The 72,089-nt window shown below is 43.8% G+C and overlaps 2 protein-coding genes across 3 annotated transcripts in view; one reads left to right on the top strand and one right to left on the bottom strand.

The window, feature by feature from the left end:
- Window positions 1-29,929: 29,929 nt before the first annotated feature.
- Cbr4 (carbonyl reductase 4) lies at window positions 29,930-49,310 on the top strand. The gene is made up of 5 exons (XM_038327041.1): window positions 29,930-30,156; window positions 32,065-32,185; window positions 32,776-32,909; window positions 36,643-36,777; window positions 46,197-49,310. The coding sequence occupies exons 1-5, from the start codon at window positions 30,015-30,017 to the stop codon at window positions 46,373-46,375; spliced, it is 711 nt and encodes a 236-aa protein (XP_038182969.1). The 5' UTR covers window positions 29,930-30,014; the 3' UTR covers window positions 46,376-49,310.
- A 7,632-nt stretch (window positions 49,311-56,942) lies between these two features.
- The window catches only part of Palld (palladin, cytoskeletal associated protein), a 380,611-nt gene continuing 365,464 nt past the window's right edge, over window positions 56,943-72,089 (bottom strand). For both annotated transcript variants that reach the window (XM_038326176.2, XM_038326177.2), the window contains 6 exons: window positions 70,745-70,839; window positions 68,708-68,840; window positions 63,819-64,026; window positions 61,367-61,532; window positions 60,712-60,845; window positions 56,943-59,045 (listed from right to left, as the gene is read on the bottom strand). In XM_038326176.2, coding sequence (XP_038182104.1) covers window positions 58,873-59,045; window positions 60,712-60,845; window positions 61,367-61,532; window positions 63,819-64,026; window positions 68,708-68,840; window positions 70,745-70,839 — 909 coding nt within the window. In that variant the 3' untranslated portion in view covers window positions 56,943-58,872. The remainder of the gene's footprint in view (window positions 59,046-60,711; window positions 60,846-61,366; window positions 61,533-63,818; window positions 64,027-68,707; window positions 68,841-70,744; window positions 70,840-72,089) is intronic.

Genomic DNA, 72,089 nt, shown 5'->3' with positions numbered 1-72,089 from the left:
CTCCCTCCCCCAACTCCGCCTAGCTCCTCCCCTCCTCCCCTTCCGTCTGAACCCACACCCCTTCTTTCTCTCTTTAGTAAATAAATAGGCATATACAGAATAATAGTAAAATTGAATTAAATTAAACTAAAAGAAACAAATGAATAGGGTAAAACAGACAGAAGAAAAAGAGCCAAAGAAAAACACAAGAAACACATCTAGATGCAGAAACACACACGTTCACAAACACAAGAATCCCATAAAAAACACAAAACCAGAAGCCATAATATATTTACATTCAAAGGATCTGAAAGGTTTTTTTTTTTTTTTAAAAAAAAAAAAAAAAAAAAAAAAAAGCCCTGACAAAATATTATGAGACAAAGAACCTCCAGAGAAGCCCTTGAGTTTGTTTTGGATTGGCCATCTACTGCTGAGCACAGGGCAGTCCCTTAAGAGCAGTTTTTATCCCAGTAAAACTGTTGGAGAAAACTAATTTTTCATTAGCAAGTGGTTAAGAGTTGGAGATAGCATCTGCTTAGGGACAGGGCTTGTGTCTACTTCCATTCTCAGCCCTCGGGAGGCAGAGGCAGGAGCAACTCTGTGAGCGTCCCCGTCTGGTGCAGACACCGTGCACACTGCCACAGTCTCTGAGTTCAGATGTGCATCGGTCCTGCTGTGTTGCCGTGGTGGCCTCCATCCCTCTGGCTCTTACACTCTTCCCACTTCTTCTTCCTCAGGGGGATAAATTTGATGGAGGCATCCCTCTTAGGACTAAATGTTCCAGGGTCTCTCACTCTCCGCATATTGTCTGTCTGTGGGGTATTTGTTCCCATTTGCTGTAGGAAGGAGTTTTTCTTTCTTTTTTCCTTCCTTCTTTCCTTCTTTTCTTCCTCCCTCCCTTCCTCCCTCCCTCCCTCCCTCCCTCCCTCCCTCCCTCCCTCCCTCTCTCCCTTCCTTCCTTTTTTTTGTTGTTTGTTTTTTGAGACCAGGTTTCTCTGTGTAGTTTTGGTGTCTGTCCTGGAACTCACTCTGTATACCAGGCTGGCCTTGAACTCACAGAGGTCTACCTGCCTCTGCCTCCCAAGTGCTGGGATGAAAGTGTGCACCACCACTGCCTGACCTGAAGGAAGCTTCTCTAATGATGTCTGAGCAATGCACGGATCTATGAGGTTAGGAGAACATCATTAGGAGTCATTTTATTGCTGTGTTCCTTTAGTAGAACAGTATTTGATTTTCCCCTCAGTCCCTGGCATATTTGGCCTTAGATTCTAGGCCACCCAAGTGGACTTAGAGATGGGTTCTCTCTCATAAAGTGGACCTTAAGTCCAATCAGATATTGGTCAGTTATTCCCACAAGTTTTGCATTATTGTATCTTGCAAGCACGACACTGTTGTAAATCACAGGGTTTGTAACTGAGTTAGTTCCTTTTTTTTTCTTTCATAGCATGCAGAGTACTGTAACATGAATAATAAAAACCCAGAGATAGATATTGGGGTTCAAGCTGGAGATCAGAGAAGCAAAGCAGCCAACCCCTAGAGAGCTCTTACCTCTACATCTTCAGACTGAAAAGAGAGCGAGTTCCTGTCTCATACCGCCTTATATTCTTCCATGGTGCTGAGATTAAAGGTGTGCACCACCACCACCTGGCCTCTATGACTAACTAGTGTGGCTGCTGGGATTAAAGATTTGTGTCACCACTGCCTGCTCTGTATGGCTGACTAGTGTGGTTAGTTTTGCACTCTGATATTCAGACAAGCCTTATTTATTAAAACGCAAATGAAGTATCACTGTAGTGTACCTTCTGGTATCAAGCACACCTGTAGGTGTGAAGACTCTAGGTAGGCACCAGCTCAGCTTCTCTGTGTCCAATAAATTGTGTAGGTGTCTTCAGCAATAAGGCCTCATCATCAGTTTGTGGAGAGCAACCAATAGCCTTGGCAATAACCTTGGTTATTTGGGGGTTCCTGTGGGGCTCCTTTAGCCAACAACTCAATTAGATATAACTTATTCCTGGCACTGAGAGCTTTATTCATTGGAGACAGGTGTCCAGTTGGGGTTCTGTTTTTCCATTATTTGGCAATTCCATTTAGATCTCTTTCACACACACACACACACACACACACACACACACACACACACACACACACACACGAAAGTTTCTATTGTATTAGATTGTCATACAACTCCTCAAATGACCCTTAGTTTTAATTGTCCCTCCCTGTGTTCCCTCCTTTACTCCTCCTCCCCATTTGATCCTCCTGTTCTAGCCACCCTCTCTTCACTCCATAACTACCTATTCTATTTCTCCTTCCTCGGCAGATCCATTCATTCCCAATAGTCCCTTACTCTATACATCTATACCTAACTTCTGTGGTTGGATAGACTATAGTGTGCTTATCAAAGACTTAACAGTTAATATCCACATATAAGCAAATGTGTATTTTTCTTTCTGGGTCTGGATCACCTCAATCAGGATGTTTTTTTTCCTAATTCCATCTGTTTACCTGTGAATCTCATTTTTAATGACTGAGTAATATTTCATTTTGTATGTATCACATTTCTCTATCCACTCATCCATTGGTGGATATCTAGGCTATTTTCAATTTCTGGCTATTATGTATGGGGCAGCAATGAATATGGTTGAGCAAGTGTTTGTAGTAGGATGAAGCATCCTTTGGGATTATTCCCAGTAGTGGTATAGCTGGATCTTGATTCCCATCTTCCTGAGGAACTGCCACAGTGATTTCCATGGTGACTGTACAAGTTTGCACTCCCACTAGCAATATTTGACTACTACTCTTACTCCACATCCTCATCAGCATGTGCTGTCCCATGCTGTGCTGATCTGACAGGCACAAGATGAAATCTCAAAGTAGCTTTGGTTTGCATTTCCCTGATGACTATGGATATTGAGCATTTCCTTAAGTTCTTCTCAGCCATTTGTTCATTTCATTTCCTCTTTTGAGAATTCTCTGTTTGGGTTGCTATCCCATTTTTTAAATTGGGTCATTTGTTCTCTTGACATCCAATTTCTGTTTTTTTTTAGTTCTTTATATATTTAGGCATTAGTCCTGTTTCAGATGTGTAGTTGGTAGAAATCTTTTCTCACCCTGTATCCTGCTCCTTTGAGTAATGCTATCCTTTGTAATAATTAAGGTTTTCAGTTTCATGAGATCTTATTTATTATTGATCTTAGTGCCTGTGCTATTGGTGTTCTGTTCAGAAAGTCTTTTCTTGTACTAATGAGTTCAAAACTATTCTCCATTTTCTCTCCTATTAAATTCAGTGTGTCTGGTTTATTAGTCTTTGATCCACTTGGAGTTGAGTTTTGTGCGGGGTGATAAGTATGGATCTATTTGCATTCTTCTAGATACAGACATCCAAATTAAAGATTCAATATTATTTCCAGAGTGTATTTCTTGATTCTTTATACTATATCAGGTGTCCATAGGCATGTGGATTTATATCTGGGCCATTAATTTGATTCTTTGAAGCGATGTGTCTGTTTTTGTGCCAATACCATGCTGTTCAAATTACTATAGCTCTGTAGTACAATTTGAGATGGGGGTGGTGTTACCTCTACAAGTTCTTTCAACATTTAGTGTGGATTTTACTCTCCTGAGTTTGTTGAGTTCCCACATGTAGGTGGAAATTGTCTTTTTAAGGTCTGTGAAGAATCGTGTTGGAATTTTGATGGGGATTGCACTGAACCTGTAGATTGCTTTTGGTAGGATGGCCATTTTGGCTATATTAATACTACCGATCCATGAGTATGGGAGATCTTTTCATCTTCTGATGTCTTCTTCAATTTCTTTCTTCAGTGTCTCAAAGTTTTTGTCATACAAATGTTTCACTAAGTTGGTTGGTGTCACTCTGATTTTGATGTTGTTGCTGCTGTTTTCTTTTATTTCTCTCCCAGTCCCTTTGTTATTTGTATGGAGAAAAACTACAGATACAGATTTGGGTACTAATTTTGTACCTTGCTCCTTTGCTGAAAGTGTTTATCAGCTGTAGAAGGCTTCGTACTGAACTTTTTAAGGGTCGTTTGTGTACACAGCCATATCATCTACAAATAAAGATAACTTTGACTTTCTCCCTTCCTATTTGTATCCCTTTGATCTCCTTCAGCTGTCTAAGACTTAAAGTACTATATTGAATAGGTATGGGCTGGAGAGATGGCTCAGCTGTTAAGAGCATTGCCTGTTCTTCCAAAGGTCCTGAGTTCAAGTCCCAGCAACCACATGGTGGCTCACAACCATCTGTAATGGGGTCTGGTGCCCTCTTCTGGCCTGCGGGCATACATACAGACAGAATATTGTATACATAATAAATAAATAAGTATATTGAATAGGTATGGAGAGAAAAGACAATCTTTTTTGCTCCTAATTTTAGTGAAATTTCTTTGAGTTTCTGTCCCTTTAAGGTTGATGTTGGCCACGGGCTTACTGTAAATCACCCCTATTATTTTGAGATATGACCCTTGTATTCTAGTCTCTCCAGTGTAGTTGGACTTTCCTTTGAGCCACCAGCTCACAAATAATGACATAGAGACTTATTATTAATTACGAAAGTTTGGCCTTCGCTTAGGCTCGTCCCACTAACTCTTATAGCTTAAATCAACCTGCTTTTATTAATCTACCATGTAGCTTTCTTTCATTCTGTATGTCTGACCCTCTCCATCTCCCTGTGCTTTGATTATCTTCTCCTACTTTCTGTCTCTGTGCCCAGAAGTCCTGCCTCTGCCTTCTTCCCAGCCATTGGCCATTCTGCCTTTGATCACAGCAATCACAGCACTACATTTTCACACAGTGGACAATGAAGAGCTATTGGATTTGTGTCAGAGGCTTTTTCTGAATTTAATGAAATGGTCATGTGGTTTTTGTCTTTCAGTTTGTTTATATGGCGGATTACATTCATTGATTTACATATATGGAACCATCCCTGCATCTCTGGGATGAAACCTATTTGATCATGGTGGATGCTCTTTGTGATGGGTTAGGCACATGGTTCTCAACCTTCCAAATGTTGCAACAGTTTAATATAGCTCATGTTGTGGTGACCCCGAAACATAGAAGTTATTTTCATTTCTTCTTTATAGCTTAATTTTGCCACTGTTACAGATAGAATGTTATGGATATTCATGGGCAGGTATATTTTGTGTGTGTATGAACATAGGTTTTAATTTCTCTGGGATTAACTTCCCACAGTAAATGATTGCCAGGTTGCACAGAAAGGACTGGTTTATTCTTATAAGAAATTGTCAATATCCCAAAATACACTTTATATTTTTACTATACATGGAGAGGGACCTAATTTTATTTTTGCTGTTTTTTAAAACAGGATCTCATGTAGCTCAAACTGGTTTCTAGCTCTCTGTGTAGCCAAAGATGGCCTTGGGGTTTCAGTCCTCTCATCTCTACTTCCCGAGTGCTGGATTTCAGGTGTGCATCACCACAATTTGGCGTCCTTGCCAGTGTCAACCTTTTAAGATAGGTAAACGAGCATCAAAATACTGTAAGATGTCACACTGAGGTCACACACAGTCTGAGCTGAGTGTATGAATGGAGACATTTGGCCTCTTCATAGTCTCCAGAGCATTTTAGAAGGGCTGCTGATATTTGTTATAAAATTCCCCGTGTCTTATAGCTAGTGGCCATGCGACAGCTAGTAACAGACAGAATGTGACAGACACCCAACTATAGTCATTGGAACCCATGGGCTGGTTTCGTCAGAGTACAAGAAGTCCAGATGACAGTGTATGTGTATGTGCAGGGTTCAAGGATGATGGAATCATCATGGCTCAGGAATCATGCCCACATTCCTACAGCAGGAATAGAGACATGGCATTGGTTATGTAAGGACGGAAAATGACTTCTCAGGAACTCATAGTTGTCTGGCTTTACCACGTTTCCTAGAACACTGACTATGGTCTTACAATGGTTTGGATTGTGATATAAAGGTATCCTTCAAAGACTCACATGTTAGAGGTTTGGTCTTCAGAGTGACGTGTTCACAAACTGGGACCCAGTGGATGGTGATTAGGTCTCTGGGGAATGCTGCTCTTGGGAGGAACTGCTGTAGTTATTATGGGACCCTGGTTAGTTCCTACAAGAGCAGTTGTTGCTATACAGAAAGAATAAGCCTTACCCCTGAATTGTTCTGCCTTTTACTCTTACCATGTGGTCTTTCCCTTTTATTCTGTCCCACCATGAAATCACTCACTGGATTAGTTACCAGTATATGGGTTTTTCTTTCCTGCCCATCAGTTCCCAAATAACCGACATGGAGACTTAATATTAATTATGAACACTTAGCCAGTAGCTTAGGCTTATTACTAGCTAACTCTTCTAACTTAAATTAACCCATTTATATTAATCTACACTCTGCCATGTGATGTTACCTCCCTTTTATCTTATACCTCCTGTTTCCTCTCCCTGACAACTCCTCTGACTTCATCTTTCTTCTTCCCAGTGTCCTTAGTCTGTTTCTCCCACCTAAACTTTACCTGTCCAGCTATTGGACAGTCGGCTTCTTTATTAAACCAATCACAGAGACATATATTCACACCGGGTAAAGAAACATTCCACAGTTACTATTTCCCACTGCTGTGAAAAATACCTGACAACTCAAGGAAGGAAGGGTTTAGTTTGGGTCACGGTTTGAGTGGCTACAGTTCATCACGGCAGAGAAGGCATAGTCATCGGGGCACGAGGCAGCTAGTTGTATTGCATGTGTGGTCAGGAAGCAGAGAGAATAAATGCCGGTGCTTCTGGTTCTTTCTTTTTCTCTTCTCTCATTCAGCTCAGGACCAGAGCTGGTGGGACCCTGTGACCCGCATTCAGAGTGCTCTGCCCTCCCTGTTAACTCTCTCTGGCAATACACTCACAGGTATGCGCAGAGGTGTCTCCTGGTGATTCCAGGTCCACTAAAGATGGCAATGAAGGCTAAACATCATTTTCACTGTGTTGTGATGCAGCCAGGCAAGGCGTACTAGAGCAAAGCAGCTGCTGGTGTCACACTCTTGACCCTCCAGTAGCGAATTAAGTAAACATCTTTTAAATAGAGTGCCTCACCTTAAGTGTTTGTCATAGACACAGAAAACGGAGCAATTCAGAACTTCATGGTTGGACGACTGTAGAGAGGAGAGCTTAGAATTCTGGTTGGGTCAGAAACAAGTTTGTTACTATAATAAAATCACCAATATAAAATACCATATGAAAGAGGCAAGTTATTTTTCTTTCAGGGCTCAGAATGAATATGTTACCTCTATATATCAAACACCTGGCAATCCTTTATGCAATAGCTCTACCACACTCACCATGTGTCTCCCATCCCTGGGTCTCATATGGTAGGTGGAGCTGTTCTGTGATTTGGGCATAGTTTCAGTTTGTCCCCAAAGGCTCATGTGATAGAAGCAGGATCCCCAGCGTGCCAACATAAATGATGAAGGAAGCAGCTGAGTGTGGTACTAGAGCCTGAACCCAGGGCCTCAGACGTGCTGGGCATGTACTGTAACACTGACAACATCCTCATCTCTTGATAGTCTCTGTTAGAGTCAGATTCCAGGGAGGACTCAATTCTCATTGGCTTAAAGGGAATTAATGCACTGTTGTAGGATACTGGTAATAAGGTGGTCCTGCCCATGCTGTCTGTTTTCTTATCCTTCCCCCTTATACAGGATCCTGCCCTGTGGTACCATCTGCCACCAGAGGGTCACCAGAGCCGATCAGAAGCCAGTATCAGAAGCTACTCAGCCTCAGGTGTTTTATTATGGTGACAGAAAACAGACTAACAGTATCTCTCATGATCATATTCACCACTAGCTAGCAGCCTTGGGCCCTTTTCTAGTGTCACAGAAAAAAAGGTCCACACAATCTCTCACTATCATATTTACCCCTAGACAGCAGAACGTGAGGAAGCAGAATGAGACTCCTTGACTTTTATGGATATGATCAGTAGATTATGGCCATAATTTTCTTTTTTAAAGTTTTTTGAGACAGGGTCTCTCTAACTTTGGAGCCTGTCCTGGAACTCACTCTGTAAACCAGGATGGCCTCAAACTCAGAAATCACCTGTCTCTGCCTCCTGAGTGCTGGGATTAAAGGCGTGTGCCACCACCTCCCAGCTAATGTTATGTCATAATTGTCACTTAAATTTTATTAACCTAACCTTTGCAGCATTGCTCCAGTTAGCTGCAAGGGAGGCTGGGAATGATGGTGAGTCTTCTAGAAAACCATCTTGCTAATTAGAGCTTCTGTTATCAGACAGGGTTACAGATTTGGGAAGTAACCAGCAGAATTTAGTACAATGTCTTCTAGATTGAACCAGAAGAGAATGCTATAATCCAGGGCAGTGGTTCTTAGCCAGAAGCAGCTTGGTTCACTGGGGGACGTTTGACAATGTCAGGCTCTCGCACCAGGATCATGTACACAGATAGCATTCAGCAGGAAGATGCTGGTTCATTCTACCCTGCACAGTTGAAGCCACCTACAAAGACCTGGTGTCGCTAAGACTGTCTAAAGTACAGAAATGGAGATACCCTGATTCAGGGTTTGTCCCTACAAAGCCTCAGCCCACCATGTGTGAATAGCAAACATATCTTAGCTTTCATTACATGCTTTCCTAGAAATGTATGCTTATAGGTAAGATGTAGACAAAAGGCCTGAACTCCCAACAACACAGAATCAGAACTGTGTGGCACTGTGGCCCAGTGGCCATTTTCTGTGGGTCCTTCTACCACAGAAACCCATTGCAAAGCGCTAGTATATAGTTCTACAGTCTCTATCACCAGCTCCGTTCAGTTCTAGAAAGAGATTTTCCTCCCTGGATTCTCAAGCTAGTTAATAATATATAATCTCTCTCCAATGCTCAGGAAAGGAGGAGATTTATTCAATTAAAGGCAAGTGCAATTTTGTATAATTAATCATAGTCTTCTTCATAAGAAATAAAAATAATTTGTTTTTAGTAAGAAGGAACCCATAATTATTCAGCGAGAAGGAAAACCCATTCATTCATATATCACGCTTACTCTAAACGGCGTAGTGCATTGCAGCTCTCGCTGTGAGACTCAGGCATGGAGAATGGGGACCTGAGCGCTAAATCTTGTCATTTCTGGTTCTGATAATCTGCTCTGATGATAGATTAAAAATGCAGTTTGGCATTTCAGAATATAAATCTCTAATAACCAACCTTAGAGAAGGCACCAAACCCTCCAGAGAGATTTCTAGCACGAGGCCATGACACTGCTTTAAAACAGCAACAACTTAGGATTAGTGATGTCAGTTGTCACCCATTCGGCCAGCGGAAGCGGAAAATGGCATGGTTGCTACAGTGACCACTCGGAAATCGTGTTCTATAAATCTATGTAATCTACTTTCAGATGTCCTCCCCTGAGATGAAGATATACAGCGTGTCAGCCATGCATCACAGAGACCTTTTCTTATTTAAGGTTGTTATTTAGACACTAGACATTTTTCTTAGAGACAGAGACAAGCATATTGTCCTTCACTGCCTATTTTCCTGGGTCAGAGCACTTTCCTTCTCATGGAGTTTTATTTGTGGTGTGTGTGTCATGTGTGACATGTGTACATGTGTGTGATGTGTATACATGTGTGTTATGTATGATGTGTGTCTGCATGCGATGTGCATGTGTGTGATATGTGTGCTTGTGTGTGTTATGTGTGGTGTGTGTGTACATGTGTGTTGTGTGTGATATGTGTGTGATGTGTGTACATGTGTGTTATATGTGATGATGTCCGTGTGTATGGTATGTATACGTGTGTATGATGTGTGTGATGTGTGTATGTGTGTATGATGTGTGTGATGTGTGTACGTGTGTATGATGTGTGTACATGTGTGTTATGTGTGATGTGTGTACGTGTGTGTTGTGTGTGGTGTGTGTGATGTGTGTACACACATGTGTGATATTTGTACATGTGTGTTATATGTGATGTGTGTACTGCGAGGTGTGTGGTATGTGTACACTCGTGTATGATATGTGTACATGTGTGTGCTATGTGTGATGTGTGTACTGCATGGTATGTGTGTGATGTGTGTACACGCGTGCGTGTGTGTACATGTAGGTGGGTGTGCAGGTACCACCGTGTAGCATGTGGACGTCAGAAGGTAACTTGCAGGAGTTGGGTCTCTCCTACCATGTGGGCCCAGTGACCAGGTACTCTAGCTTGACAACAGGCAATACCGTGGGCCATATTGCCAACCTGATGGTCTCTGTTCTTAACACTTGATTTCATCAGACTGGAGAACTGGCTCAGAGGTTAAGAGTACAGGCTGCTCTTGCAGAGGTCCCGAGTTCAATCCCCAGCACCCACATGGTGGCTCACAACCATCTCTAAATGTAGGCTCATGAGGTCCACTGCCCTCTTTCTGGTGTGTAGATGTACATACAGACAAAGCATCTATATGCATAAAATACGCAAGTAACTAAATCTTGAGAAAAAACCCATTTTACAGTAAAACACATATTCTGTTCACATCTCAATGTTTAAATCTACCTTTGTATTCTTCATTACAGGTCTTTCCAAACTGCAAAGTGTCTCCAAGAAATTCTTCATTTTTAAACAAGTTCAGACTGGCCTCAAGTTGCTGTGTAGCCTAGGATTACATAGGGAGGTAGTCTCCCAGCTGAGCTACATCCCCAGCCCATCGCATCTTATACTTTATTTTTTATACGATACTTGGTTCAGCTCACTACATAAATAATACATATTCATTGATTTGTGTGTTTTTAGATTTATTTAATAATGTGGCTGTGGATCACGCTCTTGGAGTCAGATTTACAAGCATTGTGAGACAACATACAGTTATATTGTTCTATGGTGGCATAAAACAAATTTTAATACACACAAATAGAGAACAGACTACCTGGATTTTATGAAATGGTGACATGCTGATTCATTAAGGTAATATAGATCATATCTGTCAGTAAGTACATAACAGCATTTAACGGAGTCCAAGTGGAGGGTTAGGGTTATTGGCATTGCAGAGGCTGCCCTCATCCCTGTTCACGGATGGAAGAAGCAGAGCCTTGGTACCAGGACACAGCCTGGGAGCCTTGGCCAATCTTCTCGCCCACCAGCATGAATGAGAAGGTATTTTACCCCAGTGAGCTTCGCTTGCCTTGTGTGTCAACGGGGACTTCAATGTCTCTTTTCAAGGCCATTGTCTCCTTTCAATGAGCTCTCCTATGAAACACACAGCACGCAGCTAGATCAGAGCCCTTGGGTGAGAAGCAGTAGAAACGCCCTACCAGACTGGTGGGAGAAAAGCACATTTGTTAGAATGATCACGGGCTCTTTACGGAATCCAGGCAGAGGTCAAACAGCTGTATTTCAGACCCGGGACCCTGACTTCACCATGGCAGGAAGTCATAATCGTGTTCCAGGCACAATCCCCTCTGGATAACTAATGTGTTTTCACCCACTTTTGATTTCTAGAAGGTTTACATTCCCACGAGAAAGAGATTTGTTGTTCTGGGTTAGGTGTCCTGGTTTTTATGGGGTGGGAGATTGTGTTAAGTCTTTGGCAGCCTTACCAGACCTCCAGAAAAGTGGGAAAAAAATGTCAGGGAAAACAGAAATCTCCTACAATGGCACTTGGTACTTAGTAACTGTCATTCCTTGTGGTTCTCCCATTTGAACCCTGCTTTATATCCTGCAGAGTGTGTAACACTATGCTTTCTAGTCAATTTAATATATATGTAATATTTTTAAGAAAAGATTTGTTATATATACAAGATTCTGCCTGCATGCATGCCTGCAGGCCAGAAGAGGGCACTAGATCTCAGTATGGATGGTTGTGAGCCACCATGTGGTTGCTGGGAATTGAACTCAGGACCTATGGAAGAACAGCCAGTGCTCCTAATTGCTGAGCCCCTTTGTATAATACTTTAAAACTTAAAAAAAATCTTTTCTCTCTCTCTCTCTTCCTGAGTGTCCTGTGCCTCATCTTAGATATTTAGTGTGTGTATGTATATAGTATGTGTGTGTATTCCTACATGTACGTGTGCTTGTTGTGTATGTGCGCGTGTGCGTGCACATGTGCAGACGGCAGAAGATAAATTCAGGGGCCATCTTCAGTTGCTGTCCACTACGGTTTTTGTTTCCAAGATATTGACTCTCATTGTCCTGGGTCCCAAGAAACAGACTAGGCCAGCTAACCAGCAAGCATGGAACCTCTGCCTCTGGCACCCCGTGCTCATATTATAAAAGCTCGCCACCACCACCACACCTTTTGTAAACCTGGCTTCTGGGGATCAAACGGAGGTCCTCAGTTATATTGTTCAGGCAAGCACTCTGTCCACTGTACTCTCTCAGCAGCCCTCATCCGAGACACTTTCCACGATTCGACAACAGCATCGTTATCAGGCCCGCAATCCTTGTACTCTCTCATCAGGACCAGCTTGCTTGACGGCTAACTGCATGTGATTGATCTTCTTTCTGGGCGCCAGCCTCTCTTTCACCTTAGCTCTTCCTTGTCAATGACTTCACCTCTGTGTCTACCTCCTAAAACTATCTAGGAAAAAAACCAATCAAGACAGCATTTCTCTGCACACAACCAACCTTCTAGCCTTCCAGCTTGCTTTCTCAACTATTTCCACGGAGCCTTTTGCCTCTTCTGGTCTGAATTTGGAATGCCGCACGTAAGGTCACATGTTTGAAATAATAGGTGGCACCTGGTAGCACTGTTTGGGAAGAGATGAACACTTGCTGGAGGAAGTATGTCACTGGGGAGTGGACCGTAAGGTTTTCAACCCTGTCCTCCTTCTTGTTCGCTCTCTCTGCCTCCAGGCCGTCAGTAAGTGTGACTACTGGCCTCATGGTCCTGCTGCCATGCCTTCCCCTCTAAGATGGACTACATTCCCTGGAATATTCTGTAAGTCAGAATGAGTCCTTCCCTCCTTGAATTGGTCTGGTCTGGTATTTCGTTTCACCAATGTGAATGTAAAGTAACTAAGACATTGTCTCTCCCTGCTTTACTGTCTTCTAAACTCAGACTGAGTTCCACGCTCGCATCATTCAAGGTGCTTCTCCAGCATCTACCTTCTACACTAGACTCTAGGCAGCATGAGGAAAGTGTCTGATCTTCATCCCGATTCTCCCAGGCCTGAACAAAGTGATGGCATAGATGTCTTGGAAATCTCCTAATCCTGCATCTGTGTGCTCTCCGTGAGCGATCCCAAACTGTCCCATTGCTGTCCCTGAGAAATGAAGGAGATGGAGATCTTTCCTTGTGCTCATGAAATAGGTGATGCAATCCAATTTTTCTCAGCTTTGTTTTCTCTCCAGTCAAGCACGTTGGCCTGGGTCCTCACAAACCAGTTGACCTTCCGTTTTAGCAAAGAAGTACTAATCCAATATTAACAATAAAGAAACTTGAAAACAGCTGGTCATATATAGTTTTAGGCGTCGGTTTCCTCTCATGCATGTGGACCCGTGACTGTGATATAATTTTACTGTAGGCATTCTTTGAGATGGGGTTTTCTATGTTGTACAGGCTTGTCCTGAACTTATGGCTTGAAGCAACAGTGCCATCTCCATCTCCCAAGAAGCTGTCATGCCCAGATTGCAATGTATTAAGAATGTATTAAGAATGTTAAGTATAGGGGGCTGGAGTGATGGTGGCTCAGCAGTTAAGAGCACTGATTGCACTTCCAGAAGACCTAGGCTCATCCTAATAACAGTTCAGAAATATCTGTAACATAACTCCAGCTCCAAGGGATCCAGTGCCCTCTTATGGTCTCTGTGGGCACTCCATGCAAGTGGTACACAGGCATAGGCAAAACACCTGTACACATGAAATAAAATAAGAATAAATTTAAAAGGCTAAAAAAATTAGCATCACTTTTCTAAATTAAGTGAGTGATTTTGTTGTAACATGAGGGGGCCTGCTTGTTGGGGTTTATGTCCCACCCGGTACCCCACAGCAGGCAAGCCCCAAAGAAAATCACACAGAGATCTCCATAAGTTATAAAACAGATTGGCCCATTAGCTCAGTCTTCTTATTAGCTCTTGTAACTTCTATTAACCCATTATTCTGATCTATGTTAGCCATGTGGCTCAGTACCTTTCACAGTGGGGTAGATCACATGTTGCTTCTTTGATGTCTGGGCAGGAGTGGGAGGAATGGGTTTCCTCCTTTCCAGCATTCTCCTGTTCTCATTGCCCCTTCTCTGCTTCCTGTCTGATTGACCCACCTATACTTCCTGCCTGGCCAATCAGTGTTTATTTAAAACATGATTGACAGAATACAGACAATTATCCCACACCATTTTGTTACTGAGGGTGTTCTTGGATTGTGTAGTGTAACTAAAGATACCTGTATTTCTTGGTGCCTGACAAAATTCCGGCATCTTTCAGATGCTGTCTTGCTATTTCTGTTAGTTGTAGAATGTTCTCATTTCTCTGTGGTAAATGAGATCTGTGAGGCACCTCGTGGAGGTTCGGCATCCCACATATCCATTCTGTACGATTCAATCCTTTATCTATGGCTTCCCTACATCTCTCAGGACTGCATGCACATGGAGGCTGGGGTTAGGAAGGGAAATAGGACGTGATTCATGGTAGTAGGGCAGCATGCATGTGCGTGAGCACACACGCACATGCACGCACACATACACACTCACACACACACGCTCACACACATACATACACTCTCACACACACACACTCACGCACACATACATACACGCTCACACACACACTCACCCATGAGCACACACACACATACATGCTCACACACTCTCATACACACGCACACACACACTCACACACACTCACACGCATACATACATACTCACACATGCGCGCGCGCACACACATACATACACGCTCACACACACCCATGCACACACACGCACACACACACATGCACACACACGCACACACACACACACTCACACACAAGTGGAACAAGTATTGATTTTATAAACACTAATTCCCTCTGAGAAACTTACCCATCATGTGCTTAGTTACTGAGTTGAGGACAGACTATATATGAGAAGGTCTAATCAATAAGTAGAAAGCGGGAAGCTGAAATTCAGACTCCTATTTTTGTTTGTTTGTTTGTTTTTGTTTTTGTTTTTTGAAACAGAGTTTCTCTGTGTAACTTTGAAACCTATCCTGGAACTAGCTCTTGCAGACCAGGTTGGCCTGGAAGTCACAGAGATCCTCCTGCCTCTGCCTCCCGAGTGCTGCGATTAAAAGCGTGCACTACCACTGCCCGGCTTCATACTCTATTTTAAGAAACATATTGAAAGCATGTGTTTGTGTGTATGCATGTTCATATGTATGTATATATGTACATACATCTGTGTGAAGGCCAGAGATAGCTGTTGGTTGTCTTTTGTTTTGTTTTTCAAGACAGGATTTCTCTGCGTAGTCCTGACTGCCCTGGAACTCACTTTGTAGACCAGGCTGGCCTTGATCTCACAGAGATCCACCTTTCTCTGCCTCCCAAGAGCTGGGGTATCTTATTCAGTCTCCATCATATTTTTTGAGGCAAGTCCTCTTACTGAGCCTGTTGCTAATTAATTCATCTAGACTGACCGGCCAGTGAGTTCCAGGCATCCTCCAGCCATCTGTCTCAGCTTCCCTATCCGTGAGGTTTCAGACGAGGGTCCAAACCCAGGTCCCTATGTTTGTACATCGAGCACTTTACTGATGAATCATGTCCCTGACACCTACTTCACTTTGGCAACCCTCGTCTACTGTACTCCCTGTTTCTGCAGACATGTATGCTGTGTGCTGGTAATGGAACCACCACTGAGTCCTTAGAATGGAACATTCACAGATACCATGGAGCTTAGGTACTTTAAAATGAGAGACATTTTACGGACATTAAAACAGGCTTGTTCTGGACACAGTATCCCTGGGAGGCGGAACTGATATGGGCACTCACTGTGAACTGCTGTGACAGATCCACCCAGCGTCTCTCCAATCATCAACCTTTCCTCTGAACCTCGGCGGCCATCACAGCGGGACCAGCACGTTTAGTTACATTCTCGGAGCAGCTGGCTCAGTGGCTCTCAGCACCTGCACTCAGCGAGGAGCTCACCTGCCAACAGGCAGAGGCAGGGTCTAATCCTCTGTCTTGAGCAAATCCGGTGGGGGTTTGGTCACAGGAAGTGAACTAGTGAGGCCAAAGGGTGGTCATTTTCACCGTGGACTCATGCCTGCATAATGGGCATGAGAAAATGGGGTGGCCGGGCGGGGGAAAGTTTGGGGTAGAGGAGAGTGGAAAGGGAGGATCGTGTGACCTCAGTGAATATTAAGGGGGCATAGAGATGTGTGACTTTGTTCCCCGAGAGCAGCTAACCACGAGTCGCAGTTCCCACAGGGTCTCCCTTTACTTCCTTTCAGTGGCTTCTATGTGACAAAGCCCCCAGTATCCAAATGGCTTTAGTGTGTTTCTCTTCTGCAACCAGAGTATCCTGGCTACAGTGGTACCTGCCTCACGGCTCTTTGCAGATTGGGGCTTGTGGGTGTGTGGTAGGCTTTCAGAGCTCCTGGGACGACCAGAGAGAGTCTGATGTGATCTTCTCTGGAACGGAACCCAGGGCATTTCTTTTCCCAGATAAAAGGGTGGGCTCGCTGGCTAGAGCAGGAAGAAATCCTAGTTTTGCCTGTGATCTTGGGCTGTCTACCATCTCTGCTTTGATTTCCTTGTTGTCAGACACAAGAGTAGCAACAACCTTCTGTGGAGTTTTTTTGTTTGTGTGAGGATTAAATACGAACTAAGGCTGTGATTGAGGCATAGTTATTTGAGTAGCTAATAACCCAGCAAGGCCTTGCTTTTGCCCACATACAATCACACCCTACACAATAAACACCCCACCACACACAAATATGTGTGTGTAAATACCAGAGCTATGAAAGCACACGTATGTCTGTAATATGATAATGCATGGTTATGGTAAGATTTTTTTGAGGACACACCTGTATACCTGTGGATGCTCAATAAACATTCACTGAGAGCTTACCATCTCTTCTGTTTAACCCTTGACCTTTTGGTGACTTAGGGCTCCATTATTTACTCTGAACAAGCTTCAGGGTCTTCTCAAACACACAAGTCTTTGTAAAATGGCAGGGTAGAGACAGGAGAGTCAAGGTGTTTGAGAGAGTCAGCAAGGGAAGGGCGTGGTCCCTGGTCTCCACACTCCCAGCTGAAGAATCAGCAAGGTCAGAGTGACAAAGTCAAGCCTTGAATGCACAACCCTCCTGCCCTTGTCTCCAGGGTTTGGAGATTACAGGCCTGCACCCCTGTGGCTGACTTAACAAGTTTTGCCTTTTTCTTTTTCTTTTTTTTATTCAGTTTGCTTGTGGTGAAGAAAAACTGGGCAGTAATATTGCATTATGTGCTCCAAATGCCATAAGAAAATAATCAGGTGGGGTGTCTTAAGTGACAGAGACTTGTCATTTAATTTGTCATTTGTCACAGCGCCAGAGGCTGGAAATTTGTATCAAGGTGTCATGAGTGTCAGTTTCTAGAGAGGCCTCTCCTCCCGGCTTCCAGACAGCTGCCTTCCCTGCGTCCTCACAAGGCCTTTCCTCTGTGCACTGAGGGGAGAGAGGCAGGGGGAGAGGGAGGGTGCAGGGAAGGGCTGGAGCAGCACAGAGCATGTTCCTGTGAACATTGCCCTTTGTGTCCCTTAACCCTCCTGACAAGACACAGTCTGATTGAATCAGGGACTCATCATGTGACTTGTCTGGGGAGGCATAAATGGATTTATTTACCCCAAATAGGAAAGCGGTGGTGGACAGACTATAGAAAGATCCGATTAGATCCACCCTGGTGAATACATGACTTTGTATGGGTTGCTTCTGATTCTGAGGAAGGTGTACCCCCCCAAAAGCCTTATCCCCAGTCACTTTTTACTTGAAATGTTATGAAACATTTTGGACAGGAGGGAAAGGGAATTTAAAACCCGGAAGAGGGTCTCCTAAAAAGCTGTGACCCCCACTTCCCCAAGAGGAGATGTGAGCAGCCCCATAGCTAAGACCACAGACCTAGCTGTTGATTTCAGTGCCGTGACTTCCTGTATGTTGTCGAAGCTACTCTGCTTCAAGATGGCAATGGTCATGTCAAGAAATCTGGAGGAAACAGTTATATTCCAGGCCCCACGCCTAGGGCTAATGACTTCTCTAAAAGCTCCAACTCCAAATAAAATCACAGTGGAGGTCAGGACTTCAACATGTCAATCTTGGGGGGGGTCAATGGTGGGGGTCAGGGTATCAGGTGAGGTTTGGTTTGTTTTTTTTTTTCTAGCCCCAGTGTCGACATACAGAGACCCCTTTGATTGTAATCTGCACAGGGTCTGGATCAGTCACTTTCCCGTGGCTGTGATAAACACTTGACCTAAAGCAACTTGAGGAAGAAAGGGACTTTTTGGCTCCCGTTCTGTAGTCCATCATGGGGTATGGGGGAGAGGAACCAAGGCTGGAATTCAAGGCAAGAACTTGAAGGAGAAACCAAGAGGGACTCAGCTTGCTGGCTTGTTCCTGGGCTATGTTCAGCGACCTTTCTTATGCAGCCCAGGACTCCCTGCCCAGGTGTGGCAGAGCCCACAGTAGGCTGGGTCCTCCAGCATCAATCAGCAGTCAAGAAAATGCCCCACAGACATGCCTGCAGGCCCGTCTCATGGAGGCAATACCCCAGGTTGGTTTTGCTCAGTGTTTACCATTCCATCAGAAAAACAAACTCGAACACGATCCAGGTTTTCTAGGCTGCAAAACCAAACTGAGGGCTGGGTCTCTGAAAGACAGATGAGAAACAAAACAGTCACTGTCAAATACCCCCATGGTCACATAGGTGCCGCCTAGAAATGCAGACGCCATTACACTGCCGTCCAGTCTCACGGGTTAAACCTTGTGGTATTGACTCTGGCTCTCTCAGGTAAGCTTTCGAGAATATACAGAGCCTGGGCACGGCCAAGGCTGTCATTCAGAGGCCACTACAGCGGTGCTGTGTCCTGAGCTGTGTCCTGAGCTACACTGGAGTCTTGGGCACAGCCTGTCAGTAAGAGCGCCTGCAAAACTGGGGAGGCTCTCTTTGCTTTGAGATGCACAGTGGGTGAGTTGAGAACTATATATAATTGAAACAGGAAGGGCAGATCCGGGGAGGAGACAGGGAAGCAGAGAAATGGAGGTGAATGGGCAGGCGGGTGAGGTTAGAGGGCTAGCCAGCTACAGAGCAAGTTTGGGGAATATTGAGTTTTCTTATGCATGATAGGCCACACTGTGGTAAGCTGAAGCACCCAGAGCCAGCTTCAAACCACTGGAAAAATTTGGGCAGGTGACAAAAAGTTCACAACATGTCAGACATTATGCTTTTGCATAGATTTTCCTGGCATCTAGGAGCAAAACACACCAAACCCCAGCGGCAGTTAACAATCATTCAAAGCAAACGTTGAGTGGCTGAGGAGATCGCCCAGTCAAGTAAGCATTTGCTGTGCAAGCATGAGGATTTGATTTGATCCCCAGCCACACAAAAGCCGGTGTGGGGGTCTATACTTGTAATCCCAGCCCTGGGGAAGCAGAGGCCGGTGTCTCTTCAGGGCTGGCTGCCAGCCAGCCTGCCTAGCTGAATCGGTTAGTTTCTGCTTAAGAGATCCTGTTTCAAAAACCAAGATGGACAGTGCCTGTGTACCCAGCATCTGTGGTTCAGAAGTCTGGCAGAACACACACACTCACACATGCACATGCGTGCACACACGCACACACACACATGCACACATGCACACATGCACACATGCTCACACACACACTCATACATACCTCAAAGTGAAGTTGTTTTGTCTTTATGATTTTTTTAAAAAAATTTATTTCATGTGTAGTGCCTGATGAGTGTATGTGCTAGTTTTACACGTATGTAGGTGTCCATAGACATGTATGTGTCCATAAACGCAAGAAAAAGGTTTCAGGTCACCCTGGAACTGGAGTTATGGTGTGGGTTCTTGGGACCAAACCCAGGGTCCTCTACAAGAGGAACAAGAGCTCTTGACTGGTGAACTCAAAGGGAAATTTTTTATTTGGATTCTAGTCACTATGTCTGTCGGTGAAGCTAATATTATGGTTTGAATCTGATGTGTCTCACAGGTTTGGGTTTTAATGCATTTTACCCAGTAAACATTTTGAGGGGCGATGGGGCTTGGCCGGTTGAAGTGAGTGACAGGTGTGACCTTTAAAGAGCAGCGCCTGGTCTCTGGCTCTCACTTCTCTGCTACCTGATTAATCTTGCGTGATGATTGCCCTGTGATCTGGGTACCATGCTTTGCCCACCATGAAACCCCCTGAAACCATGAGCCAAGACAAAGGATTCCATCCTCAGGTTGTTTCTAGCAGGTATTTTGTCAGAGCAATGGGGCATTAGCGTAAGGTAGGAATCGGAGTTGCCGTTCTTTGGTAATGTGTTTCTATTAGTAATTTAGTTTATGAACATTATGTTCTCCAAGAAAATTTTCTGACCTAAGTCCCAAGTTATGCCATAACAGTCTGTACTCTCTATAGCCCCCCTCCGCCTTTGTAATTAAATAGTAATTTCATGATTGTTTAGGGTCTGACTTCCTTGCCAAATTGTTTTCCCAATGAAAATAACAGCCAGGTTCGTTTAAATCATAACAGTATCCATCAGGGGTTCTTGCCTATAGCAATGCATTCTTTCTGAATGACTTATTCCAGTCACTCACTTATTCATCCATTAATAACTTCAGGAACCCTAGGAAGGGCACTCCACTACGAAAACAAACAGGAATAGAGTTTCTGCACTCAAAGAATTCACAGCTAAGTGAAGAGAGTTCTTTATCGTCTTAGGTAAAAGCTCCCGCTGGGAACCCAGGAGATCTCTCTAGGATCTAAAGTCAAGGTCTTTCCACAAAATAGACTTGCAGATGCTTCTAGCGTCATGTCATGAGAAAGATTAAAAATAAAAAAATGCATTGCTAGCTAGTGGGAGCTCATGGATTTGGGACTGGCTTGGGACTGGCAGCTGGGGAGCCTGCTTGGGACCTAACCGGGCCCTCTGAATGTGAGTGACAGTTGTGTGGCTTGGTCTGTTTGTGGAACCTCTGGCAGTAGGACCAGGATCTATCCCTGGTGCATGAACTGGCTTTTTGGACTCCATCCCCTATGGTGGGATACCATACTCAGCCTTGATGTAGACGGGAGGAGGGGCTTGGTCTTGCCTCAACTCGACATACTGGGCTCAGTTGACACCCCACGGGTGGGCTTACCATCTCTGAGGAGTGGTTGGGAGTGTGGAGGGGGGAAGGGAGGGGGAACTGTGGTTGGTATGTAAAATGAATTTTTAAAAGGCATATTGCTATCATCTCCCGTGGACTGGGAATATTATGCGCATTTATTACTTTCCATGTCGCTGCGATTAAATGCACCTGACAGAAAAGCCTGAGATATGCATTGTTTTATGGTTATACAGAGGGAAGGATCTTCATCACAGGTGACGAAGCAGAGGATCCTGGTCCATCGTGGGGGTGTGAAGTGCTGGGTCAACTCTTCGTGGGGATCGTGATGCAAAGAAAGCTGATCCCAAACCAGAAGTGGGTGTGACTTTCACATCTTAGTCCTGGTGACTCACTTCCTCCAACAGAGCCCCCACATCTCTGAAGTTCTACAGTCTCCCCCAAAACCTTGCCGCCAGCTGGGACATGAGATGTTGAAAACATAGGCCGGTAAGGGGACGTTTCAGTTTCGAACATAAGAGTGTCCGTGGCCAAAAAGATGTGTTGAGCCGTGTCTTGGATGATAAACTGGGTGTTACTAGGGGAAGAGGCAGCATTAGAGATTGAGACGACAGTGCTTGCCAAAGCTTGGATGGTGTGACTTAGCTTGTTACTACAGAGAATGCCGAGTATCTGTGAAGCTGCGGGTAGGAGAGAGAAGCTGTGTGGTTGTGGAGGTGGTGGTGCAGGCAGACTGGAGGACAGGGTGCTGGTCACTCCCAGGGAGGACTTCGTTTCTTACCCTAGGAGCTATTTCAGGGTTTTATTCAGGAACAGTAAGACTGGCTTTGCAGTTTAGACAGAGCCCTCTGGTGGTGCTGTGTGTGGTGTGTGTGTGGCGGGGGTAGCTATTGGCAAGGCTGGCTCATTGAGGAGGCTCTATCTTATCTTTCAGGGCCTGTACAAAGGTGGGCCAGGGGGTAAGGAGAGGATGGAGCTGGACTGATGGGCAGGCAGGGGGTCAGCAGGATCTTCTGACTCCATGTGGAGTGAGGAAGAGATGGTAGGAATAAGCTCCAGAGTTGCCATAGGTAACCGGTAACCATCCCACCAGCCTCTTGGATATGAATATTAGTTCAATTGACAAAATAAAGTTCTCAGGGGTCGTCCCCACACACCAAAATGATGGAAACTTTGTAAATGGAGGAAGAGCAGTTGCTGTAGGGCCTCACAGTCTGGAAGGATGAAGGATGGCAACAAGAAAATCTAGCTTGCTTTGTAATCATCAGTACTGTGAGCTCTGTGCAGCCACACAGAGGCAGCTTTCAGATTTTCCTTCTGGAAATAAGAACGTGGGCTGCATTGGGTTCTTAGATTGTTCACACAGTGTGGGCCAAACAGATTGCTCACCATCTCCCAAAGACTTCTGGGAAACTGAAGACCTGGCAGCAAAGGGGGAAATTCAATTATGGACTTCCCACTTGTATGCCCTTGGGATTGAGAGGATTATCAATGAACACCGAAGTCAGAGGTAGGGTAGACAGGGTTTCTCTGTGTATCCCTGGTTGTCCTGGAACTCACTCTGTAGGCAAGGCTGGCCTTGAACCCAGAGATCTGCCTGCTTCTGCCTCCTGAGTGCTGGGATTAAAGGCGTGTAATCAACCACTGCTCAGTTGACTTTTTAAATTTTTTGCAACAGTCATAACATCGTGGTGTGAATTCTTATAAATAGAATTTCTGGCTTGGTACAATGGTGCATGTCTATAATCTCAGCACTCAGGAGGCTGGAACATTTTGAGTTCGCGAGCAGCCTGGGTGCCTATTAAGTCTGAGGTCAGCTTGGGCTAAATAGTAAAAAGTTGTTTCAAAAATGGAATGAAGAGCTTTGATACAGTGGCATGTACCTGTAAGTCCTGCACTTGAGAGGCAGGGAGAAGAAGGTTAGGATTCCTGTGATGTGGGATTCCCCCTGTATGTGTGAATACCATCGGTATTCACAAAAAAACTGCTTTGGACCTATAGCAGGGCAGAACTTAGGTAGGCAGGGAAAACTAAACTGAATGCTGGGAGAAGGAAGTGGAGTCAGAGAGAGGCCATGTAGCCCTGCTAGATCCTGTCGGAACATTACCAGGTAAGCCACAGCCACATGCCTATACAAAGATTACTAGAAATGGGTTAAATTCAGATGTAAGAGTTAGCCAATAAGAAAGTAGAGCTAATGGGCCAAACAGTGATTCAATTAATACAGTATTTGTGTGGTTATTTCGGGGCTAAGTGGCCAGGAACCAACAAGCGCCCTCCTCCTTACTACATTCCTGGCCTTCCTTAGTTACAGAGTACATTTGAGACTAGCCTGGGCTACATGAGACCCTACCTCACCACTACGCCAGACACATAGAAACAAAACAAAACTTTCCATAGGGATCTCAGGCTTTATATACCTTCCTTTGTTGTAAGAAATACCCATGAAAGCACAACACACTCACAATTAACTGTAGCCTCAAACTTCATATACCAAGCTGAGAGGCTTTCAATCGGAAACAAATTTGTAACAACTACTGGAACACATTCACACACCATACAACTTTCATGTTTAAAATGTATGCTTTCTATGCATTCTTACTTTGAAAATTAATTTTTTGCAATGAAATTATATTTACTTTGTAACCGGAAAAATAATATAAAGAATGTTCTTAAAAATTATAAAACAGACCTTCTCTATAGGGATTTCCCCTTTTGATTATTAGGGCCCAGAGGGAATACATCCTATGTGGGTTTAGATGAAACAAAAGTATAGAATATGATGAAAATTATGCCGGGAAAGTGACATGTGCGCTGAGATGGAGTGTACAATCCCATGGTGGCTTTCTTCATTGTCCTGCTGCACAGGGAGACCCAGTTTAATTTTCAGGCCCTGACTTTGTTACCAGGGGACTAGGGCGAAGCTTCCTCACTCGGTAATCCTTTCAGCCGAAGGCTGACAGGTTGTGATGGGGGAGTCCTTCCAAGGGGTGATAATGACTTTGTATTTAGAGGGAAAAATAAATAACAACCTCGGGGGTTTAAACTGACGGACGTGTTGATGGAAAAGCTCAGCCCATCTGTGTGCACAGGGGAGAAAGTGGAAGGTCTGGAGGATGTCACCTCACGTCACATGTAATGGTCTTTATGGCGGGTGGCACAGCTCTAAAGCCACATGGGTCTGTTAAAATAGCTCTGCATGGAAAAACGTCACCCCAGATTTGGCTATGAAGTGGACAAGACTGTTGGCAAAGATTGACCTTCTCCACTTTGGGTCAGATGCCAGAGGCCAAGAATATGACCACTGTTTTTGGTGGTTTGATCAATTAACTTTTTCCTTTCCAAGATCACTTGTGGGCAAGTTGTGCAAAATGGGTTCCCACAAACCTTAACATCACCTAAGAATTAATTCCACTTTTGAACCAGAGTTTCCCTTTGTAGCTCAAGTGGACCTCCAGCTCATGATCCTGCTGTCTCAACCTCCCCAGGGAAGGGATCACAGGCATACACCCAATATTCCTGGCAGACACTACTAGTTCTTAAATGTAGCTGTTATATTTTGACTTCCAGAGTCAAAAGCATGCAGGCCTCTCCAGTATAATGTTTGCATATGACTTTAAAGCTCGCTAGAACCCAGCATATCCCATCTTCCTGTAATCAGACTTCTTCCCTAATCGTTTTGGTCACAAAGACCTGTTCTTGTTTCTGAATTTTGGGTTATGGGGTTGAATTTCTTACTGTATCTGCTTTTAATATATTATACTAGATGTTGTGAAGATACCTTTGCAGTCTCTCCTCCCTCATAAGGAGCACTATTTAGCATCATCTGCCCTTTGAGAGGACTCTTGAAGAGGGAATATACTCTGACCAACTTGCTACACAACTACCACGTCTGTTTCTCACAGATTATACTACATGAGCTCAGGATATGGCCCAGTTCACTCTCCTGTAAGCATGAGTCTCTGGATTCAGTCTCCAGTATGACATATAGGTTTTGTGGTTACTAGGAAACTCAGAGTAACACATGTACCTCTTTAGTGCTGACTAGAATTGGCTATTTTCTTCAGGGCTGGTCTTCCATTGAGCTATATCTTCAGCACTAAAAATATTCTTAAGCCATGGCTTTATTTGCATCAGATTTTCTTATGGCCTTGCTTTATGGTCCTGACCTTTGGGAAGAAGAGGCAATTGAGGCTGGTTAATTTTTTTACTGGTCTTTTTATAGTACTGGAGACTGAACCAAGGCCCTTGCACATGATGTACTACTGATCGGCCCCTCCATTTTAAAAATGTTTATTTATTGTGTGCATGATGTGTATGTTTAGGTGTGCTTGTGCCATGGTGCACTTGTGGGGGTCAGAGGACAACCTTGTGGAGTTGGTTCTCTCCATCAATCTTTGTAGGGGTTCCTGGATGGAAGCCAGGTTATCAGGCTTCTACCACAGAAGCCTTTACCCTCTGAGGCAACTTGATGGCCCTCCACCCATCTTCAGCCTTTTAATTTTTGTCCAATGCATGTTTTACTAAATTGCTCAGGTTATTTTTAAGCTCATTTTGTAATCAGAGTAAGTTTTGGAGTCTCAAACCCCACGCCTCAGCTCTCCAGGGACTATAGGGATTATAGACTTTTATCACCAAGTCTTGGCCATTTTTACCTTATAAAATAATTAACTCCATGTCCCACATAGAGGGACTTGCTTTATTATTATTATTATACTCCTCCCAGAAGCCATAGACTAACAAGTAAAAACCCAGTGCTGGTGTGAGATATCTCCCCTAAGTCAAGGGGAGCCCAGAGACCCTCAAGACAGTTCAGGCTGTTGCCATTATTCTTGGTTATCCATGAGAAGGTGACAGTACGACCATACTGCTGAAGACAGCACACTCTTTGGACATAGGACTTGAAGAAATCAAGTCGGTACTGGCCAGGAACCTTTTTCTCTGTTGGTTAGCTGTCATAGGATGAAACGGTGCTGTGTAGGGTGATTCAATAGTACACTCCTCCCTAGTCTTGGTATGAACCTAGAAATCTGTAATAAGGACTGTCCTGGCAAGAACATGTGTTCAATAGTGGCATCAGTATTATGGCGTAACCAACAGCTGTCTCATTTTGATTTGAGGCCTCCTCCACTGGCGAAAACCCCAAACTGGCACTATAAATCTTGTGGCTAGGAAGCTCATAGACTCTAGAGACAAACTTATTACTTTTATTTTGCTACATGGACATAGCATCAAAAATGCACGCTGAGTGCTTATCCTTATACCAATAGATTAGAGGAGGGGGAAAATGACTGTAAGACCAGAGGTCCAGGAAGACGGGGTAAAACAGTGTCCTCTGGACAGTGCAGGACCGCTGCATTCACAGCAGCTGTGGTTGCCTGCACCAGACTTTCATGAGACTAACACAGTCAGCATGCCAGCACGGTGGGGGAGGACACATGACTGTCCCCCCAGCTGAGGAACAGTTAACAATTGACAATTGCCAGGGAAGGGAGAGTTAATTTTCTTTAGAGATGTGATCCTTGGTCATTTTAGCATGCTCCAGTGGATGATCCTACACCACCTGTATATGAACAGCATAAACAGGACTCTGTGGAAGATACGTGTAATATATGATATTGTCATGCCACCTCCTGTGGAGTCTGCGTGGTCTCTCACATAAGATGTGACACAAGCTTCAAGGAAGCGTGCCCACAGAGAAAGTGTGTGTGTGTGTGTGTGTGTGTGTGTGCTGTGCTGTGCTTCCTGCATTGGAGCCCTTGCACTCTTGGCACTACCTGCTTATGTTTTTAGGGAATAGAGTCTGGTTTCTTCTGGAAGAGAAGACAGTGTGTTTAAGTTTCCAGTCTACTGATGAGCCATATACAGGAGGATATGGTGCTAATGGAGGAAGATGGGTTAACATTAAAGATTTCCAGGTTTAATCTGGTGCTTAGTAAATAAAGACCAAAGGCAAACTTAATAAACAATTAAGACAGATTCAGCAAAGATGGGATAAGGGCAAAAGAGGGAGATAAATGCCTGTAATGTCTTGAGACTGGTTTTGGAGAAGGTTTGAAAAGGAGTTAGAAATGTGGAGAAGGAGAAGGAAAGAAGTTCTTCTGCATAGATTGTAGACTGTGTGACTGTTAACTACAACTGCTTGCCCTTAGCTCAAAATGCCATGAACTCATAGCCCAGATAAAGATTCATATCGAAACTAATGCCAAGCCATGTCTAGTATGACCAACCACAGACTCACACCAGGGACATCTGTATGATGAAAATCTGTTTTCATGTATCTTGTATAATGACTCTAAGAATAATCTGTACCACATAAAAAAACAATACACACTGTTAAGCAATCTTTTCTGTATAAGGGATGAGCCTCATGCCTAGTAAAAATGCATTCAGATGTAATTCTTTTGAGTCTTGTGTCTGTCATTTTCTGACTCCTTACCCACCTATTCCTGAGACCCTGTCCTATCGGTCCCAGTGCCCCAGCTAAGCTGGTCCATCTCATGGTATAAATTACATAAATATTTTATGGAAATGTATATATGCATATATATTTATGAAGTTAGGGAAGAAACATTGGGTGGTTTTTAGGAGGAGTTGGAAGAGGGGATCATCAGGAGGGAATGACCAATGTTGTATGCATGTATGAAATTCTGAAAAGAACAACCATATATATCTCAATCCTGGAGTGTTGGGGTATCCTTGAGACCCCAGGACTTACCAGGCTCGGGCAAGACTACCATGAGTTTGAGGCCAGCCTGGACTACATGACAAGACCCTATCTCAATAAGAATGCAATAAAACAGAACAATGGATAACCAACTCATGTATTCTTCAGCCATTTCAAATCCAGTTTATATTTAGGTGAAAGAAAAATGAAAACTTTAAAATTAACATTCAACTTTTATAAAGTAATTTTCCTTCCTGTTTCCAGATCAGCACACAGTTCCACCCTCCCATGCCTTCATTCCCCACTGACTTCTGGTGTTAATACAACTCTGTACTTTTCTAAATAATTTAGCTCACTAGTGTTTTATGTGAATTAGTTCTGTTGTCCCAGGTTGTGTAATTTTTTTTTAACCACAGGACTGTATCTTGTATTTTCTGAATCTAGTTCACTAATACTCTGTCAAGAAATGTTTCTGTAAGTCTCTGGCCTCCATCTTTGGAGGCCCAGTCCCTGTGACTGCTAAACCTTGACTCCTCCCCAGAGGAGAGTCAAGACAGCCCACAAAAATCTTGACCACTCCCCCGGTGTCTTTCTTCTCCCTCAGTGTCTCTCCTCTTCCCCGGTGGTGCGGTGCCTTCTCAGCTTCTGGGTTCCCCTTTGGGGCCACCTGAGAGCTCAGGGATCTCATTAAACCTGGATATTTTTTAATTTGGCTTGTTGTGATTTGGCTTGATTGGGATTTTTGTGTTGGCAGAGAGCTCAGGTTAGGAAAATTCCTAACAGTTTCCTTTTATACTAGAATGGTAACAAATGACTACTTTATTTATTTATTTATTTATTTATTTATTTATTTATTTTGGAGGCCTGGGGGGGGGTGAGATAGGACTTCCCCTTCACCAAACTCCCTCCCTCCAAGCTGGCCTTGAACTCAGAGATTCACTTGACCCTGCCTCCCCCATGCTGGGATTAAAGGTGTGTACACGTCTAAATGTCTTTTTTGTTTGTTTGTTTTTAGTTTTCAAGACAGGGTTTCTCTGTGGCTCTGGTTGCCCTGTAACTTGCTTTGTAGATCAGGTTGGCCTCAAACTCACAGAGAACTATCTGCCTCTGCTTTCGGAAGTGCTGGGTGCACCACCACCGCCTGCTGCCTTTTGTTTTTTGTTTTGTTTTGTTGCTTTCTTCGAGACAGGGTTTCTCTGTAGCTTTGGAGCCTGTCCTGGAACTTGCTCTTGTAGACCAGGCTGGCCTCGAATTTACAAAGATCCGAAAGCACTCAGAACATCTTATTTAGGAGTATAGAAACCCAATATTGTCAATAATGATCTAAGTTTGCTCTCTAATCTTCAGACTATTTAGATCATTCAGTTAAAGGGTGTGGTGGTCCATGCCTGTGCTCCTAGCACACTGGAGGCTGAAGGAGGAGGATCATTGAGAGTCCGAGGCCAGCCTGGGTTATACAGTGAGTGCTAGATAACATAGCAGGCTCTGTCTCAAAAACAAGAGCACACACATTTAATGAACCCCTCTACATGGTTTCTTTCTTTGAGACAGGTTTTCACTTTGTAACCAGACTGGCCATGAACTCTCAGTGAGCCCTCTGCCTCAACCTTCTGAGTGTTGGGAATACAGGCCTACAGCACCACATCCTGCTAGTGTTCCTCCACAGGACATCCACCCTCATAATAATAATGTTACAGTGCAAGGCTAACGTCTGCAATAACTTGGGGGACGACTTCATATTTCTCCAACAGGTTTTGTCTGCAGCAAAAAACGTGGGTGACTCAGGACAGGTCCATACCCAGAAGGACATAATGTGGCTGCTAACTACGGAGTGGAAAGTCCACGGTTTTGGCAACCCTATTATCTCTGAGCAAATGACCTTTGGTCCCTGAACCATAGTGCCAACTGACTATCCCAGCATGGGAAGAGGCAGCCAGCAACAAAGTGGCTGCAAAGCTCACAGGCACAGGCGCGGGCCTCTTAAGAGAGGACTACAAAACCCAGCATGCACTGCAACACAGACGAGTCCGTGCACGCCGACGTCTAACTCTTTGCGCCTCATTCTGTGGCTAGGGTTGGCTGTCAGAAGGGAGTGTTCGCTCCCTTTTCCTCGTAGCTGTGTCTTTTCTTAGACGTTCTGTCCGGGGTCCAAGATGGACAAAGTTTGTGCGGTTTTCGGAGGCTCCCGGGGGATCGGCAGGGCTGTAGCTCAGCTAATGGCACAGAAAGGCTACCGTCTGGCGATCGTCGCCAGAAACCTGGAAGTGGCCAAAGCCGCCGCCGGCGAGCTCGGCGGTAGGTACCCGAAGACGTGCCCCCGCCGCGCGGCCGCGGTGCCAGCCGTCGAGCCTGAGTCCACGAGCTCTCGGTCACTGGCCCTGTAGATAAGTCTGCGCCCAAGATCGCTCGTGACCCATGACCAAGTCCTCAGTGTGGCTCTCGCCCACCCCAGGCAGATCTCGAGGACCCCTGAGAAGTAGCTATCTCCCCAGGGCCAGTACGGACATTTGACAGCCGCCTTGCTCGGACCTCTGGTAGGAGAGAACCGTCCTTGGTGAAGTCAGGAAGGTCAGGCTGCCGGGTAGAGATGGCTAGATTGCATTTTCCAGAGAGCTCTTCTTGCCCTTCACCAAGGCACACAACAGTATTTCAAAGAGAAACCCGACTAGCAGCCCGTAGATAGATCAAGGTTGCTTTCCCAAGTTGACCAAACACGTTAATAAGTTATTAATTTGTTTCGCCAGATCCTTTTAATTGCATTCCAATTCCACCCCCTCGATTATTAATAGTGGATTAGCCATTGGATTGCGAGTTTAAGTCTCGATGATTGTGAGAAGACAACATGGAAGACAGCGTTGTTAGTAGAATGGAGAAAAATACATGTCCCTATCAGGAAAGCGTTGGGTATTACAGGTCCGAAGGTGTAGTCGGTGCTTGCTATATTTATGTACTTCTATGGAAACAGTCTTGGTAATGTAACTCAGACTGGCTTTGAACTTGGGATTCTTGTGCCTCAATTGCCCCATTGTTGGGATGACCTTACTTTGCTGTGACATCTTTAGTACAAAGCACACTTTGACCCTGCTCCAGGCTTCTCTGCTTCCTCTGACACTGGGTCTCACTATGCAGTCTAGGCTTCCCTTGGATCCAGATCTGGCCTCTGCCTCCTCAGTGCTGGGAACACAGGCGGGCACCATGTGCTAGCCATTCATCCTGGGTGTGAACACAAGCTTCAGCACCCAGTCAGCCCTGCTTCCAGTTTGCTAGACAACTGTTACTCCGTGTGCTTCCTCTGGGATCTCCTCTATGCATCTTGGCTACCCAGGAAGGTGTACCCCTATCATAAACTAAGGAGCATGTGTGTTAACATGGTAGCTTGTTAAATAGACAGTACTCTTCCTTTGAAGTATAATTGCTTGTGTGTGGTAATAGGGATCAAACTCAGCGCTCTACTGGGCCACCTCTCCTGCCCAGGTTGGCCATAAACTTACAGCTGCAATCTCCTGTCTCAGTGTTGGGACTGCAGGCATGCCCAGATTTTATTGCAGGTTTTAAAATTACATGTATTTTATTTAGGTGAGAGGGTATGTATATGCTGTGGCACATGTGGGGAAGGCAGAGGACAACCCGCTCTCTCTTTTCACTATGAGTTCACTTAGCAGGCTTAGTGGAAACTACCCTTACCCAGTGAACTTGCTGAGCCCAACTATTTTTACTTTTAAACATTCCAAGCTTACTTCTTCTGACGGATTTGAGGTCTCACTTACCCAGGATAGCCTTCAACTTGTGGATCCAGCAAGTCGCGGCACCATGGATAGCCTGGTACTACTGTGCTCGGCAAGGAAACCCCAAAGTTCCAGTTAGTTTTCTGTGATAGTTTATCTCACGGGCCCACTGTAATCCCAGCGTTTTCCAGGCTGAGTTCTGAGGCCTGCCGAGGCCGTACAGCAAGACCTTGTCTCGAAGTGAAAACAAACACAAGAAGAAGGATGAAATAAAACCTCGTTATTTCTTTTTCACCTCTGCCCACTGTGTCTCTTTCCTTCGGTGGTCCATGGGCACGGGAACCCATGACATGCTTTCACGACATGCTTTCATCTCTAGGCTCAACAGGGGCTCGCCTTATAGTCTAATCATATTGCAAATAAGTTCGAAATTCAAGTGAAGATTTACAGGCAGTTCTGATTTAAATTTGTTTCATAGGAAACCACTTGGCATTTAGCTGTGATGTTGCTAAAGAGGAGGATGTTCAGCATACGTTTGAAGAGATGGAGAAACATTTGGGTCCTGTCAATTTCCTGGTAAATGCAGCTGGCATTAACAGGTTGGTCAAACATTAAGGTAAATTTCTTATATCTTTTTAAAACAAGATTTTTCTTACTAGTCCATGTCTTGGTTACTTTTCCACTGCTGTGACAAAACACCGTGACCAAGGCAATGAAGTGTTATACTGAGGTATGGTTTCAGAGTGTTGGAGTCATGTTGACGGAGTGAAGTTGTGGTAGCAGCATGGCTGCAGACTCCTGTCTTGATCTGTGTATAGGAGGCAGAGATGGGGCACAACGGGAATGGGCCAGCACTTAGCTTTAAAGCACAGCTTATACTATATCTTAAATCAGGATTGTAATTATGTTTTAACTTGATTTTTAAAAAGATCTTCTTTTGCTGTTTTAAAATGTTGTGTGTTTGGGACTGTGCACATGGAAGCAGTTGTCTGTGGAGGCCTGCAGTGGACAGTGAATACCCTGGGGCTGGAGTTACAGGTGGTCGTGAGCTTCCTGATGTGGTTGCCGGGAACTGAACTCGGCTCTACTGAAAGAGCAGTTGGAGCTCTTAACTCTGAGCCAGTTCTCCAGCCCCTAGACGTGAATATTTTGTTCTACTTGTTCATGTTCTGCTGTTTCCTTCTTGTAGAGATAGTCTCCTAGTGAGAGCAAAAGCTGAAGACATGATATCTCAGCTTCACACTAACCTCTTGGGCCCCATGCTGACTTGCAAGGCGGCCATGAAGATGATGATTCAGCAGGGTGGATCCATCGTTAATGTAGGTGAGTGCTCACCTTTGTGGGTTTCTAATTATTGGATATAAACATCAGAGTACTCAATCTACTGATTTACTTGATCAACAGCAAAGTTTATCCTTTGGGTATCTATGGAAAAAGTATTGAACTGATGAATGAATGAGACAAAACTTGCAGATGTACATCTCCACAGGAGTCAGCTGAGCATTAAATGATAACTTAGCAAGTATTAAAAAGTGACATCTAGATTCAGTGTTCTAAGACTGTATGGCACAGGAGAGGCCACAGCTGCGCACATCTAGAAGTCTTGCTGTACCAACTCTGTCAGCAGTTTCAGTTTTCAAGACGAATCAGGCATCCCATTTTCTTTCTTTTCTTTTTCTTTTTTGTCAAACCTATAATGATTGTAAGAGCCAAAGGGCCAGATGATGTACTATGTGATTGTGTTTCCTAGAAAAACCAGGATGCTACACACATGATACCTCAACAATATGGCTACCTAACAAGGCCTGGACAGTGAGATATCAGTAGATGTCTTAGTTAGCGTTTCTGTTGCTGTGAAGAGACACCGTGCACATGGCAACTCTTATAAGGAAAACATTTAATTGAGGTGGCGGCTTATATAGTTTTAGAGGTTCAGTATATTATGGTAGGGACCCCGGCGGTGTGCAGGCAGACGTGGTGCTGGGGAAGGTGTTGAGAATTCTTATGTCTTTGCTCGTAGGCGACAGGAAGTGGTCTGTCTTATTGGGTGTGACTTTAGCGTCTCTGAGACCTCAACGCCCCCCTCCACACTGTCACACTTCTCCATCAAGGCCGCACCTGTCCTAACAGGTACACACCTGATAGTGCCACCCTTTGGGGGCCATTCTCTTTCAAAGCACCACAGTAGACATTGTTAAGACAGAAGGGGGGAAAACCCAAGGGGTCCTGTCCTCCCCCAAAGAAAGAACTACAGGAAAGTAAGCGCTGCTGAGAACAGAAGAAGTGAACCCCCTAATTGGTTATCCAGTACCAAGTGGATATGCGTGTGTGTGTGTGTGTGTGTGTGTGTGTGTGTAACAATAATAATAAAGAGAAAAAGAGTCTTAATTTGAGAGACTGTGGGGGCAACTGGGAGGGTTGGTTGGAGGAGGAGGTAGAAATTTTATTTTTAAAAGTTGCAAAGAAATCCAACCTAATTTTTAAAATTAAAAAGAAAACTTGTAGACATGGCACCTAAATAATAATCATCTACAGCAATTGCATGGATCACTGACCTCTCTGGTGTCAAGGTTTAAGGAACATTAATGCTTGGCCTTTCGGTTTGCTGGAATCACAAGGAAGAGGCATTGTGGGTTCAGGCCTGAAGAGCGAGCGGAAAGTACAGAAGGACATGGAATGTGGTTTCATTTTAGTACTTAAGATTTGCAGCAGACTGTCTGCTTTTTATTTTTAAGTGAGAAGCAATACCTTAAATGGCTGTAAAAAGCTTGTTAGCGCTCTCTCTTAGGAGGAACTGGTGGCCTGTGGCCTTCGGACATGGCCACTTCAGATTTTGGGTTGTTAAGAACTGCTACACTGGCCCAAGACTGTGCTTGGACATCACAGGGCAAATCTGTTAAAACACCTACATTTTAGGTAAGTTTTAGAAGCCTAAATCCTCAGAATCTTAGAATGTTCCTAAGACTAAGTGGACATACTTATTCTATAGAAAAGTACCACAGGAAGGGCTGAACTTGTAGACTTGATATTTCAGAAGTCATTACTTGGACCAAATGAAACCGGAGCGTGGTCTGGGTGCTGGTGTGAATGCTCCTTGTTGGACCTTTCTGCCATGCCTGGAATGTCACTTTTTTCTGTTTTTCTTCCACACAGCTCTTATCCTGTCCACCACTTTCCTTAACCTGACGGTTTTCTTTCTCCCTGTGCCGCTTAGTTCTCTTCCTCTCTCTACCGAGGAACCGCATTTGGTGGTGGGCCACGCGACAGCCCAGTTGGTGCAGGACAGAGAGATGGCAGTGGTCCTGTAGATAACTTTTGTCATTTTACTGTTCTTCATGCTTAGGGACACATACACCTGTCATTGTTTGCGGATCTGTGCATTCATGTTACACAGGCGTGTGTCTCGGGAGCAGTGGGAGATGCCCATAGTGCAGAAGAAGTGGACATCACAGGTCATGTCAGTGTACTCGGGGATGATCACACCACTGTGAAACTACCCTGCAGGGGCACCTGGCGGGGCCAGTTACTGTCACCAGGCAGTGGTTGATTGTATAATACAAGTGAACATTTTAACTTTGGGCTTCTTAAGTATAAGAAAAAGTATAGTGATGGAGGACTTTCATTGGTTAATTAATAAAGAAACTGCTTGGCCCAATAGGTCAGAACATAGGTGGGTGGAGTAGACAGAACAGGATGCTGGGAGTGAGGGGAGATGCTTCAGGCAGTCGCCATAAGCAGTCGCCATGCTTCTCCTCTCCGAGATGGATGCAGGTTAGGATCTCTCCTGGTAAGCGACCACATCGTGGTGCTACACAGATTACTAAATATGGGTTAAAGCAAGATGTGAGAAGTTAGCCAATAAGAGGCTGAAACTAATGGGCCAGGCAGTGTTTAAATGAATACAGTTTCCGTGTAATTATTTCAGGTGTAAAGATAGCCGGGTGGCGGGACTCAGCCCCACTGCTCCATCTACAGTATAGTATTCTCTTTTTCTAAAGTAATTTCAATTTTGTGTTTGTGTGTTAGGTTCCTGTTTAATTTTTGTATTGTAAGTGCAGGCCAGCGGTATAGAAAATTACTTCCCTACTTCTGCTTTTTTGCATAAATTGTATATATTTGCATAAATTAACATTTGAATTATAATTTTTTACATATTTATTAGACAAGGTCACTGAGTAATCTTTAGTAGCAAGTACAAGGTAAATATAAACAAAAGTTTTAAAATTTCACTATTAGGAAGTTCGTATAGTCAGTATTGATTGACAGTAGTTTAAATGTACTGGATTCATTCTTGGAGGTGAAAGTGGATCTTGTTCATATCTACAATAGACTCATCAATTAATCAACCTTTATTTTACATTGTCTTGTTTTAACTTATTTCTGCCTGTGCTTGTTACCTTTCCGTTACTGTGATAAACACCATGGCCTAGAATACTCATGAAAGAGAGAGAGTTTATTTTGGCCTATGGTCCCTGAGGGATATGAATCCATCATGGTGGGGAGGCAAGATGCAGGCATGATGGCAGAAGCAGGAAGCTGAGAGATGATAGCATCGCAACCACAAGCATAAAGCAGAGAGGGAATTAGAAGTGGGGTGAAGCTACATACTCCTAAATCCCGCCCCTCCCCCATGACACACTTCCAGCAAGGCCACGCCTCCTAAAACTCCCTAAACAGCAGCACCAGCTGGGGCCAAGTGTTCAAATGCCCGGGGCCTAGGGGCACTTTTCTCTTCTCGTTTATGCTATCAACCTGCCAACCCGACATCCTTATTTAACCTCTTCCACCCTTTCACATAGATAACAGTGTGTAAGCCCCTCCCTGTCCCTGGTGGTTTGGCATCGTTTTCTTTCAGTTCCTCTTTGCCGTGTGTCACCATCAGGTTGACCCCTTTACCTGTTACTTGTGGAAGGACAGACAATGCTTAGAGTTACTCATTTAAGCAAAGAACAGAGGAAGGTGGCTTTTCCTTTCTGTCTGTGGACTGTGCATTATGTGAATTTTCAAAGTACAAACCAGTTGGTTTACACTTACTTCATTTCCTCTTTTCTTGCAGGGAGTATTATTGGTTTCAAAGGCAATGTGGGCCAGTCCGTGTACAGCGCCACCAAAGGAGGGCTCATTGGGTTTTCACGCTCGCTTGCTAAAGAGGTTGCACGGAAAAAAATCAGAGTAAATGTGGTTGCACCAGGTCAGTGAAGACTGTACAATAACTTTAATGTGGTTAATGGGCAAATTGGTCGTCATAAACTGACATTTGGGTAGTGTCTCTCTGAAATCATTGTGGAAAGAGATAATAAACTAGCAACTAAAGATTTTTTTCCTCATGTTTTACATAAGATTCTTTACTTTTAAATTCTGCACAAGCTAAGGAATGTGTTATGGTAAGAGAACCTTGGAGATGATCTTGTGTTTTGAGACAGGGTCTTCACTATACTCTCCAGTACTGGGATTGTAGGTTTGCTCTACTACACCTGGCTTATTCCAGCCACACTGACAATTTAGAAAATTGTGACCAGGGGTTCAACATAATCTACCTAAAGCTACCTGGCTGTTTCATGGAGAGCTGAAAAATAATGTCCCCAGGGTTTCCTTTAGAATTATAATATTTATGTCTTTTTATCCTTCTGCTACTGTCTTTCCTCTTAATTATCTGGGATTCTCCAGTGTCTTATTATGTTTTTATTTACTTATTATCCCCCTTTTGTTTATTTATACATTATTTGTCATTTGCTAATAAAAAGATGCTATAATTCAGATCCACGAGTCACTGCTAAGCCATACCTAGATATGGTATCTTTGTCTTGAATTTTAATTACTTAAGAGGTTTACTCCTGTAGACCTCTGCCACCATTAGCTTTTAACTCCCTCACGGCTCCAGCTTGGACCTGAGAGTTGGCACTAATATTGAGCCAGCGGGTGTTTTTCAGGATGTTCTGTGAACCCGTTTTCTGTATAGCACACCTTCATCCCAGTTCACTGTTCAGTCACAGGCTAGCTAAGTTCAGACAGTCCAAATACATGCGCACTTAGAAAGTTATTGTGGCTCAGATGCATTGTCTATGAAGGAGAAGGAAAGGCGCCCCAAACAAAAGCTATCCGTGGAAAGCTGCATTGTTATTATGTAGGCCTGGCTCTCTGCTTCCGAATGCTTTGTGCAGGCTGCCACTGTCAGTGCTGACTGAGCTAAGCCATCTCCTGCCATTGCAGGTGGTAGGTTTGTGGTGTGGAATGGCATGATTTCTCACTCTCTCTTTGGGGCTGCAGTGGTATGGGTAACGAGGAGTTAATTCTATTTTCTGGTGCTGTAAACGCTCACTGGCTGGGAGGAAGGTCCTCCTTTCCAATTCACACAGACTCATGCAGTGGATGGCCTGGGTGACTTCCTCTGTGCCAGGGCTGTGCTAGGTTCAGGAGTAGCAAAAACGATTATTTCTGCTGCAGGATGCGGAGTACAGCTGGAAAGACATAAATGAACAAATCACTACAAATCACTGCAGTGTCAAGTACTGAAGGGAGAATAGATGTGTACTGCACTTGGGAGATGCTGAAGAATGGCTGTTGTGGATTAGTTGTCAAGGCAATGGGATGAATGGTGGAAATCCAGCTTGTATACAAAGGAGAAATTTTAAGACTGTTATGGAAGTGCCTTAGAGAAGATCTTATTTTTCCAGTCCAATTCACATTGGGGATAGAATCTATTGCTAAAATGTGCCCGCTTAGTAGGGTAGCCTTTGTAATATTATATATTTTTTGTGTGTATATGTGTGTGCTTGTGCATAGTATAGATTGAAATAAGATTTAATCAATTCTATAGATTATTTATTGACTTAATTTTGGTATTAAGTATAAGCACAGACTTCTCTTTCGTTTCCCAGCTGCCCAGACCCGAATAATCACACAGAAACTATATTAATTACAACATTGTTTGGCTAATGACTCAGGCATTTTTCTAACTAGCCCTTACACCTTGAATTAACCCATTTCTATTAATCTGTGTGTTGCCACGAGGCTGTGGCTTACCGGTAAAGGTTCTGAGCATCTTTCTCCTTCAGCAGCTACATGGTGTCTCTCTCTCTGACTCTGCGCTACATGGTGTCTCTCTGACTCTGCCTGCCCTTCCTCTCTCTCTCTCTCTCTCTCTCTCTCTCTCTCTCTCTCTCTCTCTCTCTCTCTCTCTCTCTCTCTCTCCCCCCCCCCGTATCTCTTTCATCCTGGCTATATTCTGCCCTGCCATAGGCCAAAGCAGCTTTATTTATTAACCAGTAAAAGCAACACATATACAGAAGAGCATCCCACATCAATTAAGATCTATCAGCTTCTTCACTAGATCTTTAAACAGAGCCAACAAACGTGTACTTATGGTGTACTTACCCATGCACTCACTTCTGGAGGCCAATCAATCACTTCTCCACTATATTTTTTGAGGCAGAATCTCTCACTAAACCTGAAGCTCACTGTTTAAGCTTACTGAGCCTGTGATCTGTTTGTCTTCCCAGTGCTGGTCCTTTGTGTTTCCGTGCCTGGCTGTGACGTGGATCCAGGGTTTCCAGACTGAGGGCTTTATGCTAGTATGGAACCACTTTCTTCACTGAGCCATCTTCCCAGCCCTCAGACCTCTAGTTTGTTTCTTTTTATGTTGTTTTCCTGATTAACTGCAAGTGGAGGTTCCATAGGAAAAGAGTTGAAAAACAAATGTAGCAGGAAAACCAGGGAACAAGGCGAATAATGAATTAGACTGCCACTCTGTGCTAATTCCTTGACTGTTCTGTAAAGGTCTGTTCTACACTTTGGTCTTTACTGCTTGGCTTATAAAGTAAAGTTGTTGCCATTATAGATTAATCTTGCTAATTGGCAATCAATGAATATTAGATATAATATTTGATAGATTGACTAGAGTCATTTACTACTCAATATGAATCAATGAAATGTACTTTCTTCTGAGATTACAAAATATAAATTCTCACCGGACAAGAACTACATGCTTGCTTTTAGGAGCCAGAGTATCCCAGACTCTAAACAGTTCATATTTTAAAAGTGGGCTTTGAGATGTGGCTGGAGCATTTGCCCAGCATGCACTGGACCCTGAGTGTGATCCCCAGACACCGCCCTCCCACCCCCTTGCTGGATGCTGGGTGTGTCATTGTATGTCCGGTAGTGAAGTGTAGTGTCTTTGCCCTAAGCTGCTAGAATGCATGTCACTTCACTCACTGTTTCTTGATCTGAGGGATGGTGGCTTTGTCGCCAGCTGGGAATTCTGCTCACTGAAGCACTGCTACAGCACCCTCTGCTGGACAGTGGCACCTGCTGGTGGTTTATGGGTTTTGTAGCCATTTAAGTCTGTGAACACATGGAGCAAAGGTGGGGAGTTCAGAGCCTTTACAAATATGAAGGATATGGGGACAGTCTTTTGGGGCTCTGGAAAGTAAGACAACATAATGATAAGTGTATGGGATGTTGAGGGGCCACTGATACCTCCTCTCCGCTCTGTGATATGTGGGGTTCGTATCTGAGAGTAATTGTAGGTCATGCTTTAGGCTGTGAATTTATGTCTAAGGGAGACATGGTTCAAGAGCATTGGCATAGGATAACATTGACATTTGGAACAGCCCAAATGATTTCTCGTAAGAGACTAGCCTAACATTTCTTGTTTCGTTTCTGATGACCTGGAACAGGAATATGAAGTCTGAAGAGCTGCAGGTAGGTGGGTCAGAATAACCATGGTGCTTGGTACTGTCATGGTGATGATGTGGCAGTAGCATTTGCTAAAGTCTATTACACAGCTGAAGGGTGACCCCTCCCCCTTGTATTCTGCAGATTTTTCCTCGTAATGTGTCATTAGTTGTAGCACATAAACCACGCTAAGGTAGGATATTGACAGAAGGGAAATGAAAGGAGCACAGGGTGAGGGCAGTGTGATCAGCACCGGAGCCTTTGTCCAATAGTTCTGTGCACCTAAAGTGACTAAGATAAAGTCAACTAACGAAAAAGACACCACGGAGAGAAGAGAAGGATCTCTAGGAATATCGTTCATTGTCACATTGCACACAACCCAAGAGGAAAAACTGGTATGTCAGGGCAAATTCTTCCCTTCCTTAAGCAAACAAAAGAAAGCGTTTCTTATTTGGGCCACATGTGCACTGGAGGCAGCAGAGGACAGCGCAGACAGCGGCAGGGGTCTGTTCTTTCCATCTTTGGATCTGGGGATCGGACTCAGGTCAGACTTTTGCAGCAAGTGCCTTTATCCACTGAGCCATCTCACAAGCCCCTTCCCTTCCTCTCACGCCCACTTTACGTTCAGACTTTATTGCAGTTCAGCGATGGCCAACAGCTCTCTGAGCTGTTTCACTCCTGGTGTGTGTCCACAGGTCTGCAGAGAGGCTGTGGACGGTCCCCCTGACAACCGATACCCTTATTTTCCAAGCTGGAGCTGTGGCTGAGAACCCCTTTATGTAGCAGATGACCACACACCTATTTGTGTGTAAGAAATTATGTAAGAAATGAGGGCTTTTTTTTTTTTTTTTTTTTTTTTTTACTCAGTTTCCTTACCTTCCAGTCATGATGACTGCTTATTCAAAAGCCAGCCATGCACAGCCAGAGGAGCCCTCAGGGGACCTGCCACCTTTGATTGGTTTGTTCCTCCTGTGATACACAGTCAGCTCTGTGTCTGTGCACAGCTTCCTTCACTCCGAGCTGTGCAGCATCACAGAGCAGGGGACAGAATCTTGATTCGTGAACCTCAATCCAGTGGTGTTCTCTCCACAGCAAATCCCACCAGAACCAGCTGGAAGTCGGCCTGAGAGTTGCTAGCCTATACTGACAAGAGTGTCCCTAAACCATGGCTACTGTAGTTTCTTGTGGCTTATTTTTGTTTGCCTTTTAGATTAAACTGCATCATTTTCCTGCTGAGTTTACTAAGTTAGTATAAAACACTTTATGCCAATTTTGTTAGGATTTTAGAGTAAAAGACAATTGAATCATGAATTCTTTACCAGAGATTTTTTTTAATGTAAAAAAAAGTTGAGATTATTCATGAATCAGTATTTCTGTCATTTCCATCCCCCCACTCCAGCTCCTCTTGCTTCTCTCCCATCCCCCTCTCGTGCTCACGATCTCTTCTTCAGTTGTCATTGTCACACAGATACTTGTGTGACGCTAAGTCCTTTTAGTGTGCTTTCTATGTGCATGTATTTCGGGCTGACTGCCGGGGATCGGCTAACCTACTGGGGGCTCATCCTTCGAGGAGATTGAATCTCCTTTTGTCAGCAGCCCTTAATTGGCTGCAGCTCTTCCTCTCAGGGTCAGGCCTCATGAGATTCCCCTTCCATGCTGCCGTGTCAGCTGGCAGTGTCATTGTGCAGGTCTTGTTGAGATTTCATGGGTTCAGCCTCCCTGTCATATGCAGGAAAAACCTGTTTCATAACAGACATCCTGGTCCACTGACTTACGGTCTTCCCGCCCCTCTTCTGCAACGCCCCCTGAGCCTTAGTTAGGGGTAGTAACAGAAGTTTTTTTTAGCATTATCATTAGTGATTTTATTTCACTCAATTTTTATGATCTGAGGTGATTATAGGGTTCATTTTCTCTGGGGCACCCTTGAAAAGAAGCAGGCTAACACAGCATTGGATCTCAGTAACTCTCGGGTTCTTGAGAGAATTGGGTTCTGCTGGATTCTGGCTCCTTACCGAAGAGCTAAGTTCCATCTTTAGGCCACGTGCGGTCTCCCACTCCCAGCACTCAGGAGGCAGAGGCAGGTGGGTCTCTGTGAGTCTGAGACGAGCCTCAATGGCAGGAGTTCCAGGACAGCCAAGGCTACACAGTGAGACCCTGTCTCAAAACAGCAGGTTTGCTCGCCAGTTGAAAGTCCACAGAGGCTGTCCCTCTGTCTTTGCCAGCCGCTGCCTTCATCCTTCCCTCCCTATGCTGTGTTTGAAGATGAAAGGGAACACTGCTGAGTTTTCAAATAAATGTGCTGAGATTTCACTGTAGAGGAGGCTGTGTTTCACATATAGTCTCACAGGCAAACACAAGTAATACGGCACCCGTGTTGTTATTTCTGGCCCTCATTATCGACCATCTGTAACTCATAATGTTCATACTTTTTCAATAATTCTATCTGGGTGCAGAGATTTTATATATATCTGTGTGGACAGCTTAAAAGGAAAAGTACAAAGACAATCGTGATTGGGTGTACAGTTCTGGTAACAAAGTCACTTTGATGTCCAGCAGTGATCAGATGATAATGTTGGCGTTTTGGCATGTATGTTTCACCTTGTTTATACATGCAATTCATCTGTAGCCTGCTTTTAAGATTACAGATGTGGAATCTTCATTTATGTCATTGATACCAACATTATTTTACGCTGCGGATGTTGTCAGCTGGCTCCCTGTTGAAATACCTCTCAATTTGTTTCCAGATTTCATGAGTAACCTCTCACTGTCTTAGATTTTATGAAAGAAAAAAAAAACTACGATTGTTTCCCAAAGAAAACATTTAAGTTTTTATAAGTGAAAACCCAAAGTAAACTTAATCATCTAGTATTACACAATAAACTAGCAGAAGATTCCAGTATTTAGCTCAGTTATCAACATATTACTTGTAAATGATAGTATATTCAAGTTGATTTATAATCTAATTTATAAATGATTTAGCTTTAACGTAAGTCAATTTGAAAACTTTTTTTTGTGTGTGTGTGTATGTGTGTGAGTGTGTGAGTGTGTGTGTGTGTGAGTGTGTGGTGTGAGTGTGTGTGTGAGTGTGTGTGTGTGAGTGTGTGGTGTGTGAGTATGTGTGTGAGTGTGGTGTGTGTGAGTGTGTGTGTGAGTGTGTGGGGTGTGTGTGTGAGTGTGTGTGTGAGTGTGTGTGTGTGAGTGTGTGTGTGTGAGTGTGTGTGTGTGAGTGTGTGGGTGTGTGTGTGAGTATGTGTGTGAGTGTGTGTGTGTGAGTGTGTGCGTGTGATGTGTGTTAATTGTGTGTGTGAGTGTTTTGTGTTGATCGAGCGTGTGTTTGTGTGTGGTTGTGGTGTGTGAGTGTGGTGTGTGTGTGTGGGTGTGTGTGAGTGTGTGTGTGTGTGTGTGTGTGTGTGTGTGTGTGTGTGTTGATGTACGGTGAATTTTCACTTCTATTGCTCGTCTGCCAGTTTTCGTACACTTTTGTCACCTGAATTTTACTGGTACTACTCTCATGAAGATTAGTATTGATTTGCTTTTTTTTTGTTTCCTCCCTCCCCTACTCCCAAAAAAGAAAGCACACCCGCAACCCCTACGCACAACATACCTACCTCACTTCTTCCCTCCCTCCCTCCCTCCCTCCCTCCCTCCCTCCCTCCTATCTTTCCTTCCTTCTTCCTTTCTTTCAAACACTAGTGATTGAAGTTGGGCATGGTGGCATACACCTTCAGTCCTAGCACTCAAAGGTAGGGGCCAGTGGATTTATGTGAGTTTTAGGCTAGCCTGATCTACCTGGTGAGACCATGTCTCAATTTTTTCTAGTATTAGCGAACAAAATACTATGTGGTAACATTTTATTGGCGATATATGTATATCTTGTAGGAATCTCTTAAAGCAGTGCTTCTCAACCTTCCTGACGCTGCCACCCTTTAATACAGTTCCTCATGCTGTGGTGACCCCAACCATAACATTATTCCACTGCTACTTCATAACTGTAATTTTGCTACTATTATGAATTATAATGTAAAAATCTGATATACAGAGTATCTGATATGCAACCCCTGTCATTTAACCCCCAAAGGGGTCGCTACCCAAAGGTTGAGAACCACTGTGTTTTTTTTTTTAAAATAGTTGTTTATTTTAAAAAAGGTCTTTTCTGATTTTACATACCAATCCAAGTTCCCACTCCCTCTACTCCTTCTGCTCCCTCCAGCTCACCGCCCATCCCACCCCCATCTACTCCTCAGAAAGGGTAAGTCTTCCCATGGAAAGTCACCAAAGTCCACACATTGCTTTGAGTAAGGACCAATGACCGCCCCATTATTTCTAGGTTGAGCAAGGTGTCCCTCCAAAGAGAATGGGTTCCAAAAGCCAGAACCAGCAGTGGGGATAAATCCTGGTTCCGCTGCCAGTGGCCCCACAGTCTGCCCCAGCCATACGTGTATAACTGTCACCCACACTCAGAGGGCCTGGTTTGATCCTATACTGGTTCCCCCGCTGTCAGGCAAGAGTTGGTGAGCTCCCATTAGCTCAGGTAAGCTGTTTCATTGGGTGTCCATCATGGTCTTGACCCCTTTGCTCATATTCTCACTTCTTCCTCTCTTCGACTAGACTTTGGGAGCTCAGCCCAGTGCTCCACTGTGGATCTCTGCCTCTGCTTCCATCAGTTGCTGGATGAAGGTTCTGTGATAACATTTAATATATTTATCAATCTGACTACAGGGCAAGGCCAGTTCAGGCACTCTCTCCACAATTGCTTAGGGTCGTCCTTGTGGATTCCTGGGACTTTTTCTAGTGGTAGCTTTCTTCCTAGCCCCATAGCCTCAATCAAGATCTCTCTTTCCTTGCTCTCCCTCTCTGTCCTTCCTCCATCGCAACCATCCCATTCCCTCAAGTTCTCATCCCCCCTCCTTTTCTTCCTTTCTCCTCCCTTTTTGTCCTCCCTTCCCCCCGCACTCCCACGCTTCCAATTTTCTCAGGAGATCTTGTCTATTTCCCCTTCCCAGGAGGATCCATGTATGTTTCTCTTAGGGTTTTCCTTGTTACCTAGTTTCTCTGGGTTTGTTGACTGTAGGCTTGTTATCCTTTGCTTATCTAATATCCACTTATGAGTGAGTACATGCCTTGCTCGTCTGAGAACCACTGTCTTAAACCTGTAGTTGATCCTGGTGTGTGTATATATTCATACATACAACCATTGTGAATCACTGAATATATAATATTTCACTCTGCAGAACTTGCTTTCTGCACACTCCATTGCGTATATACCAATATTGAGTTAAAAACTTCATCTTTTGCGTACATTTTTTAAAATCAGGATTAGATATGACCATAAGACTTTGGAGCTCCAGTGGCGCAATCGGTTAGCGCGCGGTACTTATAAGACTTTTTTTTTTGTATATGGACTTTGGAATCCTGGGCTTATCCTGTCATCAGTTACCTTGGTTTAGTAAATGGAACGGATTAATTCTTCATAGGATTGCAAAATCAGTTCATAGGGCTGTCTTTGTGACACTATCTCTCAACACCGTGTCTCACTTTCTCCCCCACATATGTGAAAGTCATTTTTCTAGCATTTTATTTATAGCATTATAAGGGAGTCACCAGATTTTATTGCATTACAACTGGGTATGCAGCAGTTACTCCCTCTCCCGTAGATTATGGTTGCTGTATTTCACTCAGGTTTGTATCTGCCTGTTACATTCCACAGTGTTATCTTCATGTTTGCCAAGAGTTGAGTCATGGACTTGGGAGTTAGGCATTTTTTTGTGTTCAGTAACTGTTCGCTGAGTTAAAGGGAATAAAATTGTACACTTAATTGCTAACAATATTCTGTATTTCCTAAACAATGTTTATTAATAACGTCAAATTCTCTTTATAAAAGATGAACATCCTTCTTTAGTGTCCGTACTTTCGACTGAATTGACATTTCTCTTTCAGGGTTTATTCACACAGATATGACAAAACACTTGAAAGAAGAACAGTTCACGAAAAACATCCTTCTCGGGAGGTTTGGAGAGGCTCTCGACGTGGCTCATGCGGTTGTGTTTCTCTTAGAGTCTCCATACATCACAGGACACGTTCTGGTTGTGGATGGAGGATTACAGCTCACCATCTAATCAGAGATGGTTCTGTTGCGATGGTTGTTGATTAGGGTCAAGTGCACATTTTTTAAATTAATTAGGCAATCATATCTATGGGTGACATTTGATACCCATATAATAAAATGGTTCTATCTTTATATGAACATGTTTCAAAAGAACAATGTGTGACCAGTTGTAATCTAAAAGGTATGAATTCTCTATTTTTAGAGACCATAGAAATTTTAGTACATAGACGTTTTGTAATACGTCAGTATTAATTTATATATCTTTGCCTTAAAAATAGAGGATTCTGTTGTGATACAGTTTAATTGTATCTGCTGGGTTTCTAAGACACCAATTTTGTGCTGTTGCTAAATAAGTATTTGCGGACGACTGAGATCAATTTTTTTTATTAGTTACTTTTTGTTGCTGTGGTAAAGCATCATGACCAAAAGCAACTTATCGGAGAAAGGGTCTCTTGATGCTTATGGTTCCAGAGAGATGGAGTCCTTCATGGCAGGGAAGGCTGGCAGCAGTCAGGGAAAGCATGGTGGTCAGAGCAGGAAGCTAGCTGGTCACATTTCATCCATATGCAGGAAGCAGAGGGGGAACAGGAAGTGGAGCCAGGCTGTAAAATCTCAAAGCCCCCAGTGACATACTTCCTCCAGCAAGACTGCACTTCCTAAAGGTTCCATGACTTCCCCTAACAGTGCCACCAACAAGGAACCAAGTGTTCAGACATGAACTCCTAAGGACATTACATTCAGACCAGCACAGTACTTAGAAGCCTTGCTAAGGCTCACCTTTTATGTTGTATGGTGCATTTTGAGGCAGGATATCACATTTATATCCTGTGATATCCTCCTCAGCTTGGGAAGCATTGGTCTTATTAGAGACCAATTTTTGCTGGAGAGCAGAGATGAAGACATTTAGCTGAATGCAATAGAGATAGCATTTCTTTTGCCTTGAACTCCTGTGGGAAATAAAGAACTATTTTTATATACTAGATTCATATTGATTTTTTTATTTACCATCTTCCAAATATTTTTAATATTTTATTTTAAAATAATGTTTTTTTTACCAAGGTGCTCATAATCTCAGATACTTGGTCAGCTGAGGCAAGGCCATAACAAGTTCAAGGACATGCTAGGTTACATAGTTGAAGGTCTGGGGTGTGGTAGAGCACTTGCCCAGTAGAAGCAAGACCCCAGGTTCAGTCCTTAGTGCTTCAGACTAGAACAGAACCAGACCCAAGAATCCAGGAGTCATCTAATTGCTGTTTTCAAGTAGAACATTATCTAGATGGATTTTTGATTATATATATATTGAAAGTCAAATAAAAAATGAATAAGACGTACTAATAAATTCAGAATAATAGTGCCGTAAATCAAAAGCTGTGTACTAAATATGGAGTCCTTTATCCCTGACATACTTTCTTTACTTAGTTTATTAGCATTCTGTTTTTTCAGTCCTGGGGCTTGAACCTTGGGCTTTGGGCCTGCCTACTAAGTTAGTGCTCTACCCGTAGTTACATCCACAGCCTTTGATTCAGGAGAACATCTGATGTGAGTGCAGCTAGTACTACTGAAGGAACAGCCTGCTAATGCAAGGTGGGGCAGTTGGAGGACTGTTAGGTAGTAGCATTTCTAGGCATGTTAGGTAATGCGACACGCAGGATGGCCCCCAGGTGGTGCACATGGTAGGTAGGAGGCTTTGTGCATAAAGAGTGGGTAGCTCCTTATGCTCTGTCCCTTGTGTCTTTGGCCACCTATACTTGTACAGGCCTCAGTGCCCTTTGCTGGACACACCATGCTCTGAAGTCATCAGTGAAGCTGGTTTGTTGTGTAAACAAGAGGAAAGCTATGAGGAAGAAGTCGAGTATGGTGACACTCACCAGGTTATGGTGACACTCACCAGGTTATGGTGACACTCGCCTGGATATGGTGACACTCACCTGGATATAGTGACACTCACCTGGTTATGGTGACACTCGCCTGGATATGGGGATACTCGCCTGGTTATGGTGACACTCACTTGGTTATGGTGAAACTTGCCTTGTTATGGTGACACTCGCCTGGGTATGGTGACACTTTCCTGGCTATGGCGACACTCAGCTGGATATGGTGACACTTGCCTGGATATGGTGACACTCACCTCGATATGATGACACTTGCCTGGCTATATGTATATATATGTATATGTATAGTGATCCTCATACATGGGGTTGGGGGAGGAATAGAAGATCAAGGTTGTTTTTAGCTACATAGTGAGCTTGAGACTAGCGTGGGCTGTGTGAGCAAAATCCAAAAACAGCATTGAAAACTAGGTTACCAATAGGCTTACCCTTGAGTCTATGTTTGCTCTTTAATAAAATAAGCTGCTCCTCCCATCTGTGTCAGACTGAAACATGTGGGAAAGGGGAAATAAATCATCACGGCTCCGCTCCTGGCGAACTCTCCTCCTGTCCTCACTGCCTTGGTAGAAATTTCAACTGAGCACTTGAATTCCGAGGCCCAAGAACTTCAGTGAATTTTTGGGCTGAAGACTCAGCTCCGGCTGTTTTCCTCCTCCCCACAGCTCATGGTCCAGCCCATGCTGAACATTTGAAGGAAAAGGTTGGTTGCCAGAGCCAACGTTGTCAGTTTTCATGCTCGGGTTTAAAAATGTGTGCTTTTTTTATATTTTTATTCATATTCTATTTACGAGGGGTTGTGTAAGCTTTTTACAGATAGAATTGTATGCTGCAAATTAGTTTCGGGGGATAATTTATGCAGAAAAGCTAAGTTAATCTACACGCATCTCTTACCCAGAATAATGAGGGAAGACAAACAGCTTTGGGTATTCAGGAGTTGATACCTATTGTTACTGGAGCATTTTCCCCAAGCTTTGTGAATCGGAAAAAGTGCGAATTATGAAATTAGTCTACTGTCCTGCTTGACAAACATTCCTAAATAAAGTATTTAATAGCTGACATTTGTGTCTTCATTTGTTATGCAGTCAAATGTCCTGCACTTTCCTGATAGCTCTACCCTGCTGTTCTGTACAATGCACACCAGGTATACACGTGTCTTAGGTTTGAATAATTACCTCTAATGTAACTTGGAATTCTTGGACCAGTAATCTAAATAGGATGCTCTCAGTACTGTGTGTGTGACCAAGCCTGTCCGTTTACTTAATGAATTGATGAGGTCCCAGTGAATTGAGGACAGACGGTTGGGGCAAGGAAAAGAATTGATTCGGCAAACCAGCAGGACTTAGAAGGTGAAGACTAGGATTCCTGCAGCCTATCTCAATGCTAGTGCTCAGGTCCTTTTAGCTTGAGCACTGGGGTGAAACCAGGTCACATTTTATCTTCCCACTGTCACTATTCCACCCATTGTTACAGGGAAAGGGGTAAGGGATGGTGGCTTCCCTGACACTTCCAGCTGGAGGTAGGTGAAGGATAGGTGATTGTGGGATAGATCAGCATAATCTGGAGAATTCTGGCCAATCCTAAAATGCAAGCAAACTCTCAGGTGTGCAGCCAATGCTTTACATACCATAATAGTTGTAATGACGTAATCCCATTTCTTTCCTTTATCAAATGTCACTTGTATGTAGAAGGAATGTTGGGGCTGCGTCCCACCACTGGCTAGCTTTTCACCCGAAATAATTACATGGAAACTGTATTCTTTTAAACACTGCCTGGCCCATTAGTTTCAGCCTCTTATTGGTTAATTCTCACATCTTCCTTTAACCCATATTTAGTAATCTGTGTAGCACCACGAGGTGGTCGCTTACCAGGAGAGATCTTAACCAGCGTCCATCTCGGAGAGGAGAGGCATGGCGACTGCATATGGCGACGGCCTGAAATGTCTCCCCAACTTTGCTTCCTTTCTCCCACAATTCTGTTCTGTCTACTCTGCCTACCTAATTTTCTGTCCTCTTAAAGGGCCAAGGCAGTTTCTTTATTAATTAACCAATGAAAGTCATCCATCATTTGTACCTTATGATGCTGGGTTTCAAGCTTCCTTTAAAGCTCATTTGTGTTAATTTCCTTAGTATTAGTAGTAAATTTATAATGCTTCACAGAGGTGATTGGAAAATTGTATGACATAATTGTCCAACAAAAGCAGCCCTTACCCATCTATCATACGCTCTCTGTGGGGTTGAAGCTATAGGCCAGGTTATAATTCCATCAGCATTCCCTTGCTATAGAGAGAGAGCAAAGCCAAAGTCCCTTCTTTGGAATACAGCCAAAGAGTGATGATCTTTGGGGTGGCTCATCCTGCTTCCATAGTGATGTAGTGGTAGCTGCTGCAGCATTTATAATATCCTTCCCATAGGGCCTGGAAAGAGGATGTAGGAGAGTTACCCCCTTGCCACGCACCGCGCCCCCGTGTCTGCACTCGGTGCGCTTGAACCCAGTTCATGAGATTCAGGCAAGGGGCAGGAGGTTAAAACACACAAACACACACAGAGAGACAGAGACACGGGTCATCCTTGAATTTCCCAAGAATGCCCCCTTTATTGTATTCAGGGGCAGATTATATAGAGATAGCCATGCCCCAGGCAAACCCACCAGAAACCACTCTTCTGCCATCAGGAACTCCTGAAGGTCTTGTGCTCAGAGCAGCTGTAGGTACTCAGATCAGGGGATTACAAGAAATTCAGGATCTGGGGTCTCACTGCTCCCAACATCTCCCCCCTAATTTTTTTGTAAAACAGTATCTGATCTTAAGTATTCGGGGGGATGAGGAGTCAGTATCTCCAGGTAACATGTACTTCAGGCACTGCTGTGGCATCCGCCAGTCTAGGCACCGACTGGGCTGAGGCAATGTGCCTTCCACCACAGCCACCTAGCAAAGCTCTGCTCCAGCTGCCTTCTAGCCCCAGCTGCATTCGTTCTGGGTCCAAACTGGTGCATGGAGTGGAGAACTCAGGGAAGCAGGCTTGCTCTGCAACCACTGAAGCGGCCCCACTTAGGGAATTTGGGCATTGTCAATCTCTCTGGCTACTTCCTGCTGAGCGGCTGCAATTCACTGCCATTTTCCAGTCCCGCTCAGACGCAGGTTGTGGTCGTGCTGTGCTTCTGGGCCCTGAGGCCCACGCTGGAAGCGGGCCTAGCATTCTTGCCTTGTTGGTCCTCGAGGCAGGTCCTGGGGTTTGCACAGGTCCTGGGCTTTGCACGCCTCGCAGTACATCAGCGCCCATCGCCTGGAGCCACTTGGCCTTGGAGCCACGGCCGCTCACATTCCACTGCAACATTTCAGGAAGTCTCGGGGATTCAAACCACATGAATATCGAGTAAATCCTTAGGCTCTCATCGTCTGTGGAGACAAAAACAGAACCTCCTTTCCAAAACATCAAATTCTTAAGCCCATATTTTAAAGTCAAGATACCTTTCTTAGCAGTTCCTAGAATCAAATGTCTTTCTCCAGTCCAGAACACAAAAGACAACACAACCAACATATCATACATCTGTACACATTTATCTTTTTAAGCTATATACATTCTATCTTTTCCCAATACATATGTCCCCTCCGGCCGGGGACAACACTGTTCGTTTACCCCTCTTTCTCAGTTGGACTTCCTGGAACCAAAACTGAGCGAAGGACGTCAGGATTAACACATATACCCCAATCCACCCTTCACCTTCTGAGGGTGACCTCTCAGCGTTCCCTAGTTCCCGATATCTCGGCTGGGACCTCTAATTTCCACACACCGTGCCCCTGTGTCTGCGTTTGGTGTGCTGGCACCCATTTCACGAGATTTAGCAAGGAGCAAGAGGTTAAAATACACAAACACAGACAGACAGACAACGACATGGGTCATCCTTGAATTTCCCAAGAATGCCCCCTTCATTGTGTTCAGGGGCAGATTATATAGAGATAGCCATGCCCCAGGCAAACCCACCAGAAACCACTCTTCTGCCATCAGGAACTCCTGAAGGTCTTGTGCTCAGAGCAGCTGTAGGCACTCAGATCAGAGGATTACAAGAAATTCAGGATCTGGGGTCTCACTGCTCCCAACACCCCCTCATTATATCAGTGAGTTGGGAGGATAAATCACCATACCAAGTCAAATATTTCTTAAATATTTGACCTCTTTCTCCATGACGGTCTAGGTATCTGACAATCTTGATGAAACAGGCAAACTGTTGAGTTCAATGTCACTGATATGTGGTGGATTCCTGGTTTCACTCTGGCCAATATGAGAAAGTGATGGAGGACTCTCATTGGTTAATAAAGAAACTGCCTTGACTTTTTGATAGGGAAGGATTTAGATAGGTGGAGTAGACAGAACAGAATGCTGGGAAGGAGGGAAGTTAGTCAGATGCCTTAAGCAGTCGCCATGACTCTCCTCTCCGAGATGGATGCAGGCTAGAATCTTCCCAGTAAGCCACCCTTCGTGGTGCTACACAGATTACTAAAATTGGGTTAATCAAGATGTGAGAATTAGACAATAAGAGGCTGGAACTAATGGGCCAGGTATTGTGTGTTATTATTTCAGGGCATCAGCTGGGAGCCGGGCAGGATGAAAAGCAGGCTTACCCACAGCTCATCACTACAAGAAGGGCCTCAAGAAGTACTTGAGGTGATTTGGTCTACTTTGCTGCAAGTTGTTGGACTCCCATTTTTGTTATTTTTTTGTTAGAATCTCCTAGTGTTGCCCAGGCTGCTCTTGGACTTGAGAAACTCCCAAGTGGTTGGAGAAATTAATGTACCGCAAAGAACCCTTCCTCAAGTCTATCTTTGGGGTCCTAACACAGGAGTATATTCAAAGACAAAGCAGAGGATACAGATATGCTCCCCTGCCTATCCTTGTTTTAGCACCAAGTCTATCCTGCAAGGTCACCTGACAAGTTATAAAGTTTTTCTCCCGGAGACAAGTTTTTCCTCTGGCCACCCCTATGCCTTCAGCCATTTCTTGTCACAGCAGAATATTAATTTCTTAAAGGTCCATCCTTTCAATAGTCTGATGTACAAAGAGGGAAGTACAAGTGTCTCTTTAGAATGTATTCTTTCTTTCCGGATAGGCCAGTGACGTTTTTTTGCCTCTCTCTCTCTCTCTCTCTCTCTCTTTCTCTCTCTCTCTCTTTCTCTCTCTCTCTCTCTCTCTCTCTCTCTCTCTCCTTTAAAATATTGATTTTATTGTTCTTTGAGAATTTCATATATATTTTTTTCTTTTTTTAAAAAAAACTTATTTATTAATTATGCATATAGGGTTCTTTCTGCACATATCCCTGCAGGCCAGAAGAAGGCACCAGATCTCATTACAGATGGTTGTGAGCCACCATGTGGTTGCTGAGAATTGAACTCAGAACCTCTGGAAGAACAATCACTGTTCTTAACCTCTGAGCCATCTCTTCAGCCCTGAGAATTTCATATATATTTTTAACCATATTCTTTTCCCTCTACAAAGTCCTTTCAGATCTTTTCCTACTTCCCCACCCACCCAGCTTCTCCTTCTTTCCCCTCTCTTAAAATAAACAAACCAAACTAAAAGCCAACAACAATAAAAAAAAAAAACATGGAGTCCAGAGACTAGAGAGATGGCTCAGTGGTTAAGAGCACTGCATTTTCTTCCAGAGGGCCTGAGTTCAATTCCCAGCAACCACATGGTAGATCCTAACCATCTGTAATGAGATCTGGTGCCCTCTTCTGGTCTGAAGAGGTACATACAGTCAGACCACTGTGTAATGCAATTATTTTCACTGCTGCTTCATAACTGTAATTTTGCTACTGTTATAAATTGTAATGCAAATATTTTTGGAGATAGAGATTTGCCTGGGGTCATGGCCCACAGGTTAAGAGCCACTGATGTAGCAGTGTATTGGTAGTAGGTTTTTTCCTGAGGCCCATAATCTATCTAGCTTTGCCTTGGCTCATTGATGGTGCCATGTATGAGTTCCATTTCATAGAGTGGACCTTAAATCCATTTTTAAAACAGTGTTTGGTTTCTTCTATGACACTCGTACCACTATTGCATCAATTGTCATACCTTACAGGCAGTTTAATTATTGTAACTCACAGGTTAGTAGTGAGGTGATATTGATGATTGCTTTTCTCCCTCCATAGTATGTATAGTACCTTCCAGCACCATGAAGAGTAGCCAGTAAGGGTGAGTCTTCTGGGTAAGCATCCACCTGGTTTTCCTGTTCTTGAGGATGTACATATGTGATGTCTTCAGCCATCTGGAGAGTAATCAGTAATACTGACAATAGTTTATTATGAGACCCCACTGGTCAACAACTCAAAAAGATGTAACCCATTCCTGGTACTGGGGATTTTATTTGGTAGTATATGGTGCCCATGACGTACTTTTTAAACCTTATTTTTCAAGCCCTGTACTAGTATTTAATCCCTTTTATTCTGAGACATGAATTCTAAGCAGTATCTCTCTTGTTTATTCTCAAAATTCCTTTAGTCCTCCATCTTGGCTTATATTATTGGAAGGAGTGCATCATGCAGTGACTTCTGAGAAAAAGTATATGGGAGATAACGTTTTGTGGGAGAAAAGTGTTACTAACAATAGAAGTTCAGAAGTTGGTTGACATAGTTGTGAGAGAATGAGCATGACTGCAATAATGCCAACTACAGGCTTTTATGAGCTCTGTCTTGGGGAAACAGAGTGGTTTCTCTTTTCTTTTTTTAAATGACATTTCCTTCAATTGTTGGGTAGCTTTTATGGGCCAGTTTGAAGTACCTATCTCTCCGTTTCTGGCATTTGTCTCTTCTTTTTTCCATTTTCCTTATGGGCATATGCTTTTAAAACAAACAAACAGAACTCTGTGAAGTCTGCTTCAGGCTGGGAATGTGTGTGTATATACACATGAAATACCCCCTTTGCTTCAAAATCCTAACAGTGTCATTTGAATGGACGTGCCCCTTGTATTTATTTAAGTTTCATGACAGCACACTGTATTTGTGAGGCACGTACATATTTTTAGAGAGGGTTTACAGTGAGGTCAAATAACTCCAATTGGGAAGAAATTTGGTGATAGAACACAGCATATTGCTGAGCTGTAGCCACCGATTCCACAGAAGCACAGATCCTGAGGCCTCTTGAAGGTCACCTCACTAGCAGAGACTGTTCTCATGAAGTAACCAAAGGAACCATGGACAAAAGCCATTGTCTCCTCTGAGAGATGCTTGTGACTGAGTTTGTTAACAGCTTCTCTAGGTTCTGACAGCACCACGGTTCTGAGAGTCAGCTAAGCTGGGAAGGAACGAGGGACCAACCCTCCTCAGATGATGACTTTGAACTTGAAGACTTGAGAACAACCCATATTTCTAACCTTTTTAAACATTCGTATGTGTGTTTATTTAAATATTTCTGCCAGTCTCCCCTACCATGTGGGTCTTAGAGACTGGACACAGATAAATCATCAGGCTTGTTGGCAAGTGTCTACCTGCTGAGTCATCTGTCTGACCTCCAAATTCAGATTTCTGGTTCAGAAGAGTTGGGGACCACTGAAGAATTTGCATTTCTAGTAAGTTCCTGATAGCTAGTCTAGCGAGAATTACTTTAAGAACTGATCTACAGGCTTCTCAAAAAAAAAAAAAAAAAAAGGAATCAGATGATTCTTGCCATTTATAGTACCGTGGGAAAACTCTTTAATTAGATGAAATTTTGACATAAAGAATAAATCTGATGCTGTAAAAACGAAATGCCAGACATTATAGGTGAAATCCCAATGTCACGTGCCTTGAACAACCCAGGTGAATAACTGGTACTTGTGGTTTTATTTGCTTGCTGAACTATTTTTGAGAATCAGTAAGCTGCTCTACACACCTCTCCTATGCAATTAAGCCTGAATCTCGGTGTTATTTGGAAGAGGTTGCTTTTTCTTTCATGTGTGTGTATGGTGTAAACATGGCATGGGTACAATTGCCCAGGCAGGTATATGTGGAGGCTAGAAATTGACTTCAGGATGTCTTTCTCAGCTGCTTCTATTTTGTGAGACAAGATCCCTGAACCTGGCTGACCAGTGAGCCCCAGGAATCGGCCTGTTGCTACCCACTCAGCACTGAGGGTACAGATGTCATCGGCCAGGTTTTTAGTTAGGTGCTGCAGATATGAACTCAGGTTTTCATTTGTATTCAGGAAATATTTACGTGGTGAGCCAGCTCCCTATCCCTATCAAAGGGATTTGAAGGTACAGTTAAGCTTCTACACTAAGTGCTGTTTAGAAAGGAGATTGTGTGGGCCGGCTTGGTCTATTCAGATGCACTTTTAAAGGGGAATGGACTCTCCATACCAGAATCAAAGCATGAGAGGGTCTTCATGAAGGGAATTCTCCCTTCTGGCTTTGAAGATGGAGGGGAAGAAATAGGCATGGCCGTTAGGTGAGGAGAGCAACCACCGGCTGGCAGACTAAGTGGGTCCTCTGTCCCATAACGCCAAGGAACTTCTGAATTCTGTCTTAAATACTTGAGCATCAGGTGAGACTATAGCCAGCGACATGCTGATGTCAACTCTTCTTACACAGTGAATTGGGACCTTGCCAGCTCATGCCCAGCGTCTGATCTCCCCAGCTCTGACAGTGAGACGGGATGCTTCTGACTCTACCAGTTCAGTACAGCAGCCACAGAGCGCAGCGTCACAAAGGATCAACTACTGTTTGTTAAATATTTATTTATTGATGTTAAGTCCACATTACAACAGCACAACAATCCAAAGTATGGTAGTACTTTGTTTTTTTTAAATGTTTTTTTCATAAATACAACATAAAAGGTGGCAAAAGAATGCTAGTTAATCCCAAGCCCAGCAAATTAGCAAAAAAAAGAGTCACATTCAGAAAAATTTGGCAACTATGATATAATATAGGTCACAATTCTACAACAGAGATAGGTCCATAAGACCCTGCATGGTTACTTAAATCCCCCATTAGCAATGTGTGTGTGAGCAGAGTCTTGTGCCACACTGTATAGAACATCTGCCACGCAGTGCCCAAGCCTGCTAAAGCTCAGTTGGTTGGTGTTCTTACAGAAGAAGAAGGCTGTGCATGTGGAGCAGTAATACGGAATATATGGGGTGGTCACAGACACAAGATTGCTTGAAGTACTGTGCGTGGGTCGAGTAACTGAGCTAAGAGCGTTCGACACTTTATAAATAATGAACAATAGATAGGTTTTGCATGAGGAACACAGTGCTTTCTTTTCATAGCAAAGTACCATTAAAGCCTCATGTTTCATACTATCAGGCCAAATTATTTTCTCTTATTTAAAAAAGAAAAATATTGGTTCCGACTTAAAAGTCATCAAGTCTGGTCAGAATCGACTCCATTTAGCTGATGCAGAATCAAAAAGCGGTCTTTTGCAGCTTGGCCTTGTAGGTGCTCCGAGCCTGGCCCTTCTTAGGCTAGGTTCCATGGCATCAGGGAAGCGAAGGGAACTAGAAGTTTCTGTTCACCTCCTCTTAGTGCCCACGGTAAAGAAACTCGTTGTAGCACAAGCTTATTTTTGTCCCTAAAGTCTCCATTTCCCGCAGGCAGACTAGACCCTCTAGGCTACTTCTCGTTCATGCCACCCCTGCAACCTCAACCATGTCCAACTTACTCTACACACTAACCTCATCAACTACACACTCAGCTACATGGAAGTCTCCACCACACGCGCGCTCCAGACTTCCGGATGACCCCCCCCACCCCCACCCCCAGAGTCCTTGACTGGCTAACGGCAGTGTTTTTGCATCTATGATTTCAAAGTTTAGAAGAAAACCAAAGAGGAGCCTGGCCCACTCCCGATGTTTTCCTCTAACCTGGATCTGCGCTCTCTGTGTGGGTAGCAATTCCTTCCTTCATTCTCTCTCTGCCTTCCAAACCCCTTCCCTCCGAATCCATCCTGCCTTGGTCATTTAGGTGGTTTCCGATGCCTCTTGTGGAACGGACTGTGATACATCTCAACTGTCTAGAGAACACTTTCAATTGTTTTAAGTTTGACTTAGTCTTTTAGTTAATACGGATTGTAAGGAAGCTTCGTACTGAAGAAGCATTAAAAAGAAGACCGATATACGGATGAAACTGAAGGCAAGGAATTCCTCCTTTCTGATTTGACACAAGCAGTTTGTAAAGACAAGGCATCGCTTGGATTTCGTCACGGTTCTCATTCCCACCCTTCCCTATTGCACGTGGTTCACGGTAGCCAAGTGTAGACCCTGCACCTTAGAGTCCCCGTAGCATCTAATATGCCACGCTGCCACACTATAGCACCCATAGCTTGTGTTTGAAGGCACTTGTAGGTAACTTAAATCGAGGTTACCTTTGAATAGTTGATTTCTTTCGGCATTTTGGCATTTCAGACCATTTGAATCATAACAGCTCTGTAAGTTCTAACCTGGGCAACAGCCGTGAGTTTTCTGTGCAGTGTGTACGTTTCTATAAGCATCACCTACTTAGATTCTCTATCAAGTAAGAAAAATATGATTTTGGTGTTTTTTTTTTAAATTTCTTAAAGTCAAAAGTATACTTCTGTCTTTTACATAATGTGACAGAGGAGTATGTTGGTCAAAGCAATGGCGTTCAGTTTTCAGCTTCAACGGGGTACCAATCACAGGTCCTCACTTTCTACCAAGCCGCTGTTCAGTGCCAGGTGAGATGGGCTTGCTTCTGGTTGGAAAGCGGCTTTGATGTCTAGTCCCTGGTCCGAAAGTGCTGCGTAGCGACTGGCCGAGGGCCGTACTTTTTTTGGCTTGGTGGTCTGTGGCTGCTGCTGCCACTGGGCTACAAAGAAAGACAGCAAATGAAGATTTTTAGCGAAGATATGCTTGGGAATGCCTTAGAAGTTTAAATAAATGCAGAATGGCTTTTGGCAGAGCCTGGTGGCTTACACTGGCAATCTCAGCCGTTGGGAGGCTGAGGTAGGAGATTATTGCAAATTTGAGGTCAGCTTGCAATGCACAATGAGTTACAGGTTAGCCTGAGTTTCAGAGAAACGACCTATCTCTAAAAACAAATGCACACTCACAAAATTAATGTCTTTTGATATATATCGGGTCCATATGCATTCTCCTTAAAAAGATTTTGTTTTTTATATGTGACTGTTTTGTATTTGTGTATGCACGTGCACTGAGTGTGTTTGTGTGTTGCCTGTGTGTGTGCATGTGCATGGAGTGTGTTTAATGTGTTGCCTGTGTGTGTGCATGTGCACAGAGTGTGTTTAAGTGTGTTGCCTATGTGCATGTGCACAGTGTGTTTAGGTGTGTTGTCTGTGTGTGTGCATGTGCACGGAGTGTGTTTAAGTGTGTTGCCTGTGTGCATGTGCAGAGTGTGTTGAAGTGTGTTGCCTGCATGTATGCATGTGCACTGAGTATGTACCTGGTGCTCGGGAAGCCAGGAGGTGCTAGAACAGGAAGTGCTCTGAACTGCCGAGCTATCTCTCCAGGGCCCCATAAATATATTCTTTGTGAAAGAATGAATGCGGGCCCGGTAGAGATGGGGCTAACTTAGAGGTCCTTCTGCATTTTCCTTACAGGAGTCACAAGTCACTGTCTATGTGTGGCCATAGACAGAGCCAGGCAACATGGGAAGTTATTGTTCTTTCCACAGCTACGACGCTGGGAAATCTCAAACAGTTGATAAGCTTCTTATATCTGACCCATCTTCCTCTCTTTTAATAATAATTATAGTTAGGTATTCTTGATAGAATTTTAACATTAATAAATTGAAAAGAATCAGGCATTTGGGATGCTTTCAAAGGACTATTACTTTCTTAAGCAGAAGTAAAATTTTGGAATTTGTTTTGAAATGGTTTGAAAATGTGGTTTTTCTTATATCAACTGATCATATGATTCTTCTGTTCTAGTCTTTCAATTGAGCTGGTGGTTTTTTTAAATTTAGGATGAATGTACACACACATACACATTCAAGGATCTACTGCTGAGCTGCCTGAGATATATTAATGAGAGAAGCACTTTGCTATGTAAATCCACATTCCAGAATCAAGGAACACATGTTAAGACTGCAGCAGGACACCACGAGAGGCTTGTGACTCAGGCAGAGATGTTAAGAGGCAGTCACTCACAGACGACAGGAATAAGAAAATGTGACAAAGACATATGCCTTTGCCCACTGTTAGCCCTACGAATGCTCAAGTGAGAAAGCCACAGTCGACTAGGCAGCCTGAGAAACCAACATGCACATCTCGCTAATCAATCAAAGACCCTGGCGATACTTGGGGGCTTGTTCTCCCGGAGGGGTTTCGCTATTAATGTCGGGAAACTATAAACAGAAAGAGAAAGAGTAACATGAATTTTTTTGGCAAATAAAATGCTGGAGTATAAACTTAGAACATAAAGCCTAGAGTAATAATGTGATAAGTCATCCTGACATCCAGTTCTTAATCGTTCAGCATGTGAAATGCAGCGAGAAGAAATGAGGCGGCACTCACTGTAGACATCCAGCCTGGCAGTACAGGACACAATGCCCGCTTCGTTCTTGGCTGATACAGTGTACCACCCAGCGTCTTCTTTTGTGGCTCCCTGAATGAGCAGGCAGATGTAGCCGTGATTATCCTGGTGCATGCTGCAGAGAAAGATAAAGTCATTAGAGCTCTAGATTTTTCAAAAGTGGCTTTGGACATGAAACATCATTTTTAATTAGGTCATTAGAAACAGAACTGTGCGGGCAGCGGATAATAGGATCATACTTATTCAGGAGAGGCAGCTAGCCCATTAAGTTAATGGGAGAGTGGAGCAGACCACAAGAGGGGGAATAAATCTATGCACTATTCCTCGAGGAGGGTCTAACCTTTATAAAACCACAGTCGAGGCTGTTGCCACCGGAGCAAATGAATCTATCTCTTCTTTTTGATATACACCTTTCAAATATGCAATTAACTTAAGTCAGAAAATGCTTACCACATAGCAACATTGCTACCCTCCGAAAGTTTAAACCTACATTTGGATGAAGGGTGACTCTTGTCTTGAATGTCCACAGTAGCACGGCTTTTCCACACCAATTCGCATGCAGTAGCCAGCGTATCTGCTCATCTAGCCCTAGGGCTACACAAGTTGTGGGTAGATGAAGCCACTGTGTCTTCTTACCTTACTCGCTCAGTGCTGTGGGTGAGTGACTCGTTTTCTTTTTTCCAAAATATCTGAGGTGGTGGGACCCCCAAAACTCGGCATTCCAGCCTCACTGGGTACCCATCAGCTACCCCTGTGTTTTGCAGCTTCTCAATAAACACGGGGGCCTTGTGTGCTTCTTTAGCTAAGAGAACATGAGATGAATTATCTGTTAGCAGCATACAAAAGGGTTTACAGAAGCTTTAGAAAGATAGAGCCGCTCTTTTATGACACCATTTTTCACTCCACATGGTTAAGAGGTGAGCCCTCTCCCCAAGCAAAGGTCTGTACACTTCGTTCCCTCATGTATTCCCTCAATTAATTCAAGACTGATAGGCCCACACAGTACCCCGGACATCTGCTCCTCAGAATGCCTGTCTGACAGGCCTCAGAGACTCAGAGTCATTGCTGGCGCCTGTGAGAGCTTTTCTCCTAATTAAGTCACCACGAGTGCGCAGTCTTTATCTACTGGTGCCACCTAGTGGTTCAGGGCTAGGATTCACTGGCTGCCACTTGAAATGATTATGCTGAAGATTTAAGATTTGGAACTCATAATGCAATGAGACATACCACACAGGATTTAGAGGATAGGGAGGAGAAAAGCATGCAGAAAAGGCACGTTTATCTAAATTTGGCAATTTTAGTCAGTTATCTATAAACTAAGGATGTGAGGTATGTAAATTACAAATTCTAATTTGTGTTCCTTGAACACAACTTTATGATTATCGTATAGGATTTTATTACTTAGTCTTTTAAAAGTCAGGACTTTCTGGGCAGCGTTGGCATATGCACTCTGGAGGCAGAGGCAGGTGGCATTTGAGGCCAGCCTGGTCTACAAAGTGAGTTCCAGGACAGCCAGGGATGTTGCATAGAGAAACCCTGTCTTGATAAACAAAACAAAAAGGACTTATTGTTAGTAATATTCTGAACATTATAAGCCAACAGGAAACTGATTTCTTGCATCACTGGTGGAAACAATTTCAGAGAAAGAATCAGGTTCAATTTCACCTGAGCTCCCAACAATGAATCTAAAGATGCGCATCTTCCTGCACACTAAAGTGAGTCCAGGTCTTTGCCATCAGAGACTAGTCCGCGTCTTGCGAGCTGTGTCACCACTGACGACCAGAGATGTCTCAGCATCTCAACTAGTGGGGACCGTAAGATGTCACATCACTTTTCAGGATTAAACTGGAAAAATGCGGATGGAGTCCTGCCCAGGCAGCGTCGTGCACAGTGTGCTCCAGAGAGTGCTTGCTGTCACTAGTGTGCAGCTTGGACACTCAGGCTGGTTATAAACACAGCTAGCGGGACGCAAACTGATATCTGGTGGTGAAGACCTTGATCCAGGATAGTGTGCACTGCCTGCTCCACATGAGCACTGAGGCGTGTCCCGTTGTCTGTTTCTGGGACCCTCGCGTCTGATGGACAAATAGGACCAATGGGTATATTTGATAGGAGAAAAATGAACAGTTTAATTTGAATTTAGAGAAAAAATGAAGCCAAAACTACCATGTGGGCAGATGGAATACTGTGCACATTTAAAAGCCTGGTTAAAAATGACAGCATCTCCCATATATTTACCCAGATTATTGTGGGGAAAAACAAGTTGGTTCTGCTATTGGAATCTGGATTTTTATAGCCAAGACCTCTCAGTTTTATTCTCATTGCCTCTCTACTGGAGAAGCTGAGTGGTCCACGGAGTGTTTGCAAGAGGCTGTCTTGAGGCTAATCCTAGCTCACTAAGAGGACTCCAGAAAGCCATGATCATCACACAAGGTTGATGCAAGGCCTGGCCAAGCTAACACAGATGATGGTATTGTCAATTCAGCTTTAACTGTGCTTTGACAAGCTTCGTGATAGCCGGAGGTCAGGCCATCATAATCCTTACTTCTGCCTTACTCCTCCAGGCAGTAGAAATCTTGCCACGAAGGTTTGTCAAAGAGTCTAACCTCCTGTACAGAAGTTACCTACAGTATTGCTTAGAAAGCAAGCTTGAGTTTAATTTGACACTGAATTGAGTGGAGATGACAGTACTGCTTAAAGTTTTTAAGTTTTAAAATCGCTGTACGGCCTGTTAAAAAACCATCCTTTGAACTCTCTATATGAAGTTCTGGAAGCCTGTCTGTCAGTCACTCCTTCCCCATGGAACACTAGGTCTATTTTAGCCATGAAAAGGTGAACTGCCCAAATCTGCTTCCCTTCTTTGCTAGGTGATGGAAGAGAGAAAAGGTAAATAATAGTGGCTATGCTAAGTAAGAACACTGGATGCTTCCTATTGACTAAGCCTTACGACATGCTACCATTGTATTTGGTGACACAATCCGTTGTGTCAGACTTTTGACTTATTTTCTACATTAGCTAATGATGGAGGATGAGTTTCCGTGTCGTTTGATTTGTTCTGACAGTGAGGAAGGAGTCACAGGCTACCTACCAGCAACCACAAGCTCCAGGCTAAAAGAGTTCTGTCCCGCTCTGTTGGTGGCAATACATGTGTAGATGCCGGCATCCCGGGATGTGACTGGCTCTATAATGAGGGAGTGTACCCCATTCTCACGGACCAGCATCTTGTGAGCACTGTCAGGGCGGATGGGCTTCCCATCTAGTTGCCAGCTGAGATCTGGGGTCGGTAATCCACTGACCTAAACCAGAATGGAAATACACGTAAATTTCTCAGATACTAAAACAACCAAATTACCAAGAGTTATGCATCCAGCATCAATTCCTCTTGAGTTCTGAAACGCTGTATGGTGTGTTAGAAACAGTCTGTTGGACACTCTATAAAGTTTCAGAAGCTTGTCTGTCTGCCACTCCTTCCTGACCAGTGGAACACTAGGTAGCACAAACAATGGCCTTTTGGATGGCTTTGTCTTGTTACTCTTTTGTTTAAAACCTTCCCATGGTTTCCATAAGCACACAGAGACAGACTCACAACTAAACATTTCTTAAAGAACAATCCAGAGATAAGTGAAACAGGGATTAAAACATATTTCTGTCATCATTTTACCTCACCCAAGACTATAAAAATTCCCAGGTGATGTCAGCACTGGGCTCTGAGCTCTTTGGAAACAGAAGATGTGCAACCATTATAACAATAACACTCAGCTCTAAGGCTCCAACCAAGGAGTGGCCGTCGCCATGGCAATGCTAGCTAATTCGTCCAGCAGTACACAGACCTATTAGTATTTTATAACCCTCGAAACTGAATAACAAGAGGAAATTGAAATTGCCCAGAAAGTCATATACAAATTAGCCCCACATGGAAATATCCTAAAATCTTAAGACCCTGGCAGCGGTGTGGCAAGGGGTTGGATAAGAACCACATTTAATTGCTAGTAACATGTTGCCAAGGCCTGTGGCCATCTGCCAGCTTTATAGAGTGTTGCCCTTGATTTTAAAGTAGAAGAGCATTAAGGAAGATCTTCTGAAATCCCTCCTTCCAGCTTTACTAGTGGGAAATCAGGTACTCTTCCCCGCAAACAGACATCTATGGGATTATAAAATAACTTCTTCGTCCAAATCTGTCAGAGAACTTGCACATTCCATCCTGCCCCATGGCATGTGTTTATTCCTATCTGCTATACATGCTGTCAGAAGTACTTGCTGTCACAAGTATCAGTACATGCTGTCGGAGTCTGGAGAATGTAGGGGGAAAAAGTGCAATTCAATAATAAGTTAAGAGAACGGGATTTCAGAAAGAAAGGGGCTAGGAAGTGGTTGTTGACCCAGTTTGCGCTGTCCGTTGCCACACATATCCTCTCCCTGTGGGGAAGATACAGAAGTCGCACAGAATAAAGCAGTGCGTATTCCCATCTGGGCTCTAGGTCTTGGGGAGTTTGTAGCTCCTTCCCACTTGATCACAAACACGCAGGATCATCTATACGCAGGAACTCTCTGACTGGGACCTTTCAGAGCTGTGCACAGAGGAGCGGTTCCGGTGGGCGGGGTTGCTCATGCGCGGACAAAGGGAGCGAGTCCGATTCTTTCACCCCAGCGTTCCCAGTGTGTGATGAGAACAGCATCAGGAGACGAAGGTCATCCCAAGCTGGCTGCAGTCTGAGGAGCTGTGCTCTTGATCCACGTGGAGATGCGGAGAGAAGAGCACACGCCTCATACTCTGAAGTAGGCAGTAGTGGGCGGTGCTCACTCATCCGGCGAGACGTTTGGTTCTCCTTTTGTGTTTGAGGCAAGGTTTCATGTGGCCCAGGCTGGTGACTATGTAGCCAGGGATGACTTTGACCGTGTGGTCCTCTTGCTTCTGTGTTCTTAGTGCTGGGGTTGAGGCTTGTGCGACCACACTCAGCGACTTGCACGCTGTCTTTACGCAGATTCTCAAATCATGAAAGTGAGTCCAAGAAGTGATCATTTTTGTTCTCAATTCCCTTTCAAAGGCAGAGAGGAAAGGATATAGATGCTGCCGTTCAGAGCAATAAAACGTGGCCACTAGAGCGACGTGTATCAGCTAGCCACACCCACTCTTGCTATTTGCTGAGATTTTAAAATTAATCTCAGACTTGATGTAATTTTGCTTCTAAATAATTTAGTATACATTTTAAAAATACACATTTTTTCTCATGTTTTTTTCTTTTTTCTTTTTCTGAAATCGGGCCTGACTGTGTAATGCTGACTCACTTGCGTTTCCCCGTGTAGATTAGGTTAACCTGGAATTCCCAAAAATCCACCCGCCCCTACCACTTGAGCACTGGGAATAAGGCTGTGTGCCACCACAACCTGGCCCACAGTTCCATTTTTAAACACGAAATTAAGAACAATCTTAGGATGTCATCATTTCTTTTGTTGACTAGAAATACCATCATACTGGTTATGTTTATAATCTCTTTCAGAATTAAAAAAATTTACTTATTTAGAAAATGGAAAATGTAATTTTCCGTTTGTATGTATTGCACACGGATGCTCTCTAAAATATGTACGCACTGTGGAAGAGTTTCGTTGAGCCGAGCAGCGAGTTCACTGTCTCAGGGGCGGAGCATTTCTCTTCTGTGGCCAGAGGATTTACATCCTCCTGTCTGCAGCCTTGGTGTGTTTGAAGGGTTGTCAGTAGCCACCACGGTGAGCGATGGGTGTCTTGGACTTCAATCTCTTGTGTGACTGACAGACAGACAGCTTCCCAGTCCTGCTCCACCAGCTCTAGGTCAGCATCATTTAATTCCTCCACGGCTGAGCTTCTTTAGATTCTGTCGCAGGACTTTTGTGCTGTGGTCCCATGGTCAGTGAAGTCAGAAATTGGCTCGAGGGGCGGGGTTCGCATTCAGCGGGTCAGAATGGATCAGAGAGTTCCCCAAAACTAGAGAAAGAGTGGCCTCCAGCAAATAGGAGGCGGGCGGGAAGGCGGCCCAGGCTGCGGGTGAGTCGGGAGGCAGGAGGAGATGGCTTCTCGTCGATGTTTGTCTCAGGTTCTTATTTTTGTATTTTGTCCCCAAGTTTTATTTCATAATAAATGGTATAGAGATCACAGCAGATAAGCGAGGTCATGTAGTGTTTGTCTTTCCGTGCCTGGGTCATTTCACTTAACATAATGTCCCGTCGGATCACCATGCTTTCATCCATGATGCAGTTTCTTCTTTCGATCTGCTTGTCGGTGGACACTTGACCCGAATCTGTATTTTGGACACTGCATGGTCGCTGACTTGTGATTGCATTTCCAGTGGATGTATATATCCAGCGAGATCACACAGTAGCTCTAACATATGAATTCTTGGGTGTAGTGTGCGCATTTTCATGCGGATGCCTGTGCGCATGTCAGAGGTCAGAGGTCTACGTCAGGTCTACAGTTCTCCACCTCATTTTGAGATAGGGTGTCCTGTTGAACTTAGGGCTTACTGACTGGCCAGACCGCCAGCAAACGAGCCTTGGGTGTTAGCTGCGGCTACTACCCCACCAGCGGTGGATCACAGGGCACCAGCTTTGCGAGTTGTGTCGGAGAGATCTGAACTCAAGTCCTCACACATGAACAGCAGACACTTTACTGGCTGTTATGTTCCGAGGCTCCTCAGGTGTGAACCTGGGAACTTTTATTTATTTATTATTTATTTGTGACAGGGTCACACTATGTAGCCTTGGCTGTCCTGGAACCCATTACATAGACCAGGCTGGCCTCAAACCCACATAGATCTGCCTGTCTCTGCCTCCTGAGTGCTGGGATTAAAGGCGTGAGCTGCTACACCTGGCCCCCTGAATATGTTAGCTCTTGATTAAAAATGAAGTAATGCTTTGAGATTCAACTTGTGCTTTTTAATGTAAGATGCACTACATTAGAAAACAAATTATTTTAAGGAATTCATTTATTCTTTTCTGTATGTTCTTACCCACTATAAAAGGAGTGACCTAATAAATTAGATTACTTCAAAGTAAATTACTAGGATTGAGTAAAGCCGGGCTAAGAATGAGGAGACATGTGATACTCCCATTTCTACCGCTGGAATGTCTTGTGGTCCTTGGCAAATCTTTCCAACTTACCGTCTTTCTCACACCGATAAAGGAATCATAATTTCTACTCTTGAATCTTCAGGAGTTATGTTTTTGAAACTAATCAAGGCCACAGCTATGGCCTACTTTTAGAAATACCTGCATGCATTGTTCTTTGCCTCAGGCGGGCGCATCCAGGAAACACATTTTAAAGGCAACTTTTGCAAACCTCTCTACCAAACTCTGGATAGTATTCATGTTCTGCAATTCCAGAGAGAACCAGCAGATGGCACCCAAATAATTTTTAAAAGTATTCACATTTAAACTCCTAAGATTAAGACAATAACACAAATGCGGGGGGGGGGGGGGGGGGAGGGGATCCGTACGGGGTGGCGGGAGTCGGGGGGCTGATAGGAGAGGGAATAGGGAGGCAAGGTAGGTGAGGGGAGGTTCAGGGAACTAGAAACCAACCCAAACTAAATATGTATGAAAATGCCTTAAGGAAATCTGTTAGCATGTAAGATAATTTAAATAACATTAACCAAGAAAATCTACTTTAAGAAAGACAGTAATGCAGCAAAGGGAGAGATAAAAAGGTGAGTAACTTCACAGTGCAGCGGAATCATGAAGATCACGGATGACTGGGATGCATGGGAGATTCGTCACATTTATTGCTGCTACAAAATGGGGCGAGTTGAGAGGGGAGGGGGGTAAGACTTAGTGATGTCCTGGAGTTTAGGTCAGAGTAAAGAACATATTTAATAGAAGTTTAAAAGAAAATCATAATGATAACTGTATATAAACACAGAGTCCGTTTCTCCTGAGCTGGGGTCATCTTGGACTCCACGGGACAGAGAGAAGAAAATGCCGCGGGCACGCACACACGGACGCGCTTACCTTGCAGTCCATCCTGCAGAGCTTGCCTTCTTGGACAGTCAGATCTCCAGGAGCCTGCAGGAAGTGAGGTCTGAAGAACCGCTCCTGAATGGGCTCGTTTTCATCTCCACTGTCCCTTGATCGAGAGCGAGGCCTTGAGACCAGAGACGCGACAGGCAGATCAATAGGACATACACGGTAGTTACTTCCAGAAGAGGTAAACTGGTCTAAGCCCACCCCCAACATTTACACGCAGAAAATGCCACAAGAAAACCTTGTTTCAATGGAAGTTTATGATTAATATAACAGTCTCTAATCAGCAGTCTACTAAGTCAGAAAAGGGAAATGGAGAAGGGGTTACCATATTTGAGAATTTTTTTCCTAATCAGAAATTTTTAAAGCTTTATGTTAGATTTTTTTTTGTTGTTGTCTGTTTGCTTGTTTTTTTTTTTTTTTAATTTTTATTTGTTTCTTGAGACATCTGTATAGCCCTGGCTATCCTGAAACTCACTCTACAGAATAACCAGGCTAGTTTTATTTGGAGCAAACAAGATTTTGCCTCTGACTCCCAAGTGCTGGGATTAAAGCCATGCACCACCACTGCCCAGCTTTATATTAAAGTAACGGCAGCTTTTATTTTTCTCGTCTTTTAAAAAATCAAATATTTCCCAATAGAAATGAATATTAACTTTTCACTGATTTAAATTTTGTACCTAATTATGTCTTACTTTATTATAATTATAATTTCTTACTTTATAAAAATATAATTATTTCTCATCAAAATTCTTCTTCATGTTCCTTGGGAAAATAAATTACATTTTTAGGCATGTTTAATTTTTCATTAGTTTGTCTGTATGCCTAAAGGCTTTATTTTCTGCTTTAGACAGGGGTGGTGCTGACTACTTTGTAAGTCAAACTTTGTAAGTCTCCCTGGCATGGGTAACGAGAACAATAGAAATGACAGTAGTAATGTCCTGGGAGACTTGAGAGCAAGCAAGATGTTACATGCAAATTTCGGAAATCATCAGGAAGATGAAGGAGAGAGAGAGAGAGAGAGAGAGAGAGAGAGAGAGAGAGAGAGAGAGAATTTTCAAGTATGTCAGGCTAACAAAAACCAGCTCTTTCATAAAGCTGATATATGGAAAAGTTTAGGTGTATTCTACATATTGAAGAGAAGGAGAGGAGAAGGACACAGAGTGGCGTGTTTACAGCCACAGACAGAACAGGCTCCAGGGAGCTGGGGCTGCCATAGGGACCACAGAGCAGCGTCTGCACATGCTCAGCCCTTGTCGGAAGCTAGGGCTCTGTGGTACAGTCACTGGGTGATAGGCCACCACTTGTTTGTCCTTTAGCTACTTTGCGTGCTTATCTCTCCACGAAGGGTGGAGCACGTGGGGCTCCAGGCTATTTCAGGAGGCTGTGTCTGAACCACAGCCAAGCATGATGGGCTGGCTGCCTTTTCATATTCCTCTTAAGATTCAAAACTATTATTCAGAAATAGCGTCCATTGCCTGCCTGCCATCATTGCTTCAGGGTCTGGCATAGACCTGGGTGTAGACGTTTTCCAGATGCTAGAATCTCATGACAAGTCCTACATATAGGATTTATGGTCTCATTGTGCTATGTTTTGAACTGAGTGACTTAAAACGTACACTTACCAAACTAGCTGATTAAGAATAGAGGTCACAGTGCACGATTATCAGCCCACACATGGATGTTGGTTTAGACCTGTGTTTGAACATTTGTGTTCTCTTTGCTAGTATTCTCATGTTCATGTGCCACGTAAAGACCCTGAATCTTGATTTTCACATGTTTTTTTTAATATAAATTATGTCCCATTTAGCAAACTAAAGATCATGTATTTGAAGAGTTTGGACACAAAGTGGCAAGTATTTGTTCCCTGCCATTTCTTAATTGCAAAGGGACATAATAAAGACAGTGCGCACTTCAAGTCTGTTTGCTGTCACTGTGTTCACCCTGATTGTGGTACAGTGGTTTGCAGCAATAACTGAATGAGAAGGAACGCCTAGGGAACCCAGGAATGAGCATCGGAAATACCTTCTGGCATGAGGCTGGCCCGAGGGAGAGCGGGGACTGCGGCCTCTTTGGTTGACAGCCTGTACCATTAGCCGTCCTGTACAACTGACACGACCCTGTTAGAGACATCAGGAGAAGACATTACGTGCTATGCATGTAATCGCTCACCATCACACACTGGTAAGTATGGCATCTCATTATCCCTAAGATATTATTTCTATGTCCTGTACCACTAGTAACCAAACCGGAAGGGCCAGTGAAACCATTTGCTGAAGAACTCAGGTGACAGGGGTCTGTTTTCTCTAGGATGGCATTCGAAATAACACCCTTCATAAATCCACAAAGTAAGGTTTCCCTAGCTCATGAAGCCAAATTCTAAAATACAACGGGAGGCTGTTTTTCTCTGGTAATGCTCCATTTTCATAGTCAAACGTTTGAACATGTTTTTATTGTGGCCAATTCTGAGACCAGAATTAGATGATGTTAGTTTTCTATCAGGTCTTCTCAGCAATACTGCCATTAGCAGTTAGTATTATTGCTTTGCCCAAGCCACGCACTAAGGGATGCCTGCATGATAAAAATGAACATCCTGTAGGAAGTGTGCATAGGACAAGGTGAGTGTCTCGACGACATGCCATTGTGGTCTCTGAAAATAAACAGGTGTGCGATTTAAAACCAGGAGGGACTGGATACCCAGAACATGTGGCTCACAAGATAAAGGCCCAACTAATGAAAAGTTGCATTTGTCTCTTAAGTTACAATAAATTGTAAGTAGACACATGTGATACTTAGGGGACCCAGATGACAAGAATAAGTCACCAGATCTTGCTCTGGAGTTAGGTTTTCAGCCTTTCTCACGCTATTACTAACAGGCTGCAACATCAATGAGTTCCTCTCCCACTTTTCAGAATGAATTGTCTCTAACTTCAGAAGCAAAAAAGAAACAGCAAGTGAGGGGACATGAGAAGCAGAAATGCCATTCATAATTAGGCTTCATGAATTCCAGCTTGGGATGGATGAGAAACCCTTTGTAGTAAGACGCCAATATAGACAGGAATGCGGCAGTGTGTTGGGGGCTGGTGTTCTGGCTGAGAGTGGGCAGGGCAGATTGCATTAGAAGAAACAAGGTAGGATATCATAGCCAGAAACCCATAGTAGGATTTCCTGGAGGGCAGGAATTCAGTCAACCTTGGTCTCTGACCTTCACAAGCATGACTTCTCCAGGGATGCAGCCACTAAGAAAAGGCAGAGACATTGGATGCAAGGCAGACCAGAGAAGAGTTCTTACTACGTACAAAGGGGTGGATGGCAAGGCAATGCAATAGGCTCCTCCCACTAGACAGTGTGTGTCTCTAGCACTCAACAC

This window comes from Arvicola amphibius, chromosome 4 (genome assembly GCF_903992535.2).
Source record: "Arvicola amphibius chromosome 4, mArvAmp1.2, whole genome shotgun sequence".
NCBI classification, from domain to species: domain Eukaryota; kingdom Metazoa; phylum Chordata; class Mammalia; order Rodentia; family Cricetidae; genus Arvicola; species Arvicola amphibius.
The sequence above is the reverse complement of the archived record's forward strand: the minus strand, read 5'-3'. Positions and strand labels throughout refer to the sequence as shown.

What these genes read in the sequence shown, in the direction of transcription:
- Cbr4 (XM_038327041.1), top strand. Translation starts at nt 30,015, where the DNA reads ATGGACAAAGTTTGTGCGGTTTTCGGAGGCTCCCGGGGGATCGGCAGG. An exon ending in CGCCGCCGGCGAGCTCGGCG is followed by an intron (nt 30,157 to 32,064) that starts GTAGGTACCCGA and finishes TTTGTTTCATAG; the next exon opens with GAAACCACTTGGCATTTAGC. An exon ending in AATGCAGCTGGCATTAACAG is followed by an intron (nt 32,186 to 32,775) that starts GTTGGTCAAACA and finishes TCCTTCTTGTAG; the next exon opens with AGATAGTCTCCTAGTGAGAG.